Below are 72089 nucleotides of genomic sequence, written 5' to 3'. Positions count from 1 at the left end.
GGGGTGTCTACTTTAAGAAATGGTAGGCCTTTGTGGGGTAGTTTGAATTTAAAACTTACGAAGATGCTTGGAAATTGCACATAGGCCCAGCGTCAAAATTCAAAGTTCTGTAAAAACTGATATGGCTTGGTCTCCAATATGCCACTGTAGCTTCACAAAATAGTGCCAAAGACATTCATTGGGGATGTCTTTTTACTCAGAAGACTTAGCTGAGCATAATTTGGAGGTTTTGAACTTAGTGGCACATATGAAATATACAAAATGCCCAGCAAAAATGCAATCCGTATGTCAAAAAATGCACAAAATTATTTTTTACCACATACTTTGGAATATATTGGTGAAAAAATGGGGGCATGCTAAGGCACAATATGCACCTTATGATATACCCTGGAGTGTCTACTTTTACAAATGGTAGGCCTTTGTGGTTTTTTTTTTGAACATTCAAACTGTTATAATACCCCAAATGGAAGCATAGGCTCATTAAATCCGTCTCTCAAAATTCTACTGTGAATACTGAAAAGGACAGGTCTCCTGTATGGCACTGTAGCTTCACGAAATAGTGCCATAGACATACAATGGGGGTGTCCTTTTACTCAGAAGACTTAGCTGAGCATAATTTGGGGGGTTTGAACTTAGTGGCACATATGAAATATACAAAATGCCCAGCAAAAATGCAATCCGTATGTAAAAAATGCACAAAATTATTTTTTACCACATACTTTGGCATGTAATGGTAAAAAAATGGGGGCATGTTAAGGCACAATATGCACCTTATGAGATACCCTGGAGTGTCTACTTTTACAAATGGTAGGCCTTTGTGGGGGTTTTTGAACAGTCAAACTGTTATAATACCCCAAATGGAAGCATAGGCTCATTAAATCCGTCTCTCAAAATTCTACTGTGAATACTGAAAAGGACAGGTCTCCTGTATGGCACTGTAGCTTCACAAAATAGTGCCATAGACATACAATGGGGGTGTCCTTTTACTCAGAAGACTTAGCTGAGCATAATTTGGGGGGTTTGAACTTAGTGGCACATATGAAATATACAAAATGCCCAGCAAAAATGCAATCCGTATGTAAAAAATGCACAAAATTATTTTTTACCACATACTTTGGCATGTAATGGTAAAAAAATGGGGGCATGTTAAGGCACAATATGCACCTTATGAGATACCCTGGAGTGTCTACTTTTACAAATGCTAGGCCTTTGTGGGGGTTTTTGAACAGTCAAACTGTTATAATACCCCAAATGGAAGCATAGGCTCATTAAATCCGTCTCTCAAAATTCTACTGTGAATACTGAAAAGGACAGGTCTCCTATATGGCACTGTAGCTTCACGAAATAGTGCCAAAGACATACAATGGGGGTACCGTTGTACTCAGCAGAAGTAACTGAACTCCAATATTTAGCAGAGGTTGGCGGTAAAATGGCTACGTAAAAAATGTGTCAAAACAACTTTAGGTAAATAGCCTGTGGTGTCTACTTTATATAAATATATACTTTTGTGTGGCAATTTTGTTTTATTTTATGGCCATTAGGCTTACAAGACAAACATACCAAATTCTAAAATCGCTCCACATTAAAATTTTATTTTACTCCTTGTGCTTTGTGACCTGTAACTACCAAAAAAAACTTAAAATCCCAGACACATTATATATTCTGTAAATCAGAACAAATAAATGAATTTATTTTTAATTACTTTCCTTAACCTGCACTAATTATGCACACATTATGATTGCAAAAACTGTAAAAAAAACCCAATATTTTTCTTTTTTTTGCATTTTTCTGTATTTTTTTTATAATAAGTAAGCATTTATATATATATATATATGTTATATCAAATTAAAGCCCTTTCTGTCCTTTAAAAAACAGTATATAATATGTGTCGGTGCAATAAATGAGAGAGATGCAAATTGCAGTTGAACGCAAACAGCAAGAAAATGCAAAAATTGCTTGTGTCATTAAGCGTAAGTCAAGCTTCTGAAGCTCTGTCCTTAAGGAGTTAAATGTATGTATATTTTCACTGGAGGTATATCTGCTAAATAGTGTTTTTTATTTGGGCAGTGGAGTGTCCGTTTAAGGTTTGTAAATTTAGAAATGTTTGCCGCAAATAATACAAAAATACAAAACAATTATGCTTTTTGGCATAACACAGAAAAAGTCCCTCAAATTAAATATGTGATGTTGATTCTGCATACATCAGATCCTGGTACATGGGCGCTTTCGTTGACATGAGTACATTTTGTTTGTTTGAACTTTGTGACGCACTGCATATTTATAGTTTGCTGTATCTTGGAGATTCACCACTATGAAGCACTGTTATGTCTAATTTGACTGTTATGTCTAATTTTAATCATGATATGATCCAGTAGACTCAGCCAGACCCAGTGGCGGAACTACCACAGTTGCAGCGGTCGCAACTGCGAGCGGGCCAGTGACTGCACGGTAAACACCTGCGACTGTGGGCCACCCACATCACTTCAGTGCGGGTGCACAGCGCAACCGGCCCTTGGCCCGCAGTCGCCTGGAGACCGGCAGAAGTGGAGCACGCATCACAGTGCTCCCCTCTAGCAAGTCACTGTGTGTAGCGTGGCCGAGCGGGTGCCCAGTCTGACAGGAGGCATAATTGAGGGGCTGGGGAATGGGGAGATCATGATGGAGAAGCTGGAGAGAGAAGCATGGAGGGGCTGGGGAGGGGGAAGAGAATCATTCAAGGGTGGGAGGAGAGATACACAAGGAGGGGGGATGAGACATGTGGATGGTCTGGTGTGGGGTGAGACACGTGGAGAGACTGGGTGGGAGAATGAGACATGTGGAGGGACTCAGGTGGAGAATGAGACACGTGCAGGAGTTGGGGAGGAATGAGACATGTGGAGGGGCAAGGGGGGTATTAAACACATGGAGAGGCTAAGGGGGAAGAATGAGGCACGTGGAGGCCGGGGGGTGGGGGGGAAGGAGGAATGAGACACATGGGGGGCGGGCCAGGGCAATTTTTGCACCTGGGCCCAGTGGTTTCTAATTACACCTATGGCCAGACCCCAATATGCATTGCTCTTAATCTCCTTTGCCTTTACCAAGTAGCATACTGTGTGTGTGTGTGTGTGTGTATATAAATATAATTGTGTGTGTATATGAATATAATTGTGTGTGTGTATATGAATGTGAGTTTATTTGTGAGTATGCGTGTATAAAAATGTGTGTGCATGTGTTTGTAATTTCCCTTACAATTGCTAGGGGCACTGCAAATAGAAAACAACAAAATTAAAGTGTTCAGTTCAGGGAAGGGGGGTGTTTGCAAATATATATTTTTGTGCCAGGTGCCAGATAACCAAGGTTTGCCTTTACGTTTTGTTAGACTAACAGTTAACAATAACTGCAGCACCAAAATAAACGTTGAAGAGATTTATTCCACCAGTGTGGAAAAGCGTTTTGGTGTTGCAGCTCCTTATTGTTTTTCTACTACATGCGAGGTATTGGAAGGAGACCTTGGAGACTTGCACCCAAATTTCTAGTGGAGTGCTGGCCCTCTCTATTGTTTTGTACTTTATCTTTTGTTAGGTCCGAGTACAAAAAAAGTCCTTTCTAGTAGGAGCACCTCCTAGTTAGTACAGGTATAATAAAATAGTCTCTGACCAAGTCTCATTGCATTCTGTATTCACATTCCTATTAAAGATGTAGCCTTACAGACCCTAAACGGTAATGGGATTGTGACTTTTAAAATCATATACAATTTAATGTCTGTCCTCAGTGTTCCCTTTTACACTTTATTGGTTTGTTTGTAAATCCAATGTAAGTCCTTCCTAATTCTAAAGGGTAATCTCAAGAGTGATCTAATTCTAACTAAATACACAGGTTATTTAGGGAAAAGTTTTTATTCCTGCATAGATTTGGGTAGATCCAGTAACATTTCATCTCCAAGAGGGTTTTCTATAAGCTAGGTTTTAGGTCGAAACATTGCTAGTCCACTACAATTCATGGTGGAATAAAAGTTCCTGTCTGCATGTGCTTGTAGCTCGAATATATTTTTTGCTTTATGGTAGGTTGGGAAAAAACCTGGTTTGCTGTACCCTGCAGACGATTTATGGTTTTCTGATCTAACTTATCATTTGTTGCTGTAACTACTCATAAGGAACATGCATAACCTGCTCCAAAATCACAGTGGCTGGATAGCCCGTAAAATGTGTCTCTTCATGGATGTCCTAAACCACCTAAATATGTTGTCTTTGTGGTTGTATGTTGCTAAGAAGGACTTATTCCAAATGAAAATAAAGATTGTAGAAAGAAGAATAATTACAACAAGTCAACAGGTACAACTTGTAGCAAATTCAAACATGAGGGAGATTTTTTTCAATTGTACTGTACTTACTGATAACGTTCTATTCCGACTCATGTATTTCCAGTAAACATTATATGCATTTCTCTTTAATGACCATCACAGGATAGGACACCTTGAATTTTGTTCATACAAAAAACGCTGTAGTAATTTATTCTTTTATGGTGTACAAATGGTAAAAAGGAAAGATATACAGGGCTTGATTTAATCCCCCCTAACACCAGAAGAATGTCGCTTGTCACAGCCCACTGAGTGCTAAAATTAAAAAAAGGCTGGGACTATTGTTCAAAAACAGGAAAAATAATTAAAATTATTATAGAATAATCACATATCACACAACAACCTTAACTCTTGGAACAGCAATCTAAAGCAACTCCTCCAAACATGCCCAAGGGCAGAGGTTGCGAATATCATTCACAGACCATCTGTCATACAATTGCTGGATCCTTTTTCCACTATGCTGGGACAGTTGAAAATATAATCCTGGCACTTCATTTCCATTTGCTTACAGACGGCAGAGATGCCAGATAAATATGGCAAACAATAGATGCTTGTAATGAAGTGAAATGGGGATACGAGTTTCTTTTCTATTTTTTTTGGAACTTTCGCCACGGAAAAAATGGTCCTGGTTGTTAGTTGAACTCAAGAGATTCCCAAAGCCTGGTTCTGCCATGAGGCCAAACAGGCATATTATCTGTAAGCTGTGCTATGGTTTCAAGAATTCAGCCAAGCCACTGGAGACTTCATTTAAATAGGATCAAGTGGCGAATAAAGGACCAAAAAGCTAATTATTTTATATGGTACCGGTACGAAAAAGCCTGCTAAACAAAGAGTATGCACACAAATTAGGATAAATGGAAAGGTATTCTTTCGACTATACCTTGATCATACCTTATCTTTAACTTGATAACTGAATGTGGAGTGGTGAAATAAAGATTGATCCCAAGCACCTAATGATGTGCAAACTACAATGTGCTTTCTGTCCTTTATAGTTTTATAAAATCATGCTGAAGGTTTATAGCATGAAAATGGCACTGTAAAATAGATTTATGTTTAGTACAAAAGCAATGGGCATGAAACCATTTGCCTGTAATATTTACTGTTACAGAAATAGTATGACATACGCAGTGCTGGTAAAGACCAGAATGAGAACATTATATATTGGTAGAATGGATACTTGTCAAAATAAAAAAAAATAAAAAATTCAGGGTCAAAGATTTGTCACATCTCTGCACTTCATTTGGTACATCTACTATAACTTGGCTTGAACAGCAGCACTAATTCATAAGAGATTTAAGCTTGCTCGTTACAAAGTAAAGAGGGTTAAAACATATAAGTTGATCATTTTCTACCATTCATATTGTCTGCATTTAATAACGGAGATCAAAGCATAAACAGGTGTATTTTTTTAGGAGTTTCTAGCAGCCTGCGTCCCTTTAACCCCTTAAGGACCAAACTTCTGGAATAAAAGGGAATCATGACGTGTCAGACATGTCATGTGTCCTTAAGGGGTTAAAGGGACACTCCAGGCACCCAGACCACTTCTGCTCATTGGAGTGGTCTGGGTGCCAACTCCCACTACTCTTAACCCTGCAAGTGTAATTATTGCAGTTTTTCATAAACTGCAATAATTACCTTGCAGGGTTAACTCCACCTCTAGTAGCTGTCTACTAGACAGCCACTAGAGGTCACTTCCTGGTCCATAGCACAGGAAACCTGTGCTAGAGCATCGCTGGACGTCTTCATGCTGCGTGAGGACCTCGAGCGTCGCTCAAAACCCCATAGGAAAGCATTGAAATGATTTTTCAATGCTTTCCTATGGGGAGACGTAATGCGCACGCGCATGCTCATTAGGTCTCCTCGGCCGGGGGGCGGGATCAGTCTCGCCTACCGGCCGACGCAATGGACAGGAGGAGCATCGCGGAGGAGACAGCGGCGAGGGACATCGCCGCTGCCTCAGGTAAGTGACTGAAGGGGTTTTCACCCCTTCAGTAACCGGGGAGAGGGACCCACCAGTGCCAGGAAAACGGATCGTTTTCCTGGCACTGGAGTTTCCCTTTAAGCAGACTTTTCACAACTCACTTTTTTAAAAGTATGGGCTATTTATGAAATACTGTCTACATATTGCCTTGGTATTTAACTGAATTTCCAGTGCAATAAAAAGATATCCATACGAAAAAATAGGAATTACCTGTAGTGAAAAATCAAGGTATATTCAGAATATTGATTAACTCAAAGCATACTTTCTTATCAATTCCCATCAGCAGTCACTCATGAACTTCCATATGCATCCACGTTTCAGTTCACCCTGCAACAAAATACAATTATTTGGATAGTTTCGACCTTCTTTATCAGGGATACTGGTTGGATACATTTGTATAAATGTTAGCCAATATAAAAACAAAACAAAAACAAATAATTGATTTTGGAAATGGGATGTGATTGTGAAAATAGAAGATGAAAATGATTTATACTCAGATAATTTCTCAGTTTTAAAGGAACATTCCAAGCTTGTTGTATTGGTTATGGTGCCAGGATTGTTCTAGAGCTCCCCATCCACATTGTAAAGAATAATCTCTCTTTACAGGAAGTGTTTAGGAGGGCTGTGTAAGTCACGGGCAGGGAGGTGTGGCTAGGGCTGCATAAATAAAGTGATTTAATTCCTAAATGGCAGACAATTAAGCAGCAATACTGCGGGGTAGGATCTATACACGAAAACTGATTCATTAAGCTAAAGTTGTTCAGGTGATTATAGTGTCCCGTTAAAGCGGCATAGCCATGTTTTTTTTTTTTTTTTGTATATAAATGAGTGTACCTGTTGGGCCTCTAATTTGTTCTCCTCTACTCATGATGACTGCAATTTGTCTTTCTGTGTGACTCTTTTGACTGATGTATTGTGGGTAAATTAGTCTAGCAACTGAAATAAAACTTTGTTTAAGCTTTGCTCATTGCCAAAATCTGTCAAATATTGTGCAAAAATTGAATCCCTGCTTTTTATTATGCATGACTAACAAACTACAATTAATTAAAAAAAAAACAACAAATGGAAATACACTGTAGAGGAACAAAACGGTATTAATTTATAAACAAAACATGCAAAGTGACAATGTTGCGTTAATGCCAGAAAATGTTAATGATAGGTGGCCCAATTTTCCACTTACCGTATTATAGAAAAACTCTGAATATTAATAAATAAATGCATGCTAGATTAGATCTTATATAGAGATAATTAATATCAGCTAGAATAAAATGTGTGTTATATAGGGCTAAAACTGCAGGTTCTCTTATTTCTCTCAGTTATGGGAGAACATGAGATCTGGAAGCTTAAAGGAACACTATAGTGTTAGGAATACCAGGCCAGCATTGGCAGGGTTAGAAAGGGTAGTCAATACCTTCTTCCCCTTACTCAAGCTCTGCCTCTTTGGCATGAGTGATGATCTCAGCCAATCCAATGCTCTCCCGTAGGATATGCACCGCAAAACCTGAGACCATCTGATGAAAAATTGCAAAGCTTTGGAAGAGAGGTACTTGACAGTCTTGAATCTACGTACCACTGTGGCTTGGGGAGCTCTCCGACCCAGTTTCTGCAAAATTTATTTTCTCCATCCTTAATGCTCCATCGAAATGATGACAGTGTATTCATTTATGTTTTTTGTCTCACTGCACATTTGAGTTTAAATCAGAACCGCTACAGGTAAAACCTGTTTCAGTTGCTATACAAATTTGTGATTTATTTATTTGTTTATTAATCTTTTTTTTTGTGTGCGTATGTATGTGTTTGTATACTTGTATGTGTATATATATATATATATATATATATATATATATATATATATATATATTTTGTGATGTTACAACTGTCTCACAGCGATGTGTAATTTTATGTCCCAAGTGATTTCCAGACTTCTGATGCGGGACCTCAACCTTGGGCCTACACGAAGGCTCTGTATTCTTCTTGCTCTGCTTTAACCGCTGACTGTCTACTTTTGTTTCTCTGTATGCTCTTGTCTTTATCCTACTATTCTTATGCTCTGTTTTGCTATATTACACATTACACTATTTTGCGACTCTGTCGGTTCCCAAATCAGTTTTTTTGTCAAAATTCTGCCGAACCGACATTCAGACGAAATTTAAGCATCCCAAAAATGTTTCTGTTTTCTGAAAAAAAATGTTTTGGCTCAGATTAATGCACTGAATTCTTCCTTTATCTCTTTCCCATAGTTCTCTGGAGGTGAATATTTTATAGATTAATAGGAGGTTTTTTTGTATTTTAATTTTCAATTCTTTATTTATAAGAGCCAAGCAGAAGACAAATAATATGCATTATAAACATAAACCAAGACATTCGTTATCAGGTCTTTAAATGTAGCTTAATATATATACAATACATACAATATGCTTTGTAGCATATCACAACTTGAATATATATATCTGATTGCCAACAAAATGTTATAATTAATAAACCTAGAAGTAACTAATCTCATAAAAAATAAAAAATGTAAACAAACAATACAAAAAAAAAAGGTAAATAGAAGTTTTAACTGAAGGTAAGATATTAAATAATGAAAATTTTATCTTCCTGAAGGTCTTTTTGTTCTGATGGTAACCATACATCCATACATCATGCAGCAAGGCACTTCCACCTTTGAAAAACATTTGTAGACCACTTTGGCAATCAAAGGGTCCTATAAACTTCTTTGTTACTTTTTATTTTATACAATAAATCCTAACACATTCTATTATGGTTACTCTCTTGCTACAGGGAACAGTTCTTAAAATCCAATTTAATTTCAGTGGTGTAAAACCACAGTTACAATGAATACACCTATGATTATAGTTAATAATCCCTGTGCAGCATGCTTTATTTTTATGGATATATAACTTTAGTTGTACCTGTCATAACTGTCAAATGGCACATAAAAATGGATCCTAATTTGCAGTTGTGTTAAGATGTAACTTGCATACTTGTTAAACACATAATGCTGAATAACATTTAATTGCCCCTTAATGAAATATACCAGATCATAGAATATTTTAGTTTTCCTTAACATGGAAGTAAATGCTAAAAACGCCATACAATAATTAGGCCAAATTACCATCCAGTAAGTGCTATGTTTCAAGAGTAACATAAGATGCGCAACTAGAGTATATTGTAAGTATATGCCTACGGTGCTTTAGGTACATGGCCCACAGTAACCTCTAAAAACAGTATATGCTCAGTATACCCATTACAAATATTTGATAAGTATACTCACTACAAGCTATATGATAAGTATTTGGAACAGTGCATACTAATCATATAGCTTCACCCTGAGGCATAATTAGAAACCATGGGGCCCCGGTGCAAAAATTGCCCTGGGGCCCCCTCGATGTGTCTCATTTCCCCATGTGTCTCATTCCCTTCCCCCAGCCCCTCCATGTGTCTCAGCCCCCCAGGTGTCTCATTTCCTCCCCCCAGGCCTCTCCATTTGTAACATTACCTCCCCCAAGACCCTCCACAGGTCTCGTTCACCCTTAATTTGTCTCATACCCCCCAAAGCCCCTCTATGTGTCTCATTCCCCCCAGGCACCTCCATGTGTGTTTTTCTGCCTTCACTCTCTATGTGTCTCATCCCCCCCCCCAAGTGTCTCATTTGCTCCTCCCACATCTTCCAGATGTCTAATTTCACCCACAAGCTGCTCCATGTGTCTTTCTCACCCCTCCACTCTTGCCCCTTCATGTGTCTCTCTCCCCCGCAGCCCCTCCATTCTCTCTCCCCCACCCTTTCCCTGCAGTCACTCCATTTCTCTCCATCCTCCCCTCCCCTGCAGCTTCTCAGTTTCTCTCTCCCCCACTCTTTCCCTTGCAGCCCTCCATTTCTCTCTCTCCCTTCCCCTGCAGACCCTCTATTTCTCCCCCTTGCCCTGCAGACCCTCCATTTCTCACCCCCTTCCTCTGCAGACCCTCCATATCCCCCTGCAGAGCCTACATTTCTATATTCCATACTTCCCCTGCACACCCTCTATTAGACCCCCTTTCCATGCAGACCCTCCATTTCTCCATTTCCCCTTCCCCTGCACACCCTCCATTTCCCCCCTTCCCCTGCAGACTCTCAATTTCTCCATTCCCTGTTTCCCATGCAGACCCTTCATTTCTCAACAGGAACCCCAACACATGATACATTCCTGGATAGCTCTGGTCTGAATGCCCATGTAGGCAAAACAGCGCCTGAATCCATGAATAATTGACATTGTGCAGAGGTGCAGTGTGTGTTGCAGTTCAGTGTGTGGGGGATGCTGTGTTTGTGTGGAGGAGGTGCTGTGTATGGGGGTGTATTGTGTGCAGGGGTTCAGTTTATGTGTGGTGGGGTCACTGAGTGTGGAAGGTGTGCTGGTTGTGTGGGGGTGCTGTGTGTGGGGGGGGTGTAGTGGGGTTCAGTGTGAGTGGGGGGGTCAGTGTGTGTAGAGGGTGCTGTGTGTGTGTCTGGAGGGAGGGATAAAGGTGCAAATTCATATATATAATAGCCTTATATATACACACACCCCCATTATTCTTACCTTTGGTTGGAGGAGAGAGGGGGGGGACTACTTTTCAATCCCTGGTGGTCCAGTGGTGGTGCATGCAGTTCACTCTGTAGGGTACTGTCTCCTTCTGCGAGTACCGTGCTGAGTCAGAGCATTGCCATGGTAACGGGTGGCTACGCTCCAACCTGCCTGCTCCAGGAAGGAGGAGCGTTCTGGCCCTGTCTCCCTTCCTCCCTCTGCAGCAGCAAACTGCCGATAAGGGAGAGAGTGACCAGACGTCCCAGTTTTAACAGGGCCTGCAAAAACTGGGACATTTATGCGTCCCGAGAAACTTTCTTGGGACAACTGGACATATCGTCAAAACCCGGGACTATGCCGGTAAAACCGGGACGTCTGGTCACCCTGCTTATAGAAACATAGAAACATAGAATGTGACGGCAGATAAGAACCATTCGGCCCATCTAGTCTGCCCAGTTTTCTAAATACTTTCATTAGTCCCTGGCCTTATCTTATAGTTAGGATAGCCTTATGCCTATCCCACGCATGCTTAAACTCCTTTACTGTGTTAACCTCTACCACTTTAGCTGGAAGGCTATTCCATGCATCCACTACCCTCTCAGTAAAGTAATACTTCCTGATATTATTTTTAAACCTTTGTCCCTCTAATTTAAGACTATGTCCTCTTGTTGTGGTAGTTTTTCTTCTTTTAAATATAGTCTCCTCCTTTACTGTGTTGATTCCCTTTATGTATTGAAATGTTTCTATCATATCCCCCCTGTCTCGTCTTTCCTCCATGCTATACATGTTAAGATCCTTTAACCTTTCCTGGTAAGTTTTATCCTGCAATCCATGAACCAGTTTAGTAGCCCTTCTTTGAACTCTCTCTAAGGTATCAATATCCTTCTGAAGATAGGGTCTCCAGTACTGTGTACAGTACTCCAAGTGAGGTCTCACCAGTGTTCTGTACAATGGCATGAGCACTTCCCTCTTTCTACTGCTAATACCTCTCCCTATACAACCAAGCATTCTGCTAGCATTTCCTGCTGCTCTATTACATTGTCTGCCTACCTTTAAGTCATCAGAAATAATCACCCCTAAATCCCTTTCCTCAGATGTTGAGGTTAGGACTCTATCAAATATTCTGTACTCTGCCCTTGGGTTTTTACGTCCAAGATGCATTATCTTGCACTTATCCACATTAAATGTCAGTTGCCACAACTCTGACCATTTTTCTAGTTTACCTAAATCATTTTCCATTTGGCTTATCCCTCCTGGAACATCAACCCTGTTACATATCTTAGTATCATCCGCAAAAAGACACACCTTACCATCAAGACCTTCTGCAATATCACTAATAAAAATATTAAAGAGAATGGGTCCAAGTACAGATCCCTGAGGTACCCCACTGGTGACAAGCCCAAGCTTCGAATATACTCCATTGACTACAACCCTCTGTTGCCTGTCACTCAGCCACTGTGTGGACCACATTGGCAATAAGGGACCACATTGGCAATAAGGGATTAAAGCTTGGAGATGCACACTGCCATTTGAAGAACTTAGTCGGACAGGACTTAGGTTTACACTGTATGTATATTGCATTACTAAGTTTAAGCTTTATATATATTTTTTGCATCTACTATTCTTTGTTTGTAAGGTCGAGCTATTCCTTTTGTAGGAAGTTAGCCCAATGTTTCTTGGTTTTGTGTTTACACAAGGGTTAAGCCCTTGGGCAGTCCTGGCCTGTCCACCTGGTGAATTGGATACTTCAACCTCAAGTATTAGAATTTATGACCATATTTAACACCATAGCTTGGACAAAATCGTTCATGTGAAGTACCAAATATATATGCACATAAAAAGTGGAGTATCTTGTGGAGTATCTTGTTCCTTTTTGAATCTCACTTTTTAGTGAGATCATCTCCAGTGATCCAATCTATGAAAAATAATTTTCCTCTAGAAATGATAATGATATAGAAGATAAATTAATTAAATTACTTTGGTCAGCCATTTTGTACTGTTTTGGAAAATGTATATTGCAGGGCTGCACTAAAATCATTAATATTACCCAGAATGCATCTTTAATGAACACCTCTAATAAAAGGGGTATAATTGTCACTCATCATTTATACAAATTAACATTTCATCATGACAAACAATGCATTAGGAAACTAATTTTCATTTAGCAAGCAGGCCTACCTTATTTTTGCTGGATGCCCAGTGTTCTATAATATAATAAAATTACAAAGAATGCAAAATAAACAGTTGGTTCTGAAAGAATTTCATGTGATTTTCTGCTTCCTATACCGCAGAGCAACCCTAGAGCTGCACTAACAACTTTCTCTTGTGGAAACGATAGTAATGCTTTTACCCTTGGACAAAAATTAGGATAATTAAAAAAATCATGATTAAATGACCTCCCGTTAGAATAGCTCATTCATTGCAGAAATACAACAGATGGTTGTGCCAATTAAAGCATGTCGCTGTGCAGTTATCGGCAATATGTGTCTGCAATGGGTTCAATAGCTCTTCCAGATATTTTAACAAACAGAGATTGGCTTGACTCGCCCTGGCAACAGAAAAAATATTAATGTTATTTGCACTCACACAAGCATGAATAATTTACATGAAGGCTTGCATGTAAAATGAGTTTATTTAAAATTTAGAAAAGCAAACTCTGAAACATATATGAGAATGTATTGTAATTATTATTTTTGATGACGGCCCATATGATGAGAGTAATTTCAGACATGTAGCACAGACAGATGTGTGCATTGACCTTACTAAATGTACACTTATGGAAGACATACCCAAAATAGCAAAAAGAAAAAGGAATAGAAATATGAAGGTAGGACTGACAATGGTGGGCAAATAGGCTGGATGTACCGTGAAGGAGAAAGGTAAGGTGTTGGATAGTGGAGTCATAATGACCACTCCTATGAATGGACTTCCCACTTGTGGTCAAGATTCATATGGCCAACATATGGTCAACAGTAGTATGAGGCATCTAGTACAAGCGCACCTTTAGATCTTTACTAGTTACTATGGGATGTGGAGCTATAAATGTATATCTTGCATGAAGTACATTACATATAGTAGGAAGATCATCTATATGTGGAGGTGAACTGTGATGCGGATTTTTCGTCTGTTGCTAAAACTACCATCTTCTTTGCTCACAGATCGTGTCAAACAGCTGCATCCATCTCTGTAAGGAAAATTCCAAATAGTGTTGATGTTTCTTTAAATTTACTACATTGTTGAATCAACAGTCCTGGAAAATAATTAAAATATTACAGGGGAAATTCCAAATCCAAGTCTACTCTGGATAAAGAGACAAGATATCTGAGAGAAAAACATGGAACGCCAGTTCCAATAATGGAGGAACCAATCCTACATTTTCAAATCAGAACTAGCAATTTGGTCCAGAGTAACAAGATGATCAGCATATGGGGTATCTGAAAGTTATATAAAGTAAGAAATACTAGAGTTCTGCAACCCATTTAACTGTCAGGTCCAGATGTCCAGAGCAGGGCTTACTGGAATGAATTTGGAAGCATCAGTAATGTCTACTTTAGACAACCAAACCTGTTCGAGTTGGCAGTTATAATCTGCTGGATAGCCTGAATTATTATGCTATATTTTAGATAGAATCCATCAAAAGGGAAGAAGGAATTGAAGCTTGGGGTAGAAGAAGACTGAGGCACCTAGGGATTGTAAATTTGATGCTTTCTTAATGGAAACTTACCACATGTCACATGAAACTAACCATCGATATTTCACAAGGTGAATCCACAAAAGACCCTATCATAAAATCTTTGGCTAAATCCCGAGAAAGCAATAAATCTACAACCTCTGTCTCTTGTTCAGCAGATTGTAAATTGAAACATTGCATTTTTTTGTATGCTCAAACCTGTGTGAACTCTGTAAGAGGAACCCTGAAAAAATGTTTAATCATATGAGGGGTTGTGTGAAAGCAATGGCATTCTTCAAGTGTATCCGCAATTGTAATCAGGGTTTTGGGAATAATTTGTTGAGGCAAGCAGGATATGGATAGACTGTATGGCAATTAGTATAAATCTGTGTTTTCTTGAGGGACGAAATAGGACATATAAGTTTAACAAGGCTTTGGAACCAAGTGGGCATGCCCTAGAACTAATATGCGTGAGAGGAATATCATAAATCAATGGCACATTTACTGGGATTTGCTCACAGTACATTCTTTCATGATAACGAAGTAATGCATTGAACCATACTGTAGGATCTTGCTTTGCTGGTCAGTTAGATAATGGAAAATACTGGATACACACCAGAAGAAATAAAGGCATTGGAGAAAAAAAAGTGCCACACACAATAGAGATTGATAGTTGGAAAGAAGAACTTCCAAACACCATAGAGATTTACAACTGTGGAAATAAAAAGTACCCCACTCCATAGAGAATCGAACAAAACCTTCCACACACACAGTCCAGCTTGGAAACTGGAGAGAATAACAGAAACACAGCTTTTGTAACTTTACTAGAACATGGTAGAGCACAGCAGTAACGCATAAGGCTTGGGCATATCAGACAATTCTGGAAATAGAAATATGGATACCAATTTTAAATGCACGTGTCATGTTAACTATACATCGTTTTGACCTACTCGAACTTTAATGCAAAAGGAGTAAAAACTAAAAACTTTGAGGTCGTGTACAGCTCAAAAATTGAACAAAAAAATGAAGGTGCATCGGCACAGCTACGCAAAAGAGAAAGCATGTAGATGGACCAAGTGTAGTTCAGTGACAATACAAGCAGAATATCACTCGGTGAATGTTTGACAGCTGGAGGAAAGAACCAAATTCACAATGACCATGTGCTTGCTATACACATTTTTAGATTTTAAACTAAACGTTCTGAACTGAGATTCTCTTATTTTACTGACTATGTCATTTAAAAAGTCAACCTTTAAATGCAATTCATTCATAAATATTGATTTATTGAAATGTACCTATCATGTACTGACACATTCAGTGTTAATTGATGGTTTACACAGTAAAAAGTATACATAATGATGGAAAACCTATTTTCTAGCAAGTGCTAGAGATGTCTAGTAAGAGGGACATTATGATTCTCTGATGTTTGGTGGTCTTGTTCCACATTAATAACCCCCTTGATCACTTTTCAACATCTATCTTTGTCTATTTTGGCTTGACTTACACTTTGAGCTCATAGGACATCTGGTGAGTCTGAATTTGCTTACTATTTGACACATGACACATGACATTCTAGAAACCCTAGCTATCGTGTCCTCATCTCCCAATATATTGTTTTGCTTTTAAATCAACCATAGTAGTTAATATATGTTTTTGTATTTGCTCTCTCTCTTTTACAAACCTTTTATTGTGATGCTAATTGATGATACACTAGTACGCTCTGTAAAAAGTACGTGGACATTCTTTCTGTTTAGTAAGTATAGCATATCAACTCTATTTTTTGCAAAAAAATCAAAGGAACAGTCATTCAATCTATATAGAGAAACATTGCCATTTGAATGACCTGTTACATTTAAAGTAGCACTGTTAAGGCACTATCTACTTTTCTACGTCAATGTCAGGATCGGGACAGGGATCCAACACGCAGTTGGATACGTATACCGGACCTTAGAATGGCCGGACTAACGTAAGTAGTACCGTATAGAATGGTCAAAGACAAGCCGAGGTCGAGGGTAACAGAAGACAGGTAAGCGAGAGACAAGCCGAATCAAGGGTAACAGAGATAAGCAGAGTAAGGTAAACAAGCCGGGTCAAAACCAAAAGGGATAATAGAATACACAAGCACTGAGTGACTAGAGCAAGCTAGAACCACGACAGGGCAATGAGCTAATGAAGGAAGCTCTGTTAAATACCCTGTTCAGAGCAGTAACCACACCTCCGAGACGTCCTGATTGGTCCTGCAGCAATTGACTGACAGGTCGATCCGGGGGAGTGTCCTGATGATGACTTCCTGCCTAGATGGTGTAAAAGGCAGTCACTCCCTCGCGGCCGGCCTTGCATGACCGGATAGACCGCGGGGAAGGGAGTCATCAGACCATCTGGAAGGTGGAACAGCTAAGTCTCTACCTCTCTTGGAGGTAGAGACCACAGGTACCCTGACAGTACCCCCCTTCTCAGATACGCCCACCGGGCGGAATGAACCGGGACGAGATGGGAAGCGAGAGTGATACGCCCTGCGGAGACGGGGAGCATGAACATCCTCCTGAGGTACCCAACTCCTCTCCTCAGGACCATATCCCTTCCAATCAACCAGATATTGTACTCTCCCCCGGGAGATTCGAGAATCAATAATAGAGTTGACCTCATACTCCTCCTGACCCTCCACCCGAACGGAGCGAGGAGGGGCTATTGTGGAGGAAAATCTGTTACATATGAGTGGTTTCAGCAATGAAACGTGAAACGAGTTCGGAATGCGTAAGGTATTAGGAAGAGCTAAACGATACGCAACCGGATTGATACGGGTCAGCACCCTGTAGGGTCCAATATAACGAGGAGCGAACTTCATGGAGGGCACTTTTAAACGGATGTTCCTCGTGCTCAGCCATACCCTATCACCTGGAACAAAGACCGGAGCCGCCCTTCTACGTTTATCAGCGTGTTTCTTGACCAACATAGAGTTGTGCACAAGGATTTGTCGAGTTCGATCCCACAACTTCCTCAAATTGGCAACATGAACATCAACCGACGGCACCCCCTGGGAAGGAGAATCTGAAGGAAGAATAGACGGATGAAAACCATAATTCATGAAGAAGGGGCTTGAATGAGTAGAATCGCAAACGAGATTGTTGTGTGCAAACTCCGCCCAAGGAATCAAACCGACCCAATCATCCTGGTGTTCAGAAACAAAGCATCGTAAATATTGTTCAATTTTCTGGTTGGTACGTTCAGCAGCTCCGTTAGACTGAGGATGATAGGCAGAAGAAAAGTTTAATTTAATACCAAGTTGAGAGCAGAAGGACCTCCAAAAGCGGGAAACAAATTGGGAGCCTCTGTCCGATACAATCTGAGAGGGTATCCCATGTAGGCGAAAAATCTCCTTGGCGAATATCTCTGCCAATTCGGGAGAAGATGGAAGTTTAGGCAGGGGAATGAAGTGTGCCATCCTAGTAAACCTGTCAACCACGGTGAGGATAACAGTCTGTCTTTTAGAGATAGGTAGATCGACAATAAAGTCCATGGCCAAACAGGACCATGGTTTCTCTGGAACCTCCAAGGGTTGCAGGAGTCCACATGGAAGCGTATGGGGTTGTTTGGTTTTAGTACAAACTTCACATGCAGCGATGAACTCCTCAACATCCCTCCGTAAAGTAGACCACCAGAAGTCCTTAGAGATCAAGGCGTAAGTTTTGCGAATACCAGGATGTCCCGCCATCTTGCTATTATGTAAACACTGTAAAAGTTCCAGTTGAAAAGCAGGAGGAACGAAATGACGACCCGCAGGGGTCTGTTTAGGTGCGAGATGTTGCAACTTAATGATCTCGGCCAGTAATGGAGAATGAATCCTGAGATTCGTATTAGCAATGATATTGCACTTCGGAACTATAGAAGAAAGAACTGGTTCAGGTACAGTAGAAGGTTCATATTGGCGAGATAATGCATCGGCTTTAGAGTTTTTAGAACCAGGTCTGTAAGTCAGTACATAATTGAAGTGAGTCAGGAATAAGGACCAACGAGCTTGTCTAGAGGATAAGCGCTTAGCCTCCCCAATATATGACAAGTTTTTGTGGTCTGTCAAAATCGTAATAGGGTGTAGGGTCCCCTCCAACAAATGTCTCCACTCCTTTAAGGCTTTAATGACTGCTAACAGTTCCCTGTCTCCGATGTCATATCTGCTCTCAGCCCCAGAAAGTTTCCTGGAAAAAAAACCACACGGGTGTAATGGTTTATCTACCGCTAATCTTTGTGACAGAACCGCACCTACTCCTGTCTCAGAGGCATCGACCTCGAGTAGAAACGGCAAAGTCGTATCAGGATGGACTAATATTGGAGCAGAAGCAAAAAGTTCTTTGAGCCTCTTGAAAGCAGCGAGAGCTTCAGGAGACCACGTCTTAGTTTCTGCCCCCTGTTTGGTCATATTGGTAATGGGCGCAATAATAGACGAGTAACCCTTAATGAAGCGCCTATAATAATTGGAGAAACCAATAAACCTCTGAATAGCCTTGAGTCCCTTAGGTAATCGCCAATCTAAAATAGACTGGAGTTTGTCAGGGTCCATCTTAAAACCTTCCCCAGAAATCACGTAACCAAGAAAATCTATCTGAGACTGATCAAAGCTGCATTTTTCCAATTTACAGTATAGACCATGTTGCAGAAGTTTCTGTAATACCGCTCTGACCTGTCTATGGTGAGTTTCAATCTCCCTAGAGTGTATCAGTATGTCGTCTAGGTAGACAATGACACAATCATGTTGAAACTCCCTAAGTACCTCATTAATCAGATCCTGAAATACTGCAGGAGCATTGCAAAGTCCAAACGGCATAACTGTGTATTCATAGTGACCGTACCGAGTATTGAACGCCGTCATCCACTCGTGTCCCTGCTGGACTCTCACCAAATTATATGCCCCTCTGAGATCTAACTTGGTGAAGATTTTGGAGCCCTTAAGACGATCAAATAACTCGGTAATAAGTGGAATAGGATAGGCATTTCTGACAGTTATTTTATTCAAGCCTCTGTAATCGATACAAGGTCTCAGCGTGCCATCCTTTTTCTTAACGAAAAAGAACCCAGCCCCGGCCGGGGAAGAAGACCTCCTAATGAATCCCTTTTCTAAATTCTCCCGAATATACTCCTCTAGAACCAAGTTTTCCTGAACAGACAAAGGATATACATGGCCCCTCGGAGGCATAGTCCCAGGTAGAAGCTTAATTTTACAATCAAATGGCCTGTGTGGCGGCAAAGAATCGGCATTCTTCTTGTCAAATACTGCCTTTAAGTCTAGGTAAAGGTCTGGTATCTGTCTTTCTGTGGACTGAATAGGAGTCTCAGGTATGTTAACATTAGCTAATGGAGAAACCTTGCATAAACACCTATCCTGGCAACCCTGGCCCCACGAGAGTATCTCCCCTAACTCCCAATCGATAATAGGGTTATGTTTCTTCAACCATGGGTACCCCAGAACTATGGGAACGGAAGGGGATGAAATGAGCAAAAGAGATAAATTCTCCACGTGTAGGATACCAACATTTAAACTAATGGGTATGGTTTCACGAAAGATAACAGGGTCTAGTAGTGGTCTACCATCTATGGCCTCAACGGCCAAGGGTGTCTCCCTTAGCTGGGATGGGAAATTGTTCTTAATAGCAAAGGCTTGGTCGATAAAATTCTCAGCAGCACCGGAATCTATCAATGCCATAGCCCTTACTACTTCCTTCTCCCAAGTTAAGGAAACTGGTAGCAGAAGCCTGTGATCTTTATAATTAGGAGTAGAGGACAAAATAGAAACACCCAAGGCTTGTCCTCTAGTGAGACTTAGGTGCGAGCGTTTCCCGGACGGTTAGGACAGTTCGAGAGTAAATGACCCTTGGCTCCACAATACATACACAAACCCTCTCTTCTCCTGTACTGTCTTTCCTCCTCAGAGAGGCGGGTATAACCTATCTGCATAGGTTCAGGAAGCAAAGATACCGTGGAGTCAGGACTTGGAAAAGCGGGGGCTAACCTAAAAGAAGGTCTCCGGTTCCTCTCTCGAGTGTTCTGTCTCTCTCTTAAACGTTCATCTATACGAGAGATGAACGAAATTAAATCTTCTAAATTCTCAGGGAGTTCTCTGGTAGCAACCTCATCAAGGATTACTTCAGATAGGCCATTCAAAAATACATCCATATACGCCTGCTCATTCCACTTGACTTCTGACGCCAGAGACCTGAACTCTAGCATAATCCACCAGTGTTCGGTTCTCCTGTCTCAGGCGCAACAGTAATCTGGCTGCATTAACCTTTCTACCTGGAGGATCAAATGTTCTTCTAAAAGCAGCTACAAATGCGTTATAGTTATACACTAATGGGTTATCGTTCTCCCATAGTGGGTTGGCCCATCTCAGAGCTTTCTCAATAAGTAGGGTGATAATAAATCCTACCTTTGCCCTATCTGTAGGATAAGAGCGGGGTTGCAATTCAAAGTGGATACTAATTTGGTTTAAAAAACCACGACACTTCTCAGGAGCCCCACCATAGCGTACTGGGGGGGTAATGCGAGAAGAAGCACCCACTGTGGCTACCTCTAGACCTAAACTGACAGGAGAAACAGGGGTATTACGTATCTCCTCTGGTGGGTTATTGGCATGAGATAATAGAGCCTGTAGCGCAAGCGCCATCTGATCCATTCTGTGATCCATGGCTTCAAACCTAGGATCAGGAGAAGCCAGCTGACTCTTTGTACTTGCAGGATCCATTGGCCCTGTCGTAATGTCAGGATCGGGACAGGGATCCAACACGCAGAGTACAAACAGTAGCCAGATACGTATACCGGACCTTAGAATGGCCGGACTAACGTAAGTAGTACCGTATAGAATGGTCAAAGACAAGCCGAGGTCGAGGGTAACAGAAGACAGGTAAGCGAGAGACAAGCCGAATCAAGGGTAACAGAGATAAGCAGAGTAAGGTAAACAAGCCGGGTCAAAACCAAAAGGGATAATAGAATACACAAGCACTGAGTGACTAGAGCAAGCTAGAACCACGACAGGGCAATGAGCTAATGAAGGAAGCTCTGTTAAATACCCTGTTCAGAGCAGTAACCACACCTCCGAGACGTCCTGATTGGTCCTGCAGCAATTGACTGACAGGTCGATCCGGGGGAGTGTCCTGATGATGACTTCCTGCCTAGATGGTGTAAAAGGCAGTCACTCCCTCGCGGCCGGCCTTGCATGACCGGATAGACCGCGGGGAAGGGAGTCATCAGACCGTCTGGAAGGTGGAACAGCTAAGTCTCTACCTCTTTTGGAGGTAGAGACCACAGGTACCCTGACAGTCAGTTCATCAATTTTCTGTTTTTCTATGGCAATATAGATGAACTTTAAGTGTTGTTTGTATAGATGAAAAGTCTAGGAGAAACATCAGGTCAGCCATGAAATTGTAGGCCACACAAGTTCACAAAAGAGACTTTCGAGTTCTGACGAGTTACAACACTCACTTCCAAATTCAGCATCATAAAAAGAGTCTCAAGACAAATAAACTTCAGTCAAAGGCTAGGGGAATGCTTCTGCCTGACTGCCTAGTCCTAGTGCATTATCAAAAGTTTGGTGGCTGAAGAATCAGGGGCGGGCTGGGCTGGGGGGCAGGGAGGCAATTGCCCCCCAGGCCGCCCGAAATTCTTTTAGGACCGGCCGCGGTGGGCCGGCCCTTTAAATGCTGCAGCCGCCAAGCGCTCTGTAAGGAGCGCTCAGGCAGCTGCAGCAGCTTTTCCCTCCCTCCCCTCCCCTGTAGCGTGGCCGAGCTGATCTCCGGTCCGCGGTCCCGGCCGGAGTGATGGGAAGGTGCACACTGAGTGTGCACCTTCCTGTCAGTCCGGCCGGTTACAGGAAACAGAAACTCCTGTTCCGCGCGGAGTTCCTGTTTCCTGTAACCGGCCGGACTGTCAGGAAGGTGCACACTCAGTGTGAACCTTCCCATCACTCCGGCCGGGCACTGCGGACCGGAAAGCAGCTCGGCCACGCTACAGGGGAGGGGGTAAGAAGAAGGGAGGGGGGGAGTAAGAAGAGGGGAGGGGGGAGTAAGAAGAGGGGAGGGGGGGAATAAGAAGAGGGGAGGGGGGAATAAGAAGAGGGGAGGGGGGAATAAGAAGAGGGGAGGGGGGAATAAGAAGAGGGGAGGGGGGGAATAAGAAGAGGGGGGGAATAAGAAGAGGGGAGGGGGGAATAAGAAGAGGGGAGGGGGAATAAGAAGAGGGGAGGGGGGAATAAGAAGAGGGGAGGGGGGAATAAGAAGAGGGGAGGGGGATAAGAAGAGGGTAGGGGGGATAAGAAGAGGGGAGGGGGGAATAAGAAGAGGGGAGGGGGGAGTTAGAGGGGAGGTGGAGAGTGAGGTGGGGAGGGGGGAGTAAGAGGAGGTGGGGAGTAATAAGAGGGGAGCGGGAGTAAGAAGAAGGGGGGAGTAAGAAGAGGGGAGGGGGGAGTAAGAAGAGGGGAGGGGGAGAGGGAGGGGAGAGTAAGAAGAGAGGAGGGGGAGTAAGAGGAGGTGGGGAGTAAGAAGAAGGGGGGGAGTAAGAAGAAGGGGGAGTAAGAAGCGGGAGGGGGGTAAGAGGGGAGGGGGAGTAAGAAGAGGGGAGGGGGGAGTAAGAGGGGAGAGATGAGTAAGAGGAGGGGGGAGTAAGAAGAGGGGAGGGGGAGTAAGAAGAGGGGAGGGGGAGTAAGAAGAGGGAGGGGGGAGTAAGAGGGGGGGGAGTAAGAAGAGGGGAGGGGGAGTAAGAGGGGAGAGAGGAGTAAGAGGAGGGGGAGTAAGAAGAGGGGAGGGGGGAGTAAGAAGAGGGGTTGGGGGAGTAAGAAGAGGGGAGGGGGAGTAAGAAGAGGGAAGGGGGAGTAAGAAGAGGGAAGGGGGAGTAAGAAGAGGGAAGGGGGAGTAAGAAGAGGGGAGGGGGGAGTAAGAGGGGAGGGGGGAGTAAGAAGAAGGGAGGGGGAGTAAGAAGAGGGGAGGGGGGAGTAAGAGGGGAGGGGGGAGTAAGAAGAGGGGAGGGGGAGTAAGAGGGGAGGGGGGAGTAAGAAGAGGGGAGGGGGAGTAAGAGGGGAGGGGGGAGTAAGAAGAGGGGAGGGGGAGTAAGAGGGGAGGGCGGAGTAAGAAGAGGGGAGGGGGAGTAAGAAGAAGGGAGGTGGAGTAAGAAGAGGGGGGAGTAAGAAGAGGGGAGGGGGGAGTAAGAAGAAAAGAGGGAGGGGGGAGTAAGAAGAGGGAGAGGGGGAATAAGTAGAGGGAGAGGGGGGATAAGTAGAGGGGGAGGGGGGAGTAAGAAGGAGGGGAGATAAGAAAAAGGGGGGAAGAAGAGGGGGAGGTGGAGTAAGAAGAGGGAGAGGGGGAATAAGAAGAGGGGGAGGGAGGAGTAAGAAGGAGGGGAGATTAGAAAAATAAGGGGTTGAGTAAGAAGAGGGGGGAGTAAGAAGGAGGGGAGATAAGAAAAAGAGGGGGTTAAGAAGAAGAAGGGTAAGTAAGAAGAAGAGGGGGAAGGGGAGTAAGAAGAAGAGGGGGAAGGGGAGTAAGAAGAGGGGGGAGTAAGAAGGAGGGGAGATAAGAAAAATAGGGGGTAAGAAGAAGGGGGAGTAAGAAAAAGAGTGGGGAGTAAGAAGAGTGGGGAGTAAGAAGGAGAGGGGGAAGTAAGAAGAAGAGGGGGAAGTAAGAAGAAGAGGGGGGAGTAAGAAGAAGAGGGGGGAGTAAGAAGAAGAGGGGGGAGTATGAAGAAGAGGGGGGAGTAAGAAGAAGAGGAGGGAGTAAGAAGAAGGGGGGGTAAGAAGAAGGGGGGATGTAAGAAGAAGAAGAAGAGGGTAAGAAGAAGAAGGGGGAGTAAGAAGAAGTAGGAGGGTTAAGAAGCTCTAAGGGATAGAAGGGACAGCTCTATAGGACAGGGGGCAAGACAGGGAGCTCTTTCACACTATGCGCACACACACACACACACAATACATCCCTATATATACACAGAAACACACAATGCATCCCTATACACACAGAAAGACAACATGCTTCCCTTACACACAGAGAAACACACAATGCATCCATTACACACACACACAATGCAACCCTTACACACAAAGACAATGCATCCTTTGCACACATACACAGAAACAGACAATGCAAACACACACACACTGCTTTTCTTACATACACACAGAAACACAATGCATCTCTTACACTCAATGCACACACATACAGACACACACCTTGCATCCCTTACGCATACAAACACAGATTCACACAATGCATCCCTTACACACAACCAGAAATACATAATACATCCCTTATACACAAATACACACTGCTTCCACTACACACAAACACACTGCATCACCTGCACAAACTGGTATCCCTATACACTACATACCATAAGCACACATATTAGATCCTCTACAATAACTCATAACACATCCCCTACACACTCCACTCCCTGTGAGCGAACTCATGGGTGGGTGGAACATATAAGTGGACTTATGAGTGGGCCTTATGGGCATACCCACCGTCAGGCCCTGGGGCCCAGACCTTGAGCCCAAAAAATGGAGCTGCTTCTAATTCTCCCAGAACATTGAATTTTGTGACCACAGTTGCAAACAGCCTCCAGAGATCCTGTTCTACACCAGATCAGTGGAGCCAAACTGCAGCCCATCATCATCCTCATCTAATTGTAAGTAGGCAATCTAGTATATTATTAGTGACACTAATCTATAATTTACCTCACATTAAAGGGACACTATAGCTTAATTAAGTGGTTGTGGTGTCTATAGCTGGTCCCTGTAGGCTTTTTAATGTAAACACACACTGTGTGCAGCACTGGCGTTAGTTCATATGGCAGATCATATGGGTGGGGCATTGTGATGTCACATGGGGGGGCGGCAAATTTATATTTTGTCTAGGGCGGCAAAAATCCTTGCACCGGCTCTGATCCTGGGCAGGTGCACCAGTCTACTGGTGACCCACAGGAGGGGAGTTCACTGATTGCACTGCACTCTCCTCCTGCCCAGACCCGTGTTGACCGCAGTGCAAGTGCCCTCTGCCCTCTGCCCCTAATTTACAGTGGCTCACACTCACAACAAGCAGTGCCTGGAGCCCTTTGCAGAGACGGAAACAAAGAGGTTATGGGGCAGCTGGCCGTCCTGCAAGCATTACATTAAACAGCTGTTCCCCATGCAGCCACAGGTGGCGTTGTGCTGGGAGACTGTTATTACTCTTCACTTCCTCCCAGCCTACAGAGCAGCGCATGGGGGAGAGAGAGGAGGAGGCATGATTTAATCTTACAATAAATCCTCTAAGCAAACCTTTATAAATGTGGGGGGGTCAGCTCTGTTTCCACAGTTTATTGGTGTTTACTCTGATGTCTGTATTAATATTGAGGGATGTCTAAGTAGTAACGTCAGTGTGTGTCAGCAGGGCCAGCCGTTGGGGTGGGCAAGCTGTGCGGTCACTCAGGGTGCCATGACAACAGAGGCACCCGGCGGCCAACACAGCTCACAAGTTGGGTACACCAGCATATTTAATTTAAACGATTCGCCGGTGGTCCACTGGTGCGCACCAGCAGTAGGTGCAGTCAGATCATATCCTCTCCCTCGTGGTTCCGGTGCTCAGTTAGTGAGTCGGAGCACAGGCTCAGAGATTCTCAGCCTGTGCTCTGACAACATTGAAAGTCAGAGCTGTGAAGGAGCGGGTATGGCAAAGAGCTACGGATTAGCATAACATCACTATCCGTTATAAAACCAGGAAAAGGTGGGCATGGATGGTGAACTGATTTGATGGCGCAATGGGCCACTTGACTGGTTTTGCCCCCCAGGTCTAAGGCTGCCAGCCCTCCCCTGCGAAGAATACAGTGATGGGCTATATCTCACATTAGTTCCAGTAGAAGTGGATCTTACGCATAACATATAAGTGATTTTTTTCTGTTTCCAAGGTGTGGTAAAGGTCCTTTACTGATTCAGCATGAATATTTATGTATGCACTGTGTCCCCAACAAAATCCTGAATATATTTTATTTATTTTAATTAAATAGGTTAGCAAGCTGTGATAAGAGCTCAAAGAGAGTGCAAGATTTTCTAGGTAACATGATTCACTTAATTTACCACGAGGGGCATGGCCGGCCCGTCCATTGGCCCCAGTAGGGCCACGACTCTAGGCGGCACTGTAACAGGGTGGCATTTTGCCGCCCCTGTACCTTTAAGAAATCTGGAGCAGGGCCCGGGCCGCCTATTTGCACATATATATGTGCTGGTCTGCGCCCTGCTGGTGTGTACATTGAAGATGGAGCCTTGAGAGTGATCTTACATCCTCGCAGCAGGTACTCTTCTCTGGCGAGCCACAAGAGCATTACCACGGGTTGCCATGGCAACGCTCCAGCATGCAAATACGCAATGCAATATACACACACTGCATCCACTGCTTCCATTACACAAATACACACACTGCACACAATACACACTGCATAATATAATGGACGTGGGCGTGTTTTGGTTGGTGTGGTTTTGTATAGTTCTCCCTGTGCAAAAGTAGTCATGGTTTTAGAATCAATTCTCTATCACACCACTTGCAAACACACTTGGGAATTGCTGATAAGTATAGTCTCCAATTATAATGGTGGCATACGATAAATGCGCACCAATTGCATCAACCTAGACCCGTCTGACAGTACTTGGGTTGCTAGGTGTTAACTACATAGAATTTGAGTCTCGTTGATACCTCTTTAACCCTTGAAGTCCTAAGACTAATCTTCAGAAATACTGACTTGATGGACGCAAGTCTTTTTTCAGTCTATATAACTACATATCTGCAGTTCAATAATCCTCCAATTCAAACTTCATATGTAAAAAAAGTGGAAATAGGTACTAGCGCTAATATGATAAAAAATTATAAAGATATATATAAGAAGAGAAATATTTATGTACTAGCTGCTAAACACTGAAGGAAGTAACCTTCCCATAAGGCACAAGAAATACAATAGACAAAGTGGTAGATAGTGCAGCGCTTATATATATGAAAAATAAAAATAGTAGTTACCTAAAAGATAGATGGTAATCTACATCCAAATACAATCAATATAATGTAGTGGACCAGATGGGATCAGGCTCTGAAACAGTACAAAGAAGATACCCACATAGTGTAAAACCTTACTAACAGAAATAGATAAAAAAAAATAATTGTGGGAACACTCACAAATGTAGAGCTATAAACCTAGCTCTGGTATGAGTAACTTCGGGTCCGTTATGACGACCCACCCCTATAGAGAAATCTGTGTGTGGTCCTAGGAGAGTAGGAATAAAAAGAAACCACAATAGGGTAGCACAGTTGATATCCAAATGAAAAAGTGGTAGGTGTGGCGGAACCAACCTCACCACTGTGAACTGGAGAAGCCTGGTTGCTAGCCTCCCTAGCTGCCCTGCGACTATGGCCCTTGGGTGTATTAACCCTTCAAGAAGTATATTTGGGCACAATGGATTTTTGTATGCTGTTCCTGGCCCTTTAAATACTTGGGAGCAGTATTACAATTTTTAAACTGGCACTTTGAATGCAGTCGAAGTGCCAAAGTCGTCGAAGTGTCGAAGTGCCGAACGTCGTCGAAGTGGCCGCCATTACAGTCGAACACGTGGCGGCGGCCATTTTAATCCAGTCGAACGCGTTGAGCTGTACTTCCCCTACCCTTCGACACTGCGGCTGGAGACTAAGTCCCGTTCGAAGATGGGTGTAAAATAGACCTCTGGTAGACAATATAACACCACGGAAACACAACCCCGGTTTCACTTCGACACTTCGACAGAAGTCGAAGTGCGTTCGACGATTCAAACGCCGCCTTCGGATTGGACTTTGTTATTTTCAGAGCAGAAATAGACCGACCGCACAGCCTGAATCTGTGGAACTGTTTTGGGCATGAAAATGTGCCTGCGGTCGGTCACAAAGGACTTCCGACTAACTTTTGAACTAATGGAAGGATTTGCATGATTTTTGAGTATGTTCATATTTCAAGTGTGCTGATTAATAATATGTGAATATATATATATATATATTTATATATATATATATATATATATATATATATTTATGAAGATTGAATGTATAGTTTTGGAGTTATAAAAATGTATAAAAATTTATAAGTTTTAGCTTGGAGATAATTGAGTAGATACAGTAACTCAATTATCTCCCAAGCAGAGGGGAGGGAATCTGTGGGATGTAACCGATATGTGATTGGTTAATGCCTAATTGCCAGTGGGCGTCTCCCTTGCAGGGGAGCACTGCATAAAAGCAGAGTACCTGCCATTAAACATCAGAGTTCTTCTTCACCCTCAATCTAGAGTCCTGTCTCTTATTGGGGGAATTGCTATATCACTACAAGGGATTGCTATGCTCTGCATGCTCCCTTGGATAATCACTTCTAGGCTCTTTTAAGAGCCTGCTCCTGCTTCACTCTCTTGGAGGAGAGGATCACCCACTGGAACCTGGAGCCTTGTCGGAGGTCTAGGATGGAAAGGAGACGCCGAGACCCCAACCAAGCTGCGGCGGTTCGTGGGGTCTGCTGTGGTTGTGGTGTCTGCGGAGCGCTTGGAGCCCTCTGTAAGCGCTAGGAGCATCCTTCAACGGAGGTACCCAGTCGGGGCGCCAGGTGATCCGTTACAGTGGTGGCAGCGGTGGGATGGCGTCCTAGTGTGAAGAGAAGCAGCTCAGAGACACTGGTATCATATGAGAGGTTATTGAGGGCAACGACAGCCACTGTGCTGCGTCCCTACCTACGGCAGCATGGAGCGAGCATGGATAGAACCCTGCAAAGAGCACCTCAACCTGATACGTCGCTACGAGGACGACGCTTACATTGAGGAGGTAAAGAGGCGGTTGGTCTGCTATGGCCCAGACCCTTCAAACGAGGTGGTCACCCAAGTAATGCGCCAGTTAAGTGCCGAGAACCGTGCGGCAATGGCCTTTGAGCAAAGACTGTGGAGCTTGAGGATATTGACACCCAATCTCCAGTGGCAGTTGGCGCCCCATGGAGACGAAGGTGGCGTCCTTCCTCCCCAGCGGCAGTGTGTACCCCAGGGAGCTGAAGGTGCTGTCCTTGATCCCCAGCGGCAGTGTGTACCCCAGGGAGCTGAAGGTGCCGTCCTTGATCCCCAGCGGCAGTGTGTGTCCCAGGGAGCTGAAGGTGCCGTCCTTCCTCCCCAGCGGCAGTGTGTATCCCAGGGAGCTGAAGGTGCCGTCCTTACTCCCCAGCGGCAGTGTGTACCCCAGGGAGGTGAAGGTGCCGTCCTTCCTCCCCAGCGGCAGAGTGTCCTGCAGGGAGCAGAGACCATCAGTCTCACACCCCAGCAGCAGGACAAAATATTGAAAGGGGAGACAGTTGGTCCCCCTCTCCACCAGCAGAGAGAGTGTCAGGGAGAGGAGCCTGCTACCCCCTCTCCCCAGTGGCAGTTTACAGTTCAGAGAGAGGAGCTTGTTATACCCTCTCTCCAGCGGCAGCCTAACCCACCAAGGGGAGATGTTACACCCCCCAACGGTGCAGATGGGACCGTAGTCTCTGTACTTGCAGCACAAGGGGTAAGGACGGTCGGTCCTGTCCCCCAGCCACAGATCGATGTATCCAGAGGGGAGACAGTCGGTCTCCCCCTCCCACAACCAGGCTCCAACCAGGCTACTTCCGTAGTAGCGCTGGCACCAGGGCAGAGTACCGCTGGTCTCTGCCCACTCAGCAACCCACCAAGGCAGTCTACCAGTCCCCCGCGCAGCCGTGGTGAGGCACCTGGACATGGACAAGCTACCCACTACCCCAGGTGTAGTAACTCTTTCTTGTGGGTGGGCTGTACTGCTGATTGTGTTCTGTGGGTGGGTTGCTGGACTAGCCAGGGCACTGACCGACAGGAGGTCAGATACCCTGTTATATAAATAGAGAAAGTATACGGTATAAACAATGAAAACAAGTGTGGTAGCTGGAGTGCTACAAACCACCTGAGTGGGAAAACCCCTCACACCACTCAATATAACATAAATGAATACATACAAAAGATGGTAAATCACACTTCCGGATATGTCTGTAAAAAATAAATATAATACACACAATAGTGTAATAGAGTTTGTATAGCTGAACAATGCAGAATTCTCAAATGAGGTACTCACAAACGTGGAGCCAATGACGTGTGGCTCTCACTGGTATCGCCTTGGGACGTTTTTTGGGAAGGATGTCCCTCTCCTGACTGGCTCTCTCCTCCCACTTGATTTCCAGATGATTTCCAGATGGGTAACAGTTGTCAACTTCCCAGGAAAAATATATAGATAAATCAAGCTCTTTAATATGTAGAGAGTGGCATAAATAGCCAATTACTTTATTTGTTAAAAAGCAGATTATAAAAACACTCAATGTAAAAGTAACATATAAAATAATGCAAAGCTTTTAGCTAAAAACTGCTAAAAGAATAGGTAGCCCAATGGCCAAAAAGTCCGAAACGCGTTTCGCCCCTGTGTGGGGCTTTATCAATCGGTAATGCAGTCCAAACTCTTCTCTGGCGGCTTTTTCTTCTATTGCGTCCTTTTACTTCCGGGTTCCGGCTGGATTTCGTTGTGGAACGCACTGTGCGTTCCAAATCACTTCCGGGTTCGGGGTTTTTCCATTTGGAACGCATTGTTGCGTTCCACTTCATTCGCTACGTCACTTCCTGGCCCCAGAAGTCAATCTTTCGCAGCACTTAATGTCTGTTCCTCATACACGAAATAGTCTTTTGTTATAGTATAGTGGAAACAGTCTCTTTATAGCCTCAATTAGATAGATAAATCGCATTAGTAATTTTATCTTTAAAAAATGTGTACTTATCTTCTATTAAACCGGAGTGAAGGAAGGAAGAAAGGAATAGCTTTAAAATGTGTGAAGAATAACCACTAAAATGTGCCGAAACCTTCTATTTTCTGACTAATAGGTATACAATGAAAAAAAGTCTTTTAACTACTGTTCACTTTTAAAGGGGCAATGATTCACACCCCTTACATTCTGTAGAGGCTTATAACGACATGCAAATCAGAACACATTTATCATGCATCTAAAAAAAGTGGCACACCTCAAAATCAGAATTCAGACCGTGGGGTGCAAGAGTGTTAAAGTTATATATGAATTGCATCTCTTCTTTCCCTATTTTTTGGTTAAAATCGCCTCCCCTCCAATCTCTTTTAACTGTTTTCAGAGGACAAAAGAACAAATTATCTGGATTTTTTTGGTGATATCTCTTAAAATGATTGGACACACTGTGCGTTTCTACTCCATTTTTAATATTTCGTATGTGTTCTGAAATTCTTATGTGCAGGCATCTTATGGTCCTCCCTATGTATAGTAATTTGCAGGGACATTGTAGTACATAGATCACTCCCTTCGAAAAACATGTTAGCTGGTCCCTAATATTAAAATCCTTATTAATGTGCTCTTTCAGGTCAATTAGATGTCTTTTCTTACTTTTAGTGCTCCTGCATGCTAAACACGTTCCGCATCCGTAAAAACCTTTGTTTTGATTTAAAAAATGTGTGCTCTTAGTTGGACCGTCACTACTGTGGACCAAGGCTCTTTTAAAGTTTGCCGCACCCCTATAAATTATATTTGGTCGGATAGGTAAAATATTTTTTAAAATGGGATCTTCGTGTAGAACGTGCCAATATTTCTTTATAACCTTATTTATACCTCTATGGTTACCATTGAAATTACAGATGAAGGGAATTTCTTTGGAGTGTGTTTGTTTGTTAGATTTTGGTTTATATGTCAGAAGTTTTTTTCTTGTTATTTTTTTGACATCTTGTATGTCTTTCTCCAAAGTTGTTTTCTCGTACCCTTTATCTTCAAACTGTACTTTTATTCTTTCTGCCTGTGCTATATAATCATCATCGTTGGTGCAATTCCGTCTGATTCTGAGGAATTGTCCTTTTGGTGCATTGTTTAACCAAGGCCTGTGGTGGCAACTCGATTTCTCTATATATCCGTTTGCGTCCACTTCTTTAAAATAATTTCTAGTTTTAATCTGGGCATCTTCTATAAAAATTTGTAAATCTAAAAATTGTATTTCTGTCTGGTTGTGGCTAGTGGTTAGTAAAATCCCCCATTCATTATCCTCACGTATTTCCGAATACATTGACATACTACTACAACCCATAGTTATCAAAACACAAGCTCATCTCAAAGATACCATTCACACCTTGCAAATTTTGGAATCAATACAATGGAAAGATGGCTATCGTTTAGCCACAAGTGATGTCACGTCATTATATACTGTGATTCCGCATGAGAAAGGGATAAAAGCAGTCGAATACTTTTTAATTAAAGCTGATTTTAGGAGAGAACAAATAGATTTTATTATGGAAGGAATCTACCTCATTTTAACAAATAATTTTTTTTGGTACAATGATACTTTTTATCTTCAAGTCCGAGGCACAGCTATGGGCACCAAATTCGCACCCAGTTACGCGAACCTTTTCATGGCATTTTGGGAGGAACATTTTATTTTTTCCTGCCAGCCCTGGGTGTCGAATTTGGTGTCATACCATCGATACATCGATGACATCCTGTTCATTTGGGATGGCCCTGCAGAGTTTTTAGAGAATTTTATATTTTATCTCAACGATAATGAATGGGGGATTTTACTAACCACTAGCCACAACCAGACAGAAATACAATTTTTAGATTTACAAATTTTTATAGAAGATGCCCAGATTAAAACTAGAAATTATTTTAAAGAAGTGGACGCAAACGGATATATAGAGAAATCGAGTTGCCACCACAGGCCTTGGTTAAACAATGCACCAAAAGGACAATTCCTCAGAATCAGACGGAATTGCACCAACGATGATGATTATATAGCACAGGCAGAAAGAATAAAAGTACAGTTTGAAGATAAAGGGTACGAGAAAACAACTTTGGAGAAAGACATACAAGATGTCAAAAAAATAACAAGAAAAAAACTTCTGACATATAAACCAAAATCTAACAAACAAACACACTCCAAAGAAATTCCCTTCATCTGTAATTTCAATGGTAACCATAGAGGTATAAATAAGGTTATAAAGAAATATTGGCACGTTCTACACGAAGATCCCATTTTAAAAAATATTTTACCTATCCGACCAAATATAATTTATAGGGGTGCGGCAAACTTTAAAAGAGCCTTGGTCCACAGTAGTGACGGTCCAACTAAGAGCACACATTTTTTAAATCAAAACAAAGGTTTTTACGGATGCGGAACGTGTTTAGCATGCAGGAGCACTAAAAGTAAGAAAAGACATCTAATTGACCTGAAAGAGCACATTAATAAGGATTTTAATATTAGGGACCAGCTAACATGTTTTTCGAAGGGAGTGATCTATGTACTACAATGTCCCTGCAAATTACTATACATAGGGAGGACCATAAGATGCCTGCACATAAGAATTTCAGAACACATACGAAATATTAAAAATGGAGTAGAAACGCACAGTGTGTCCAATCATTTTAAGAGATATCACCAAAAAAATCCAGATAATTTGTTCTTTTGTCCTCTGAAAACAGTTAAAAGAGATTGGAGGGGAGGCGATTTTAACCAAAAAATAGGGAAAGAAGAGATGCAATTCATATATAACTTTAACACTCTTGCACCCCACGGTCTGAATTCTGATTTTGAGGTGTGCCACTTTTTTTAGATGCATGATAAATGTGTTCTGATTTGCATGTCGTTATAAGCCTCTACAGAATGTAAGGGGTGTGAATCATTGCCCCTTTAAAAGTGAACAGTAGTTAAAAGACTTTTTTTTCATTGTATACCTATTAGTCAGAAAATAGAAGGTTTCGGCACATTTTAGTGGTTATTCTTCACACATTTTAAAGCTATTCCTTTCTTCCTTCCTTCACTCCGGTTTAATAGAAGATAAGTACACATTTTTTAAAGATAAAATTACTAATGCGATTTATCTATCTAATTGAGGCTATAAAGAGACTGTTTCCACTATACTATAACAAAAGACTATTTCGTGTATGAGGAACAGACATTAAGTGCTGCGAAAGATTGACTTCTGGGGCCAGGAAGTGACGTAGCGAATGAAGTGGAACGCAACAATGCGTTCCAAATGGAAAAACCCCGAACCCGGAAGTGATTTGGAACGCACAGTGCGTTCCACAACGAAATCCAGCCGGAACCCGGAAGTAAAAGGACGCAATAGAAGAAAAAGCCGCCAGAGAAGAGTTTGGACTGCATTACCGATTGATAAAGCCCCACACAGGGGCGAAACGCGTTTCGGACTTTTTGGCCATTGGGCTACCTATTCTTTTAGCAGTTTTTAGCTAAAAGCTTTGCATTATTTTATATGTTACTTTTACATTGAGTGTTTTTATAATCTGCTTTTTAACAAATAAAGTAATTGGCTATTTATGCCACTCTCTACATATTAAAGAGCTTGATTTATCTATATATTTTTCCTGGGAAGTTGACAACTGTTACCCATCTGGAAATCATCTGGAAATCAAGTGGGAGGAGAGAGCCAGTCAGGAGAGGGACATCCTTCCCAAAAAACGTCCCAAGGCGATACCAGTGAGAGCCACACGTCATTGGCTCCACGTTTGTGAGTACCTCATTTGAGAATTCTGCATTGTTCAGCTATACAAACTCTATTACACTAGTGTGTGTATTATATTTATTTTTTACAGACATATCCGGAAGTGTGATTTACCATCTTTTGTATGTATTCAGATACCCTGTTAGTCTGGATGGTAAAGGGGAGAAATGTGGCGGAACCAACCTCGCCACTGTGAACTGGAGAAGCCTGGTTGCTAGCCTCCTGCCCTGCGACTATGGCCCTGGGGTGTATTAACCCTTCAAGAAGTATATTTGGGCACAATGGATTTTTGTTGCTGTTCCTGGCCCTTTAAATACTTGGGAGCAGTATTACAACTTTTAAACTGGCACTTCGAATGCAGTCGAAGTGCCGAAGTCGTCGAAGTGTCGAAGTGCCGAAGTCGTCGAAGTGGCCGCCATTACAGTCAAACACGTGGCGGTGGCCATTTTAATCCAGTCGAATGCGGTGAGCTGTACCTTCCCCTACCCTTCGACACTGCAGCTGGAGACTAATGCCGTTCGAAGATTCGAACACACGTTCGAACGGGACTTTGTCATTTCTGGGTGTAAAATAGACCTCTGGTAGACAATATAACACCACGGAAACACAACCCCGGTTTCACTTCGACACTTCGACAGAACTTGTTGATCTTATACAGATATGTGTCTCTATTATGGGGACGGAATGTTAACAATTTAATGATCATCCCCTTTTTTATGTGTCTGTACGAGTTGAATACTAGCCAAAAGTAATACTCCTTTTTCTTCCTTTACTTTGTATATACAGGGAGTGCAGAATTATTAGGCAAGTTGTATTTTTGAGGATTAATTTTATTATTGAACAACAACCATGTTCTCAATGAACCCAAAAAAACTCATTAATATCAAAGCTGAATATTTTTGGAAGTAGTTTTTAGTTTGTTTTTAGTTTTAGCTATTTTAGGGGGATATCTGTGTGTGCAGGTGACTATTACTGTGCATAATTATTAGGCAACTTAACAAAAAACAAATATATACCCATTTCAATTATTTATTTTTACCAGTGAAACCAATATAACATCTCAACATTCACAAATATACATTTCTGACATTCAAAAACATAACAAAAACAAATCAGTGACCAATATAGCCACCTTTCTTTGCAAGGACACTCAAAAGCCTGCCATCCATGGATTCTGTCAGTGTTTTGATCTGTTCACCATCAACATTGCGTGCAGCAGCAACCACAGCCTCCCAGACACTGTTCAGAGAGGTGTACTGTTTTCCCTCCTTGTAAATCTCACATTTGATGATGGACCACAGGTTCTCAATGGGGTTCAGATCAGGTGAACAAGGAGGCCATGTCATTAGATTTTCTTCTTTTATACCCTTTCTTGCCAGCCACGCTGTGGAGTACTTGGACGCGTGTGATGGAGCATTGTCCTGCATGAAAATCATGTTTTTCTTGAAGGATGCAGACTTCTTCCTGTACCACTGCTTGAAGAAGGTGTCTTCCAGAAACTGGGAGTTGAGCTTGACTCCATCCTCAACCCGAAAAGGCCCCACAAGCTCATCTTTGATGATACCAGCCCAAACCAGTACTCCACCTCCACCTTGCTGGCGTCTGAGTCAGACTGGAGCTCTCTGCCCTTTACCAATCCATCCATCTGGCCCATCAAGACTCACTCTCATTTCATCAGTCCATAAAACCTTAGAAAAATCAGTCTTGAGATATTTCTTGGCCCAGTCTTGACGTTTCAGCTTGTGTGTCTTGTTCAGTGGTGGTCGTCTTTCAGCCTTTCTTACCTTGACCATGTCTCTGAGTATTGCACACCTTGTGCTTTCGGGCACTCTAGTGATGTTGCAGCTCTGAAATATGGCCAGACTGGTGGCAAGTGGCATCTTGGCAGCTGCACGCTTGACTTTTCTCAGTTCATGGGCAGTTATTTTGCGCCTTGGTTTCTCCACACGCTTCTTGCGACCCTGTTGACTATTTTGAATGAAACGCTTGATTGTTCGATGATCACGCTTCAGAAGCTTTGCAATTTTAAGAGTGCTGCATCCCTCTGCAAGATATCTCACTATTTTTTACTTTTCTGAGCCTTTCAAGTCCTTCTTTTGACCCATTTTGCCAAAGGAAAGGAGGTTGCCTAATAATTATGCACACCTGATATAGGGTGTTGATGTCATTAGACCACACCCCTTCTCATTACAGAGATGCACATCACCTAATATGCTTAATTGGTAGTAGGCTTTCGAGCCTATACAGCTTGGAGTAAGACAACATGCATAAAGAGGATGATGTGGTCAAAATACTCATTTGCCTAATAATTCTGCACGCAGTGTATATGTCATCATTTATCCATCACGATGAGTCCCTGCATGTGCAGAGACGGTTATTATAAGGACTGCTACTGATTCTCTATGAACATTTTCACCGAAGATATCAGTGACGTCACTTTACATCAAGGAGGCTTGACCCACACACATTGTCTGAGATAAGAGGCTTGCACCTCACACGTCTTACCTGTTAGTGGTAATTACGTAGAGGTAACAAGCACATCTGACATTAGTTCGCTCATCAAAGAAGGTATTTAAACCCGGACCGGCAAACCAGGAATACACATTCATCTTTCGACCCAGCTGAGGAAACTACACGCTGTACTGGAACGCGTCCTGGGCTCCATTTTTTGGACATTGCTCCTTTTTATTATTTTACTATATTTATAGTGTATTTAATAAAGTAATTGTACTTTTAACTCTGGTGGCCGGCTACATCTTATATTTTAGGGAGTGTAGTCCCTAACTACACACTACACGACCGCAGAGCCATAGGGGCTCTAGGTTTGTAAGTATATCTCTTACCTACCACTTTTTCATTTGGATATCAACTGTGCTACCCTATTGGTTTCTTTTTATTCCTACTCTCCTAGGACCACACACAGATTTCTCTATAGGGGTGGGTCGCCATAACGGACCCGAAGTTATTCATACCAGAGCTAGGTTTATAGCTCTACGTTTTTTTTTTAATCTATTTCTGTTAGTAAGGTTTTACACTATGTGGGTATCTTCTTTGTACTGTTTCAGAGCCTGATCCCATCTGGTCCACTACATTATATTGTAGATTACCATCTATCTTTTAGGTAACTACTATTTTTATTTTTCATATATATAAGCGCTACACTATCTACCACTTTGTCTATTGTCAAACTTCATATGTACCCAAATGCAACGTAGACATATATACTGGGAACAGGGCATTTGGACTCTAGGGACACCTGGCACTCTCCTTGTCCATGCCTATGATCCAGATGTATTCTGTAACTAAATGGGTTAGATTGAGGTTTTTGTGCGACAGAGGTTTCATTTAATTTGCAAGTGACAAAAATGCTGTAGAATAGCCGGATGCATATGCCGATGAGCAATATTATTTTTACTCAAATATAACTAATCTTTGCCAAACATTTTGGATTATAATATTATGTCTGTTTTGTGTTTCAGATATTTGCTGTGCGGAAACAATAGTACAGGTTTCTGTTTGAGATTAATCAGATTTGACTTTGCTTAATGACAGATTAGGTAACAATTCATGCATTGTGATAGACAGCAACATAATTGTCCTCGTTTGAATGTTTTCTACTGATTGTCAAAATAGTTCATTATAACTTTGCCCCATGTTATCTTGTTGCCTAGACAATTGATTGTAATTCAGAATTCATGCTGATGTGATATTGTTCCCATGTCACTGTGTCACCTTTAGCTGCCCATGCATGACGACAAAGAGGAAATAGTGTTGAAAAAAAATGCCATATCTTTTTTAATGGAAATATAAATTATAACAGCTGGCAATAAGTGCCCTGGGATAAAGAGCTTTCTGTCCTACAGTGCATCTTTTTGTTACCTTTTATTATGTTACTAATGATTATGGGGGAGATAAGGGAATGTAATATTAATACATTTGCTGCAAGTAATCTGACAGATAGGAGAAAATGTGAAAGAGATGTCCGTTTCAACGCATTTTCTTGTAACAGATTTTTACCAATTTCTCATTTTCATATGAGAACATTATTCAGTGTTGTGCAACTGTAATAATGAGTAGCTGTCTTAAATGTTATTTTTTTTTTTTTTACTAGGTAAAAGTATCTCAATTCTTTGTGGTTTGGAAGCCAAGTAAGAAACGTCTTTTAAAAAAAAATTAGCTTTTACGTCACCTGTGTATAATGAATGCGGGTATTTTATTTTTTAATCTGATGCATTGTTCCTAACAATGTGTTAATCATTTTTGGCATTTTCGAATTTTGTTTTATTGAGGGTATGAAATAGGAAAATAATAGCATAAGAGTGTTGGTTAACACGGAAAACAAAAATCAAGACCAGCAAAGTAAGAAATAGTTGTAAATAGTGATGTCCCGAACGGTTCGCTGGCAAATAGTTCCTGGCGAACATAGCTTGTTCGCGTTCGCCACGGATGGCGAACATATGCGATGTTCGGTCCGCCCCCTATTCATCATCATTGAGTAAACTTTGGCCCTGTACCTCACAGTCAGCAGACACATTCCAGCCAATCAGCATAAGACCCTCCCTCCCAGACCCTCCCACTTCCTAGACAGCATACAATTTAGATTAATTCTGAAGCTGCATTCATTTTTTTTTGTGTTTGTTTACTATACATTATCCTCCATAGCCAGTAACCGTGTGTTTTTTATACATTATCCCCCCATAGCCAGTAACCTGTGTTTATTATACATTATCCCCCCCATAGCCAGTAACCTGTGTTTATTATACATTATCCCCCATAGCCAGTAACCTGTGTTTATTATACATTATCCTCCCATAGCCAGTAACCTGTGTTTATTATACATTATCCCCCCATAGCCAGTAACCTGTGTTTATTATACATTATCCTCCCATAGCCAGTAACCTGTGTTATTATGCATTATCCCCCCCATAGCCAGTAACCTGTGCTTATTATACATTATCCTCCCATAGCCAGTAACCTGTGTTTATTATACATTATCCATCCATAGCCAGTAACCTGTGTTTATTATACAGTATTCCCCCATAGCCAGTAACCTGTGTTTATTATACATTATCCCCCCATAGCCAGTAACCTGTGTTTATTATACATTATCCCTCCCATAGCCAGTAACCTGTGTTTATTATACATTATCCCTCCCATAGCCAGTAACCTGTGTTTATTATACATTATCTCCCCATAGCCAGTACCCTGTGTTTATTATACATTATCCCTCCCTTAGCCAGTAACCTGTGATTATTATACATTATCCTCCCATAGCCAGTAACCTGTTTATTATACATTATCCTCCCATAGCCAGTAACCTGTGTTTATTATACATTATCCCCCCATAGCCAGTAACCTGTGTTTATTATACATTATCCCTCCCATAGCCAGTAACCTGTGTTTATTATACATTATCCCCCCCATAGCCAGTAACCTGTGTTTATTATACATTATCCTCCCATAGCCAGTAACCTGTGATTATTATACATTATCCCCCATAGCCAGTAACCTGTGCTTATTATACATTATCCTCCCATAGCCAGTAACCTGTGTTTATTATACATTATCCTCCCATAGCCAGTAACCTGTGTTTATTATACATTATCCCCCCCATAGCCAGTAACCTGTGTTTATTATTCGTCATTATTGAGTAAACTTTGACCCTGTACCTCACAGTCAGCAGACACATTCCAGCCAATGAGCAGCAGACCCTCCCTCCCAGATCCTCCCACCTCCTGGTCAGCATCCATTTTAGATTCATTCGGAAGCTGCATTCTTTTTTTTTTATTATTATTCTTTTTTTTTTTTAGACAAAAGTGTGTTATATTTGAGCATGCTAGGCTGAACGTGCGTATAGCATGGCTAGTTGCACTGAGGGTATGATTATATAGCATTACATTGTTGTGAAAGATGGCTGTCATGTTTAGGGTGTAGCTTGCACGTTATCAACTGTGTATTTATATCAGCAGCTCCACCACTAGTTATAAACCAAGTGTGAGTCACCCCATGAGATGAGACTATGTGGTGGAATCTCGGTAAAAATAAATTTAGTAGGCCGAGATTACCACGTGGCATGTGTACGTGCATATGCTGACGTATCGATCAGTTGGTTGCACGAGGCAAGATACGATCAGTAGTGTACGGAGCATGTGCAAGAATACAGGATATAGTATTCCCCCTCCTCCATTGTGCTGGACAAGCCATGCGGTCAAACAGGAAGTTAATTCTTATATTGTATTGATTGGTCAAGAGAATGTGCGGGTGGAGCTTAATATGGGAGGAGTTATATGCCTATATAAGGAGCCTGCACTATTGTCCGGGGCTCAGAATTTGCTGTATTTTGGTGACGCTAGTCCCTCTGAGTCCCGATCGGTGATCCAATAAAGAATCTCTTCCTTCCTGAAGAAACCTGTGTCCATCTCTCTGTGCTTGGCTTCCGTCAGTTTCTCCGGTATCATTTGGTGCATTGGCCGGGAAGCTCATCGTTCAACGGTAGCTGAGAGGCAGAGGCGTGAGACGGTCTATCTTTGCCCACGTTCTCTACGGCTGCACCCCTGAACTTCTGCGTGGACCTCCCTTCGTCTCGGCGCCACTGGTCTGTTGTCCAGGAGATCATCGGCCTCTACGTGAGAAGTGCTGGGGTGTCCCCGTCGATGAGTGTGAACTCAGGTTCAGGAACGAGGAGGTAAGACAACTGCTGTTTTAGACGGCAGGACCCGCTAGGGGTATACCGATTGTGCGGTAGGCCCAAAGGGGTTTTTGAATCTGTATCTGCCCCCTCTGTCGGAGGGAAGGAGCGAAGGCGCACCGCTCGATCGAACGCTCTTTAGTCAGACCGTTTGATTCTGTTAGTCAGGCAGGGCGCTCTGGTGTAAAATAAGCCCTAGCCGGACACCGGTGTCTTGTCTAGACTAGCGTTCTAGGGTGTATATTTTGTTCGCTAGGTCGGAGGGACCGGGAGACTAAGCGGCGTCTGTGTAAATTCGGTTCGCTAGTTCTCATCCTATCTGGGCTAAGTGGGAAGGCGTGTAAATTTGGAACCCACTAGACTTTTGATAGTACGACTAAGAGGCGTCTGTGTAAATTCGGTCCTCTAGCTCGTTGTATAGTGCGACTAAGAGGCGTCTGTGTAAATTCGGTCCTCTAGCTCGCTATATATGTGGTGATTGGGCAGTGTGGCTAACCAAAACGTATGTAGATTGTTTTTAGGTAGTCCATTCAAGGTACTGGCCAATAGTTTAGTTGGGAATTGTAAATGTGTTAACGATTGTTTTAGTAAAGTGTATATCTTGTTAGATAGCGCGAGCTCAGCCGTCTAGCGAGAGTGTTAATAGTGTGTTGCTGTATTATAGTGCACGGTACCATAACCCTGTATATTTACTGACATTGCATAATAAGTACTAATCATTGTCGTCCATTGCATGTTTAACACCATAACCACTAATAATTGTATTGTGACCTTAACTTGTGCTTTGACCTATGCTAACCGTACTGTAACCGCTATTTGTAAAAGACGATGTTACTGGGGTGTGTTATAGACGGGTAATTCGTATATAGAGAATTATAGCGTGGGTGACTGTATAGTTACGCCAAAGGGCATAATATTGATTATATAGTGACTGGTGTAGCAGCTGTGTGTGTACGGGAATTCCCTGAGTGTTTATTGTGTTATTGTGTACGTTTCACTTGGTAACCGTACCACGTGGTGCTGTTGCCAAAGGAAACGGGTGTGACTGTTGAATAGTACGCGTGTATAGTAATCGTTGTCGACGACGTTCCATTGTTAAAAATGGGTGCGTCGCAGTCAACGATTCCGGATCCCTTAGGATGTATGGTTAAGAATTTTAAAAAGGGATTCAAAACCTGTGATTTTGGGGTTAAGATGTCTTCTGTGCGTTTAGTTACTTTGTGCACTAGGGAGTGGCCTACTTTGGTTGCGGCATGGCCGCCACGTGGCAGTTTGGATCTAACTCTGGTACAGCGCTTACACGTGGCTGTATCAGGTAGGCCTGAACTTTACGGCCAGTTTCCTTATATTGACTGTTGGAGACAGGCCGTAAATGACTCGCCAAAATGGCTCCAGACATGCCACGAGGAGCAGTGTCGCCTCATGGTAGCTAGGACTTGTTCGTCCACTAGGACTGGTGTTAGGCCCATTTTGGACACGCCCCCTGAGTCCGAGATCCCTTTGCCGCCCCCTTACTTTCCGTTAAGAGGAAGTGACGCAAACGCAGGAAGTCCTGCACCCCTCCCCTCATTACCCTCATCCACTTCCGCTTCCTCCTCCAGTACAGGATCCACCCCCCCTCGTACTAAATCTCCCCTTCCGGAACCAGAACCCACCCCCATTAGAAACGAATATCCTGATTTGGCGCCACTTCAGACTTCCGGTCAAGCTTCATCTAGCTCGGCTCGAAGTGTTCTATTTACGACCTTTTCCCAAAACCAACCTCCCACATCCCCATACCCTATCTCTCCCCGACCGGAAACCATGACTGACGCTTCCCTACGTAGCCCCATCCAAACCCGACAGTTGACTGGTGCCCAACAATTAAAGCATTATCAGATGCCTCTTCGCCTAAATCCCGGGTCAGCTTATATCGATGCCGCAGGTCAAATGGCACACGCTGACCCAGTCTTCGTATATGTCCCATTTACCACTACCGACCTTTTAAACTGGAAGACCCATAATTCCTCGTATACTGAGAAACCACAAGCCATGACTGATCTGTTCACCTCAATAGTACAGACGCATAATCCGACATGGGCTGATTGCCAGCAGTTACTAATGACTTTATTTAACAATGAGGAAAGGACAAGAATAAATCAAGCAGCCATTAAAGCATTAGAAGATAGAGCCCGTGCTTTGAACCAAGCTAATCCAGCAGCATGGGCCGCAACACACTATCCCAATACCGATCCCGATTGGAACGTAAATGGTGCTGATATGGTTCAACTCAGAGCCTATAGAGACGCTATAATTGCTGGCATGAAAGCAGGAGGAAAGAAAGCCATTAACATGTCGAAGACAGTTGAGGTGATTCAGAAAAGCGATGAAGCACCCAGTGTCTTTTATGACCGATTATTGGAGGCATACCGCTTGTATACCCCCTTTAATCCGGAAGACGCAGACAATTCCCGAATGGTTAACTCCGCCTTTGTCAGCCAAGCATACGGAGATATTAAGCGCAAGCTACAAAAGTTAGAAGGGTTTGCAGGTATGTCCATCACCCAACTAATGGAGGTAGCAAATAAGGTCTATATGAACAGGGATACAGAAAGTAAGAAAGAGGAGGAGCGCAAGATGCGTAAAAAGGCTGATATGCTAGCGGTAGCGATCGCAGGCGTAGATAGACGGGGCCCAGATAGAGGCGATAGTAAGTGGAATGAGGAACCTCTAAGTAGAAATCAGTGCGCTTACTGTAGGGAAGAAGGGCATTGGAGAAATGAGTGTCCGCGAAGAGAACAGTCTGAGAAAGACAGACCTAGGACAGGTTATGGAAATTTTAGAGGCAGAGCGAGAGGTAGAGGAGGCCCCGGAGGGAGTAATGGTTATAGAGGGAGTAATGGGAACAGAGGAAGTGTTAGGGAAGATAGATATATTCCAGCAGCGCAAAGGTCCCGCGATAGAGAAGGTAGGGACTTCGTAGGATTGGCTGACACGGTCATGGAGGACTATTGATACCGACCGGGCTCCATCCCCCTTGGTCGAGCGGAGCCTATGGTCGATGTATCAATAGGGGGGAAAAGGAGTGCGTTCATGATCGACACTGGTGCCGAACATTCAGTGGTGACTAATCTAGTTGCTCCTCCATCTGGAAGGACTATTACTGTGATAGGAGCAACTGGAAGAAGTGCTGAAAAACCGGTTCTTAAAAGTCGACTCTGTACATTGGGAGGCCACGTAGTAAAACACCAATTCCTTTATATGCCTGAATGTCCAGTCCAATTGCTGGGACGTGATATGCTATCAAAATTACAAGCGCAGATTACGTTCCTACCAAATGGAACAACATCTTTAAAGTTTAATGGACCTTCAGGTATTATGACTTTATCCGTACCAAAGGAAGAAGAGTGGCGACTTTATACAGTGTTGACTAGCCAAAACCCTAGGAGTGATGAGACATTGTTTAACATACCAGGAGTTTGGGCAGAGAACAACCCACCAGGACTGGCCCGCAATATTCCACCTATAAAAATTGAACTGAAACTTGGGGTTTATCCAGTAAGCCTAAGACAATACCACATCCCACAGAAGGCTAAGAAGAACATCCAATCCTATCTGGATAAGTTCATACGGTATGGTATCCTAAAATTCTGTACTTCCCCCTGGAACACCCCATTGCTGCCTGTTCAAAAGCCCGGTACAGATGAGTATCGACCTGTACAGGACTTAAGAGCAGTCAATGATGCGGTTGTTAGTATACATCCAGTTGTACCCAATCCATATAACCTGCTTTCTTTAATTCCGGGCGGGGCTACTTACTTCACAGTCTTAGATCTCAAAGATGCCTTCTTTTGCCTCCGAATTGCCGCAGAAAGTCAATGTATTTTCGCTTTCCAATGGGAGAACGCTGTAACGGGCTCAAAACGCCAAATGACTTGGACAAGACTGCCCCAAGGGTTTAAAAATTCACCTACCCTATTTGGTTCAGCCCTAAGTCAAGATTTATTGGATTTCGAGTCTATCCCAGGAGAATGTGTATTGTTACAATATGTAGATGACTTGTTGATAGCAGCAGTTACAAAAGAAAAATGTCAGCAAGCAACGCACGATCTACTACATATTCTCTGGAAGGCAGGATACAAGGTGTCTAGAAAGAAGGCTCAGTTGTGTTTGCCAACTGTCAAGTATCTGGGATTCCATATCTCTGAAGGTCAAAGGATTATGGGGCCAGAGAGAAAAGAAGCTGTCTGCCAAATACCAATACCCAAGAATAGAAGACAAGTGCGAGAATTCTTGGGGGCAGCGGGCTTCTGTAGGATATGGATTCCCAGCTATGCGATACTAGCAAAACCTCTGTACGCAGCCATCAAAGGTACAGAGCACGACCCCTTCTTATGGACCCAAGAACAGCAAACGGCATTTGAAGATGTGAAGAAGGCTTTGATGAGTGCCCCAGCATTAGGTCTACCGGATCACACACGACCATTCTACTTATATGTACACGAGCAAAGAAGAATGGCTGTGGGAGTATTGACACAGTACTTGGGATCATGGCAAAGACCTGTTGCCTACATGTCTAAGCAATTGGATGCAGTGGCCAGCGGACTTCCACCTTGTCTAAGAGCCGTAGCTGCAGCTGCCCTGCTAGTAGCTGAAGCCGATAAACTCACTCTGGGTCAAGAACTTTATGTACGAGTTCCACATGCAGTACAGACGTTGTTGGATTACAAAGGAAATCATTGGTTTAGTAACAGCCGTATGACCAAGTATCAAGCAATGTTGTGTGAAAACCCAAGAGTGCATTTAGAGACTGTAAACACCTTAAATCCAGCTACCCTTTTGCCACAACCTACTGAAAGTCAACATGATTGTTTGGAAGTAATGGATGAAGTATTCTCAAGTAGACCAGATCTTCGTGATTTTCCCATCCAGAACCCCGATGTTCAATATTATACCGACGGCAGTAGTTATGTGAAAGAAGGGATCCGCTATGCAGGATATGCAGTAACAACAATAGACAAGGTGATAGAAGCCCGGCCACTGGCGAAGGGAACATCAGCACAAAAGGCAGAATTAATAGCACTAACACGAGCGTTACAATTGGCTGAAGGTTTAAGAGTAAATATCTATACGGACTCTAAGTATGCGTTTTTAACCACTCATGCCCACGGAGCTCTGTATAAAGAAAGAGGACTACTGAATTCAGAAGGCAAAGAAATCAAGTACGCAGCTGAAATCCTACAACTATTGGAAGCAGTGTGGGAGCCGAAAGAAGTCGGTATCATACATTGTCGAGCGCATCTGAGAGGAGATGGTGATGTAACTAAGGGAAATCGGATGGCAGATAGTGCAGCTAAGCGTGCTGCTGAATCAGGAAGACAGGAGTATGTGGGGCATATAGCTGCTCTAATACCAACCCCACTGTCTCAATGGACTCCAGTTTATACAACTCAAGAAGAGGAGTGGTTAAAGACTGAACCGGGAAAGTATTTGGAGAACAAGTGGTATCAGCTAGAAGATGGGAGAATAGTTATACCAGCATCGCTAGCGGTAGAAATTGTCCAAAATTATCATAACGGGACACATTCTGGGAGAGACAGTACTGAAGAATCTCTCCGGAAACATTTCTACATACCAAGATTGTCCAACTTGACTCAGGCCATTGTACGCAGATGTGTAACGTGTGCTAAGAATAATGCAAGACAAGGACCAGTAAAGCCACCAGGAGTCCAGTTTATGGGGGGACTCCCCATGTCCGATCTACAAATAGACTTTACAGTGATGCCTAAATCGGGTGGACATCGTTACCTGCTGGTAATTGTGTGCACCTATTCAGGCTGGGTAGAAGCATGTCCTACTCGTACAGAGAAAGCAGGAGAAGTTGTGAGATTCCTGCTACGAGAAATAATACCCCGATATGGACTACCCTGTTCTATAGGATCGGACAATGGTCCAGCTTTTGTTCACCAGTGCCTACAACAACTGACTCATATGCTTGGTATAAAGTGGAGGCTTCATACTGCATATAGACCCCAGAGTTCTGGTAAGGTAGAGAGAATGAATAGAACTATAAAGAACCAGTTGGCTAAAATGTGTCAGGAAACCCAACTTAAGTGGAACGTTCTCTTACCTATAGCTCTATTGCGAATCCGCAGTACCCCTACCAGAAGGATGGGCCTCTCTCCTTTTGAAATTATGTATGGGCGACCACCTCCCGTACTTGGTAACTTAAGGGGGGATTTGAGTCAGTTGGGAGAAGGAATTACCCGGCAGCAGGTTGTAGAGTTGGGTAAGACTATGGAGGAGGTACGGAAATGGGTACAAGATAGATTACCTGTGAATATTTATCCCCCTGTTCATAATTATCATCCAGGAGACCAAGTGTGGATTAAAGAGTGGAATAATGTACCGTTAGGGCCCAAGTGGAGAGGTCCTTATGTTGTTCTTTTGTCTACCCCTACAGCGATAAAAGTAGCAGAAGTGACTCCGTGGATACATCACTCCAGGGTTAAACCAGCAGCAGTCGATTCTTGGCAAGTTACAGCAGATCCAGAGAATCCCTGCAAGATCCGGTTGAAACGCACTACTCAGTCGGAGTAACGAGGAATTATTGTGGATTACAAATTTTATTGTTACAGGTGTAAGTGAGAAGGCCATAATAAAGCCTGTCCTCTTACCATCACATAGTGTATAAGCCAGGAAAGTCCCAAAGGGACACCTGTGAAGACGAGCAGAACTCCATTCCCTGCAGCCCTCACATCCTGGAAGCTGAGGTTCCATCGCACGGACGAAGACTGAGGATGACGGCGAAATATGTGCTTTTGATTGTGTTTATTTACATGTGTTTTTATATTCAGGAAGGTAGAGGTACCGACACTCCTAGCTGTGAGGTATGCATTAAGACTACGAGAACAGGTAACCATATTTCCCAAACCCTAATCTGGCATTCACAATACGAGTGTAAAGGAGATGTATCGAGATGTAGATACTTAAATATAGACTATAGTGTATGCCATTTAGGAGTAGGAGAACCTAAGTGCTTCAGTCCGGAGTATCAGCCTCGTACAATTTGGTTGACTCTCAGGAATGGAGATCCTCAGGGGACCCTAATTAATAAGACGGTGTTAGAATCCGTATATTCTTCGGGTGTTCTGCTATTTGATGCATGTAAGGCGATATCAAGTGGTAGAAAGCCGTGGAATGTATGTGGGGATCTTAGATGGGAGAGGACGTATGGATCTAACGATAAATATATTTGTCCCAGTAGTAAAAATAAATATGTGAGTCCTAGATGCCCAAATAAAGACTATAACTTTTGCCCATATTGGTCTTGTGTGGGGTGGGCGACTTGGGGACAGACAGTAGATAAAGACATGATAGTGACTAAGTTGCCGACTAGCCCATATTGTAAGTCTATGGAATGCAACCCAGTCCATATACTTATTAATAACCCCGACAAGTTCCTAGATAAGTATGGCAATTTATTTGGGTTTCAGATATACGGGACGGGTTTAGATCCTGGGACATTATTGTTTATAGGGATAGAGACTGATACGGTATCCTCCCAGACTCATCAAGTATACCACTCCTTTTATGAAGAGATGAGTATAGATAATAAGATCCCCCATAGCGCTAAGAACCTGTTCATTGACCTAGCTGAAAGTATTGCCGGTAGTCTTAATGTTACCAACTGCTATGTGTGTGGAGGTACTAACATGGGAGACCAATGGCCTTGGGAAGCAAAGGAGGTAATGTCCGGTTCTGAGGCAGTTGACCAACTAATATCTGCACCAGCCGATTATCATTTGAGTGTTAGAGGTAAATCTGAGTGGAGATTAAAGACCTCCATCATAGGTTATGTTTGCATAGCAAGGAAAGGAATAATGTATAATACTTCTGTAGGAGAATTAACTTGTCTAGGGCAAAAAGCTTATGATGATGATACAAAGAATACAACTTGGTGGTCGGCTTCAAATGTCTCAGAACCATCTAACCCGTTTGCTAGATACGCCAATTTAAAGGATGTGTGGTTTGATTTATCCATCACATCTACCTGGAGAGCCCCAGCAAATTTGTACTGGATCTGTGGTAAGAAAGCCTATTCGGAGCTGCCACAGGACTGGGAAGGGGCATGTGTGTTGGGTATGCTCAAACCATCCTTCTTCTTGTTACCGATTGAAACAGGTGAGACTTTAGGTGTTAAAGTGTATGATGTGAATCATAGGAAGAAAAGGGGGCCCTTAGAGATAGGTACCTGGGAAGATAATGAATGGCCTCCCCAGCGTATCATAGATTATTATGGGCCAGCCACGTGGGCTGAGGATGGTACCTTTGGTTATAGAACCCCTATTTATATGCTCAACCGTATTATAAGATTACAGGCGGTGGTTGAGATTATCACAAATGAGACATCACAAGCGCTCAATCTTCTAGTGAAACATAATACCAGGATGAGGACAGCAGTATACCAGAATAGATTAGCCTTGGATTACCTTTTGGCAGTAGAGGGAGGTGTATGTGGGAAGTTTAACCTAAGCAATTGCTGTCTTCAAATAGATGATGAAGGGCAAGCAATAGCTGAGCTTACTAGCCATATGGTTAAACTAGCGCATGTGCCTACTCAGGTATGGAAAGGGTACAATCCAAGTGGTTGGTTTGGTAGCTGGTATGAGTGGTTTGGAGGGCTTGAGGCAGTGGTAGGTGGAGTCCTACTGATTTTACTGTTGTGTCTGCTCCTGCCGTGTCTTATACCCTTAGTAGTTAGGTCTGTGCAAAGCCTGATAGGAAGTATAGCAGAGAGGAAGGCTGCTGCACAGATAATGGCGATATATAAATATAAGGCTCTAGATCAGGGAGAACCAATGCAAGAAGATGAATGTTGAAGATTCACATCATAAGATAAGTCTGGTCTGGTTCAAGGTAACTTGCGGTGTAAGCAAACTAAGGTTATGTGATGCCTCAAGTAATTGTAAAATATCAAGAGGCATCAAAGGGGGGAATGTGGTGGAATCTTGTAGGAAATTGGCATTCCGTGAGATCTTTGTTTTTCACACCAGTTTCTGAAGAAATCGAATCAGAGTATCTTGCAGTTAAAACCGTATATTTATTCCAATATACATTTCATCCGGAAAATAACAACAGTCTGTTTTTAAAATCATATGGACCAATAAACAATGTATATTCACTTCTAGATCTTATCCAAGCTTGATGGTAAAAGTATTGGTAAAAATTCTATCTGCAAAAGGTTTTTTATATGTTTAAATTCAGTTACATAGGGCGTATACACAAAGACATAAGGTTTGCCTTCTTTAAAATAATTGGTTATCTGAGAAAGAAAGGTGGTAACCCAAATCTCTGATTAAAGCCATACGTTATATTATTTTGGTAAATTACACACACAAAGACTTCTATATACATGATGTAATGAATAATTGCCTGTAGAAATGTGAGTCTTCAAAGGAATTCAGGCTTTCAAGGCTAGGTCAAAGGTTATTATCAACAGGGTCCACAAGTCTCCATCCATCATTCTTGACTAGAGCCATATGTGTATAAATTACAGTATGTTTGTAATATATATGCCTATGTATGACCCCTTAATGTCTGGATATGCTTAGAATAATAACTTATAATATTTCTACATTCCTAAAACACATTGAGTACATTTAAAGTTCATAAAAATATTTATCAAGATCCCCTTTGATGCTTTATGTACATATAATGCATCATAATTTACTCCAATTCCTTGTAAGACTTTAATTTTGTGGTCAGAAATTTACATCTGTATTCAACATCCATCAGTTGAGATCGCATATGATTAATTCTTTTAGACATATAACAACTAAATAAGAATAAAACCATAATGATAATTATCAATATTACCAAAGGATGAGTTATGAAGTGTGTCATACCCATAACTAATCCTGTCTTTTGTCCCCCAAACCACCGTTGCCACCAGGATGTGGTTTCTTCAATATAGTCTTGTTTAATGCTTTTAATCATACCTTGCACTGTATGTATTTGTACTAAAGTGTTATGTACTCCAGTCGCAGCTTTATCAATAACTTGTATTAACTCTTCATTGTTCTTTAACTGCTTATAGAAATCAGCTCCGTAACCTATGCTTACATTATACAAAGTTCGTTGATCATACCTCATAATAGAATCAGTCCTTTTTAGTATGGGCGGTATTATATCATAATATTTACCCCTTATATCCTTGGTAGTTACTGACAAAGCAGGTCTCTTTGTACAGTAACTTCCCGGTGCTAAGCTTACTGTCTCAGAACAATTTTTCTCATGTATTTCTGTTTTTCCTTCTATTTGATGCCAACATACCATGCCTTTATTGTATGTCCATGCAGGCTGAATTGGTATTTTATTTAATTTCATTTGACATGTGTCATTATTTTCCCAGCACCATGATACCTCTTCTAGAACATTAACACCATAAGGGCAGACATAATCACCATCATTTAGCAAACAATTTTCTATATTAAGCATGTACTCTACAGTTTTTACTCCCACTAGGATTTTATCATTTTGCTTATTATCCATTTTTATCCATTTGGAATTCACTATTTTACCCAAATCAATATACTTAAATCTGTTGTAATTAAATCCTCTAGTAGGGAGAAAAATAGCAAAAGCACAATTTTCTATTGTGTCTTCCAGACATCCTAACCATTGTGTATGCCAAAAAGCTCTGTAGTAAAAACTTAATTTAGGCACTTCAAGTGGGACTTCATAAGGCCATTGATGGTTAAAAAGAGCTTGCAAGAATATTTTTGCATTTGTATTGATGTCCATTTGTAAAGCTATACAGCCTAAAGCTAAAGAGGTATCCGTTGCAATCTTTTCCATTCCTACACTGATATTATACTTCTTATTAATGAGATTCTTAATAATGGAAATATCTGTTCTGTAGTTGTTGACAACTGTTTGCATCTGTATCTTAGATAATAACAATGAAGCATCCTGCGATTTGCTACCTGCAGCTGCTAGTGTACTCATTCTAGCTGCTAACGATTCTATATTTACTCCATTTAACATACTTGCTCCTACACCTAAACCACCTAATACTGTGTTATACCACTCACGTTTTCTTCGTGTATTCACTGGTCTCGAGAAAGTGGTGTCTTGTTTTAACCAATAATAGAAATCTTGCTGTATTCCTACTGTATATTCCTGACATTGTGGGAATGTACGTGTAATGTCCCATTCTGACATGTTCAATGAATATGTGTATATACTGAATGAAGCTCCAAATAATACTTTGTGGTCATCATCTTTGTATATTCTAATGGGATCTTTCCCTTCCTGTTCTACAATATTACAATCATCTGTTATTTTTTGTTCTGGAGCCCAATTATCATGAAATGTCATGATCGTGATTGCATATGACAGCGAAACAGTGTGTCCATTCCTATTTATTGTATGTCTCATAACAAAAATAGGTGTCCATAACCATGTAGGTTTTCTAGATTTTGGATGCCAAGGCCACATTGTGATTTGGCCTGCACATTTAGCTGGGTTTTGATAAGTAAATGAGCTGTCTTGTGTTTGTTCGAGTACTTTTACTTTAGCGTTTGTGTAAGGATTAACAAGTGTATCTATTAAGTACATGTAGCAATTTAACCCATCATCATTAATACTTCTCACATTAAACATAGTAAGGGTAAGGGTGTTGTCTATACCAGTAGGTACCACACACCTACTCTCAGTATTATTTTGCCTTATATATGTCCGATCCTTGGTAATATTAATGATTAAATCAATTCGTCCGTCAACTGATAGATATGTCATACATGGTTCCTGGTTATCATGAAACATGAGCATACCAGATATTGCATCCTCAGATGTGTCTGCATTAATGCATCCACAATAATCAACATCAGGAGTCTTACAATATCTCACTTTACAATCATATGGAAATGCTGTACATTTAGTAAAGGTATCTCTGCTTTCACAATCTGGAGTACCTGTATCTTGGGCATTGATTGTACCTAACATTATCATGATTAATAACAGTATTACATTTACAAGAAACCCCAATCGGTTTGATTTAGTCCATGAAGTAATGTCTTCTCCAATCGCATCAATGAGAGCAGTCTTTTTGTCCATAGTGTCTTTTAAAAGTCCACACAGTTTGTCCTTTTTAAAATTAAACAGTCTTTGTCCATGAACAAACATTATTGGTTCTGTAATGAAAAACAGATGGCAGTTTACTATTCTTATACATTTGTGAGTTTACATTGATCAATATGCACAAGAATTGCTTTATTACATTTCCTACCAACTTTTGCTCTTTGAACCTGTAACACAGTTTGTCCTAATTTCTTTAGAATAACATAAGGACCTTCCCAACCTGCTTTCCAGGGACCTGGTGTTCTAAATGATTTTACCATCACCTTGTATCCTGGTTTAAATTTATCTGCATAATTCCCCTGAGTTACATCTTTAACCCATTGTTTGCCAGAAGGGGCCATATTCAAAGCAGCAAACTTCAAAACTGACTGCAGCTGTTCTTGTAATACTTTCAACCATTCAGCATGTTCTGCAGCAACTTTGAAAGTACTTGGAACAAAAGGTTCATTGGGGAAAGTAATTGGCATGGTTCTGCCTGTCATTAACTCATGAGGTGACACTTGCGTTTTAGAGTTTGGAGTTGCACGAATAGACATTAAAACTCCTGGTAAGTGTGTTACCCAACTACTCCCTTTATCCTCAAGCATTTTTTTCAATCTAGATTTCAATGTCCTATTCATTCTTTCCACTATGCCAGCCGACTGTGGATGATATGGGACATGAAATCTTTGTTGGATCCCCAACAATCTACACGTTTCTTTAAGTACTTCTCCAATGAAGTGTGGACCATTGTCAGATTCAATGATTCTGGGAAAACCCCATACAGAAAATACATATTTCCACAGCGCTTTACTTGTTGATAACGCCGTACAATTGGTAAGTGCTATACAATCTACCCATTTGGAGAATATATCAACAATTACCAATCCGTACTTTAGACCTCCTGGAGCTATAGGTAATGGTCCAATAAAATCAATTTGTATAGAGTCCCATGGTCCTTTTGCCAAAGGCACTCTCTGCAATTTTGGTTTCTGACCTTTAGGTCTGGGATTAAATTGAGCACATATGAGACATTCCTGCACTATATTTATACACCATTTTTTCAAATTAGGATGATAAAATTTATTTTGCAGGACCTTAAACAGTTTTTCTGTACCCAAATGCCCCAGTGTACGATGATTGAATACAATCAACTCCTGCAATAAATCACTCGGTACAAATGGTACAAAAGTTTGTGTTTCCTCATGTTTAACCCCGTACAAGCCAGTTTCAGTATCTAAATCCATTGTTTCTCTACTGAAAGCTACATCTTTACTCTGATTTTCTTTCAGATCTTGTAAGGGATCTGCTATTGGTCTTTTACTCACAGTTGCAATCATTATATTTTCTGAATATTGCAACGTTCCTATTAAAGCAGCTTCCTTTGCTCCCTGATCTACAAGTCTGTTTCCTTCTGCCATTTCATCCCCATTTTTCCTGTTTTGATGTGCTTGAACTTTCAAAATAGCACAAGTTAAACCTTTTTTTTCTGCATAGTCAAACAGTTCTGTCAAAATACCTGCATGTTTTAAAGCTTTGTCTTGAGAATCTACCATCCCCCGTTTTCTCCATATTGGGAGATGAAGTGTTAAAGCTTTAACTACATAGCTGCTGTCACTGATTATATTCACTGGGTCATATACTGTTATTTCAAGAGCTTTCCTTACAGCCTCTAACTCAGCTCTCTGAGCAGACATATGGCCTGGCAATTTAAATCTTTGCATTTCTTTTGTTTGATCGTCATATATGGCATAACCTGTGTGATGTGATCCATCAGCATAAAATCTCGTACCATCCACATACAAACAAGGAGCCCCTTGTATTGCTTGTTTCTCAAAAGGAGATTTGGATTCAATTTCCAATTCCTTCTGACAATCATGTGGCGTTCCATGTATTTCTATCAATTCAGGAATAACATATCTTTTACTGCTTTCTACTCTGAGTGGTTTATCTTGTAACTTCAATATCCAATGAGCTACTCTCTGGCTATGTACTCCTAAATCTGGACAATTTTGTAACAGTTTTAAAGGCGTATGGGGGGTTTGTAAAATTATCTGTCCAAATCCTACAATGTGTTGTGTGGCTTCTAAAGCCCAAAATACAGCCATGATCTGTTTTACACAGGAAAACATTCCCCTTTCCACTGGAGACATGATTTTAGAAAAATATCCCAGTATTCGTAAGGAGCCATGTTGCCTTTGCATCAAAACTGCTATTAATGAAGAGACACCTGCGTAACATTGAACAATATATGGTACTGTTTCAATGGGAGCAGCTAGCACAGGCGCTTGTGTAAGAGCATCTTTTAACAGATTCCAACTCTTTTCAGCTTCCTCTGTCCAGAGTAACTTATCTGTATTGGCACTATCTTTTAGCATATTGTACAAGGGTTTTGCTATCCCTGCCATATCATAGATGAATTCTCTGCTAAAATTTACCAAACCTAAAAATTTCCTTAGGTCAGACACTGTCATTGGCCTTGGCAATTGCTGTAACGCTTTAACCCTTGCTGTTCGTGGGGTTTTACCTTCTGGATCTATATTTACTCCTAGGAAAGCCACACTTTCTTTCAAGATCTGCACTTTAAATGTGTTCAGTTTTAACCCATTATCTGCCAGTGCTTGACAGATATCACACAGTATCTTCTCATGCTCTTTCCTTGTAACTGTTTGAACCAATAAATCATCAACATATTGCAAAATCTTGCTCCCATACCCCAGGGGTTCCAATACTTGAGCCAATGCTTTATGAAAATAAGCTGGCGAGGAGTGGAAGCCCTGTGGCAGCACCTGGAACAGATATTGATGATTTTTAAAGGTAAAAGCAAAACGATACTGACTATCTGGGTGTACTGGTATTGAGAAAAACCCATTGGCTATATCCAGGACAGAAAAATACTTAGCATTGCCGTCTACTTGTGCCATGATATCTGGTGAGGAGGCCACTATATGGGCTGCTGGTGGGGTATACTTATTCACCACTCGCATGTCCACAATTAAACGATAAGAGCCATCTGGCTTGATTATTGGCCAAATGGGGGAATTACATTTGGAATTACCCACTCTCAGCACTCCTTGAGATACCAATGCCTCTATCACCTGACTCACACCTTCTTCTGATTCTTTTGGAATTTTATATTGTTTTACTGCAGGGGGGTCTGGACCTTCAATGACAACTTGTAAATTCATTCTCCCACAATCTTGTTTAGACTTAGACCACACTGTGGGGTATTTTTCTTTAAGATAGGTTACAAACTCATCATCTTGTTGTATAGAAGGTGGCACTTCACTCTGTTTTACAGCCATGACATGACTATACCATCCTAAATCATTAGGTTTAACAACTCCACCTGATTTGCTCTCACCTGGAGCTTGCCACAAAACCAAATTCAATAAATCCACATACAACTTTTTTTCATTGATAACATCCATTCCCATAATAGTACAGTGGGAGGAGAGGTCGACCCATAAGTCACAATTTATTTTACCTCCTTCAAATTCAATGTCATTATCAATGGATAGAATTGCGTGTGTTTGAGCTCCATTAAAGCTTAGAAGGGAAATTGTTGGTGCTTCAATTTTTAAAGGCAAGCTTTTGTTGGTTAGAGACACTGCAGCTCCTGTGTCTACTAAAAACTCTGTTATATTCCCCTCTAGTGTTCCATAAATATATGTCCGTCCATCTTCACCCAGAGTAATATCAGTAAGATAGACCAGAAAACAACTAGGGGTTACACATCCCTATTTATAGGTGTGGTAAGCAGAATTCACTTCTGGACTTGTAACTGCTTCCACCTTCTTTTCAATGGCATTTAACATCCGTCTACACTCTTCATATGGATTTGCTATATGAGGGGGTTTTGAAGATGTATTTTCGGGTTCTACAGCTGCCACTCTCAGTTGATTCTTATAGCCTGGCACAATGCCATTTTCTCTACCTTTCACTGGGTAAGATTTTTCTTCATTTTTAGGACAATATCTTTTAACATGACCTTCTTGGTTACATTTATAGCATACCATAGGATTACTCTGATTAACCCTATAGTATCTATCATGGGATGGGGCCGAATAATTTCTAGTACCTTGGTAATTTTGTGGTTTACTCATAGACCTCCCTCTAAAATTACCATTCCTATTATCATTTTCATATCTTCCTCTACCTTCTTCACGAGACACATAGTTAATAGGGGCCAGACCTGCTGAAGTATCCCTAGAGAAGAGTGTGTCTGTGAAAGCAAAAATCTTAGCTGTTTCTGTGTTTTTCTTTTGCAACAATTGCAAAGATTTCATTATTTCAGTAGCAGCAAAATCAACTGTGGGTGAATCAAAAGCTCTTAATTTTATCTCATTTGGCAACCCTGCTATTCTAGAGACAAATTCAGTAACACTCTGCTTATGTTGTTCTTTAGACATAGCAGACGGTTCTGTATCAGTAATTAAATTCCATGCCTTATTCCACAAATTAGCACAAACACGTATATCATCATTTTTCTCCATTTTAAATGAATCAAGAGTAGAAAATTGAAAATTCTCCACACCAGTTGCACACTGTACCACCATTAGCAATCTTTGTGTATTATTTGGAAACAATTCTTCCAATTCAACTCGGGGCTTTTCACTTGACTTCTCTTCCAACATATCAATGAGTTTAACTTTAACCCATTCACTTAATGAGGTTGGCAGCCAGATCAAAAGACCTCTTGTGGCTACCACATCATCAAATTGTCTTTTATTCATTTCACCTTCAAAAACACTCATATTGTAAAAAGGTCCTCTCTTCTCCTCATATTTAGGCAAATCCTTAATCAATTTAGCTAATTTGAGAATATCCAACTGACCCTTTCCTTGTACATTTCCCAATTTATTTTCTATTTCACTTCTCGCCTGCCCGTTTTCACAACTTAACCTTTGAGCTATTTCATTTTCACTTTCCTCTTTCAAAGTAAAATCCAAATCTTTCTGATTTGTAGCTTTCCACAAAATATCTGTAGCATTCCCCAGATTAGTAATTTGTCTCTGCAATTTGTCAAAATTAGTAACATTTATGTCTAACTCTTTAGACATGTGAGACAGGGTTTGGTGAGTTCTATCTAACAGATCAGTCTGATTCCTAAGCATCTCTTTCATTATAGTAATATCTTCACTTACTTCATCCTCACTAAATCTTTTCAACAATCGCCGAGAATCTTCTATTTGAGTTTTTGCTTCAGTTAACGTGGAGTCTAAGTCACTATCAAAAGAAAGCCTTGGGGGCAATCTCCCTTCTGTTAACAGCTTTTGAGGAGATTTCACAGTTTTGCTGGGGGGGCTAGGGAAATAACTAGTCCTTGTGACAACACATACATTTTTCAGTTGTTTTAACAAAACATCTCTTTTTTGTTTTGTTGTACTACACACATAACAATTACTGGTCTTTTTAAGTTGACACCATTCATTCATTGCATCATTAGTTTCCAAAAAGCTCTTTGCCAGTAATGCAACTTTTTGACTTTCCTTTTTAAATACATTGCTGTGCTCAATCTCACTTAATCCGTCTAACAATTTCAATAAACAATCATCCCAAATATTTTCAGGATTAACCCCTTTTACAGAAAGATCACTATTAGACTTGGCAGCAATCTTTTGCAACCACTCCATAATTAACTTAAACAGTTAAAACTATTTGTTTAACAAAACAATATATATGTGAGAGCACTTTTTACATATGATTTAAAACAGACACATACCCATTAAGTATTTCGGCTCCACAGATATGGCCACTTTCTGATAGAAAAATACTTTCTGGAGTATGTAGTTATTTCTTGAGAATCCTCCGAAATGCAATCTTCGATCTGCAAGTCGTCACAAATTACTTAATAAAGTGTGGATAAAAAGGATCCAAATTGTCCATCTCAATTATTTATCTTCATATATATATATATATATATATATTTTTTTATTTTCCTCCAGCGCTGGAAATACACATTAGCCGCGTTCGAACGTCTTATCACCCTGCTTCACCTCTGTCTTCGCATCAGATCTGGGATGTTAAAAAAAAGTCTTTGGGATGCCCTCCTGCTGTTTCAATCACTTGTATTTCTTCCTGTTTCAAGCCGGGTAGTACAGCTTTTTCTTCAAGTTACAATTTCAGCTTTTCTTCAGTGATTTTCTTATCTTCTTGTCTTCTTGTAGCTTGTAGCAGAACACCTAAATATTAAGTCAGTAATAATTCAGACTTAAATCAAAGTTGTAGTTGTTGGTGTTGGTGCCCGCATTCTCCACCATTAAATGTAGGAAATTGGCATTCCGTGAGATCTTTGTTTTTCACACCAGTTTCTGAAGAAATCGAATCAGAGTATCTTGCAGTTAAAACCGTATATTTATTCCAATATACATTTCATCCGGAAAATAACAACAGTCTGTTTTTAAAATCATATGGACCAATAAACAATGTATATTCACTTCTAGATCTTATCCAAGCTTGATGGTAAAAGTATTGGTAAAAATTCTATCTGCAAAAGGTTTTTTATATGTTTAAATTCAGTTACATAGGGCGTATACACAAAGACATAAGGTTTGCCTTCTTTAAAATAATTGGTTATCTGAGAAAGAAAGGTGGTAACCCAAATCTCTGATTAAAGCCATACGTTATATTATTTTGGTAAATTACACACACAAAGACTTCTATATACATGATGTAATGAATAATTGCCTGTAGAAATGTGAGTCTTCAAAGGAATTCAGGCTTTCAAGGCTAGGTCAAAGGTTATTATCAACAGGGTCCACAAGTCTCCATCCATCATTCTTGACTAGAGCCATATGTGTATAAATTACAGTATGTTTGTAATATATATGCCTATGTATGACCCCTTAATGTCTGGATATGCTTAGAATAATAACTTATAATATTTCTACATTCCTAAAACACATTGAGTACATTTAAAGTTCATAAAAATATTTATCAAATCTCGGTAAAAATAAATTTAGTAGGCCGAGATTACCACGTGGCATGTGTACGTGCATATGCTGACGTATCGATCAGTTGGTTGCACGAGGCAAGATACGATCAGTAGTGTACGGAGCATGTGCAAGAATACAGGATATAGTATTCCCCCTCCTCCATTGTGCTGGACAAGCCATGCGGTCAAACAGGAAGTTAATTCTTATATTGTATTGATTGGTCAAGAGAATGTGCGGGTGGAGCTTAATATGGGAGGAGTTATATGCCTATATAAGGAGCCTGCACTATTGTCCGGGGCTCAGAATTTGCTGTATTTTGGTGACGCTAGTCCCTCTGAGTCCCGATCGGTGATCCAATAAAGAATCTCTTCCTTCCTGAAGAAACCTGTGTCCATCTCTCTGTGCTTGGCTTCCGTCAGTTTCTCCGGTATCAACTAGTGAATAACATAATACATGAATGGTTAAGGTAAAGGCATGTAAGGAACTACGACAATAAACTCTTTAGGAGGTGAAATAATGACATGTTTAAACGCTTGCTACTTTACGATTAGTTAATGTGCAGAGAGCAGTTCATGTGATCAAAGGCATGGTGTGGAGGATCGGCTATAGTGGGACATGCTTGGCAGGCTGCTGTTTACTGCTTGTGCTCATCCGATCCCTTCTGGGTGCCAGGTGCAGAACCTGGGAGTCCCTGATACCTGGAACAACAAAGGCAAGTCTCTGGCTGAGTGCCGGGTTCGCGGCTTGAGGTGGTGGAAGCTTCTTTGTCGGGTGGTCGGATCTGTCCCGATGGTGCTTCACGTCCGGTGCGGGATTGTGGTGGCTTAAGGTGGAGGCGAGTGCTTGACGTGGGGCAGGCTCTGCATTTCTGTTTGTGCCTCCGGTCCCGTCTTCGACGCCTTTTGCGTTGGTGGATTTTAATGGGGACTACTTCGCTTAGCTGTGGTGGAGCTTGTTGGGGCTGTGGTGGAGCTTGTTGGGGCTTCCTGCTTGTTATTTGCTTCCTAAATTGATTAAAGAGTCTGTCCAGCTTAGACTCAATATCCTGCCATGCTTTGCTGGTACAAGGAGGACACGCGGCTGCCGCCATATTGGGAGAGTCGCAGATGAGTATGTCAGCCTGGGTGGCTGTGCTCTGTGCATCCATTAGCTCCAGACAGCCTCTCAGGGGTGAACCAGGATAACCCCCACCGGTCCGAGGGGGGGGTTACGGAGCTCCTGCCGGGAAGTAGCTGCTCCTGGGCATCCCAGGATCGGGAGATCGGCCGCCTCTCCCGCCCGGTGAGCACCAGGCCACACTTGCAACGCGGAGGTAAGTAAGACTCTGTCGAGTTGCTGACCACTATTAAGCATGTCGGGTCGGTCAGGTAGGAGCAACATTGCTGGGTCATCCCCTTCTGGGGTGAAATTTGCTTGTTGATAGCTGCTTAAAGTGAGATATTGAGGGAGCTCACACGAAGTGCGTCTTTCCTCCATGACAGCTAGGTCCCGCCCCCCGAAAGCTGCATTCTTAGTGAGAGGAGGGACAGTGTAGCTGCTGCTGATTTAATAGGGACATCGATAGCTAGGCTAGTGTATTCAGTGTCCACTACAGTCCTGAAGGACTCATCTGATCTCTGCTGTAAGGACAGCACCCCAAAAAGCCCTTTTTAGGGCTAGAACATCAGTCTGCTTTTTTTTTTTTGTGTAATCTAATTGCAGTTGCCTGCCTGCCAGCATGTGTGTCAGGCTCACAGCGTATACTGTGCCCACTTGCCCAGTGCCACCACTCATATCTGGTGTCACAATAGCTTGCATTTAAAAAAAAAACAACAACTTTTTTTGAATGTAATATAATAGCAGTCAGTTTCCTTCACACGTGTGCATTTCAGGGCCTGCCAGGGCACAGTGTCACACCAGTGCAACTCATATCTGGTGTAACAGTAGTGTACATTAAAAAAAAACCTAGAAATTTGACTGTGAAATAATAGCAGTCAGTTTCCTTCACACGTGTGTGTTTCAGGGCCTGCCAGGGCACAGTGTCACACCAGTGCAACTCATACGTGTAACAGTAGTGTACATTTAAAAAAAAAAAAAATACAGGGGGCTTGTTGTCACCTTTCGGGGACCCTTGGTGTTGTACGTGGCTGGGTGGAGGAAGAGACCTTCAATGACATCAGTGAGGACAAGGAATGGGACATGGCTAGCTTGGTATCCAACCTTGTGCAAATGGGGAGTTTGCGGTTGTGCAAATGCACTGTTTGCGGTGCGTTAAACGGGGAGTTTGGTCTGTCACTGTGAAGCGGGCGTAACCCTTACACTACCTGTTCGATACAACATCATACCTGATGTTTTAAAGCACGTTATTCCAAGCAATTTAGGAATGTTAGGTGATTTATGCCCTTTATGGATTAAAACCAGACTCTGCATCAACTATGTAATTTTCCATGGGAGTTTTGCCATGGATCCCCCTCCGGCATGCCACAGTCCAGGTGTTAGTCCCCTTGAAACAACTTTTCCATCACTATTGTGGCCGGTTGCCCGTTCGCGAACATTTGCGGAAGTTCGCGTTCGCCTTTTGCGAACGGAAAATTTTATGTTCGCGACATCACTAGTTGTAAACTGTGATAAATAAAAAAATTAGATGTAACATGACAGATGTCAGTGATCGATCTGGAGACCCATCCAATGATGACTAGTTCGGGTTTAGAGCAGTTCTCTACAACAGAAGAAGCTAACCCATTATATTTGGAGCAAGAGGGGAGATTCCAAGTACTGGACCTCCAGGAAAGAGCAATAGTATTAAAGAAAGAGAAGATTAGGCTGGGCAGGGAAAAGGAAAAAAAGATGGGGGTTGTGAAAAAACTCAAGGGTATAGTGAAAGCAGAGACCATGGGAAAGCCACTGAGTCAGGATAACTAAATCGCATTATAATGTGCAACCTGGAGGTGAGCTCTTACATAGACACAATATAACTTATTTTCTTATATAATTGAGAATTTAAAAGTTTAGGGATTTATATGAATCTCAATTTGTCTTTTTAAAATGAATAAAGCAAAGAACATTTTTGCCTGTTCCTATGTGTTTTTAAAAACTATTTATTAACCAACTATTGCATATTCTTAGGATATTTCTAGGTATAAATGGTAACCCTAATGTCTACCTGTCAGGATAGGAAACAACTCAACATGCAGAATAGCCACAAAGGATAGTGCAACAGGAGTCAAGGACAAGCAATAATTAAAGCCAGGAATCAATTAAGATAACAAGAGGAAAATCACAACAGGACAAGTAATTCAAGAGAAGGGACTTATATAGGGTCTTGTATAGGGTCAAGAACCATCCAATTGGATAGCTACACACTACGCCTTTAAAATGTGCACACATGACATCATAGCAATGACATCATGGTGTGCACACACCATAAAAGGGGGCGGGTCGAAATGTTCTGTGTCCAGAGCTAAGCTAGGAGACACAGAGGATGCCCAACAGTCAGGAAGCTCTCCAAGAGGGTGGGACAACAGTATGTATTGTGACAGTACCCCTTTGTACTGAACCCATAAGGGTATCAATCATACCTCACTTATGAGCCTTCTGGATGTTACTACAAATAATATAACAGCAGCTATGGTCACATAGAAGCACTTTTATCTTTGTTAATAAAAACAGTGGATATCCGAACTGGCTGATAATATAATTTAATCACAATATTCTTCTTTTGTAAATTTCTTGAGCCTGGCAGATTATCATGTAATATATCCATGGCTGCATATCCCTTATCACCAGGAGACACAGGCAACAGCCACCACTAACTGCTGTAAAGTAGGGGGACACGAGAGAGCAGAATGGGAGCAAAGTGTACCATTAAGTAATTTGGTGATATATGGAAAGATGGAGATTGGGAGTTGGCTAGTTCAGTGATTGTTATCATGTAAATAGAATTGACATGTTCCAAGCTCTTAATAATGTCCATGTAAAAAAGAAACAAATAAATGATAAATAATGTAGAGTAAACATACGTTAAAGAGGGCCCTGTTAAAAAAAAAAAAAAAAAAAAACAGTTTACAATTTAGAGGATGTCATAGACACATGAGGTAAGATGGGGGCTGACACATCAAAATTAGAGGGACCACAGGAACAACAGGGCAAGTAAGAATCCCACGATCATGGGTAGATTGAATAGAAAAACTTGCAATCTCTTAAAGGATCTTCATTCTAAGAAGAGAAAAGAAAGTTCAATATTACCTAAAAAAATGGAATGCATTTTTATAAATTTCAGTGTAAAATAATCCGCTGCCCACATTGTCACTCTTGTCTTTGTATGTATAAAGGAAAAGATGTACTTTTCATGGGTAACGATATCTTTTAATTCATACATTTGCAACCTTCACAAATGGGAAGAATGAGCTCTAATCTTTGCCATAGTAGTATTCTACTATAACTGGGAGTAATCTCCACACTCCTGAAAGTTCAATAGAGAAGAACCTGTTTTTAAAGAACCCCCATATCCCCAAATTGCCTATAACATACTTATGACATCCAAAATCCACCTCATTATCTCCAACACCTACATATTAGTAATGCAATAATATAATTCTACATATTTCTTAAATATATATATATATGAGGAGCTTAAAAATAATGTGTGGTGCAATTAGATTTATGTGTGGTGCAATTAGTTTTATCTAAGTTTTTTTTAAATGCTATTTGTGATAATTGTTCAATCAGAAAATCTAAAACTTTACCTATAATCATATATTTAAAAGATCGGTACTGAAGGGTGCTAGCACTGTACAATTTTTCAAATGTAATTAATTTATTCTGCATTCTGCATATGTTAATCCAACTAAATCCTTCGATCTTCATAGAACAGGTACATGAAAAAGCAGTAATGTGTTACTGTTAATAATACTATACCATATTATTTCTTTCCCATTTATGTACATGGTATGTCCATGGAATGGTATATGTTGTATCTGTGTGTGCACCTTGTTATAACAATTTATCTATAAATTCAGATATGTTTAGTTTGGGGATTCTTACTCTACAGCGTGTATCACTATTAGTGGCACTCAATTGAATCTGAATACATCATACTTTTTTTTAGAGATATAATTTTATAAATATAACTATTACCAGATCTTCAGGTAAAAAGCTGCCTACCACTAATAAACCAATGAAAATCAAATAGTGCAGCTTAAAATAAGTGATGTATGTCTCGGGACAGCATACGGTAATGCCTTGTATTTCTTTTTTTCCACTTTTGGTTAAATGCATTTTTCATTTTCATGCCGAGATATGAATGCTATTAAGGTGCAATACAGCTCAGCCTTTAAAGGTATGATCCAGTAGGGGGTAGTCCTGCACTGATGTTGTATCAAATGAGCCTTAATAATCAGGCCATTCAACTGTCGTGTGCATAAAGGAGAGTCGCCTGAATGGGAACAGATCCTGTTACCTTGATGAATCAGATCTGTCACTCAGACCACAGCCTTAGCAGTGATATTATTAGCACAAAGGCATCCACTCAGCGTTTTGTTTATTTATTTATTTATTTTATGTACAATACCCCACCTTTACTGCAGATAAAAAGAATAAAAGGAGAGAAGTTTATCTTTCACACATGGTTTCATACACTAGTACTTGCACACATGTCCACATCCTCTATCTTTCTATTGTCTGTGTGTATTTGTGTCTCATTTTCTTAATGATATCTATTAGCGGGTGAAGGCAGCGATACCAGATTCACTCATCTCAGCAGAGGGACACAGGTTCGTCAATCAAAATTGATAGCTTGGGAGCAATGCTTGGGTGTTTGTCATTTGTATTAAACTTCTATTTCCTGTTCTCTTTTCAGAATGGATCTTTAAAGGGTTAAAAAAAAGTTTCATATTCCTAAAATGAAATTTTAACTTTGTTTTAGGTCAGTTCAGTTTTAAGAGGTATCTAATAAATTGTATTCACGCCAGCAATATGCTTCTTACGCCCCATATGTATTAATGCTGTTCAGAACTATTGTGAGACAAAATATTAAACACAGTTGCCTATAAATAAACATTTCACTGAACAATTGGTTGTGAACCTCTCCAAGTTTAAAGGATAACTCACTAGTGATGTCGGTCACTAGTGATGCCGGGAACCTTTCGCTGGCGAACATAGCGTGTTCACAGTCGCGAACACGCGCAATGTTCAGTCCGCCCCCTATTCGTCATCATTGAGTAAACTTTGACCCTGTACCTCACAGTCAGCAGACACATTCCAGCCAATCAGCAGCAGACCCTCCCTCCCACCTCCATGACGAATAGGGGGCGGACCGAACATCGCGCGTGTTCGCACTATGTTCGCCGGCGAACGGTTCCTGGCGAACTGTTCGGGACATCACTATAACTCACTGTCACCTCAAAACTATTTTTTAATACAATAATCCTTTTATCGAGTTTTGAAAGGATTTTTTTTTTTAAATTAGGTATATGTAGAAAAAAGAGAAAAACGCTTTTGGTATATGACAGGGTCCTTCAGACATTTACATGCCCGTTTGGATGGATATTGTTTGAAAACTGACAGCTAGTCTCTATGGTCTCTCCTTCTTCACTATATGTACAGAAGTAGGGAAGACCATAGAGACTAACTATTGGTTTTCAAATACTGTCCGACCCAAGGTGCAAGTATATGGCTGAAGGATCCTGTCATATACTAAATATAGGGATGAGTTTATTTATTTGTATTTATTTTTTTACATATGCGCTATTAAAAAAAAAAAATTCCTTTCAAAACTTGCTGAAAACATTATTAGATTAATATATAGTTTTGAGGTGACAGTTGTTCTTTAATTACTCAACAATCAATGACATTATCACAATCTGGTCCTTGAGTGTCACATGCCATCATGGAATGTACTAGAAATCTCAAGACACTATATAAAGAAAAACATTGAATTCATGCTCTTGAGGATGTATGTGAGCTACATGTTCGTAATAAACAATATGCCCTCAAACAAATCATGAAGTCATTGTATACCTTTTCAGTTTATTGACCGGACAGAATCAATATGTGGTCAATCACACAACATTGTAAAATGCCATTGAAATAATTGAGGAGTCCTTTCAATTATCAAGAATATTTTATTGAGCGGCATTAGTAATTCTAAGAAGCAGAATATACCACTGTGGGCCAGCCAAAATGAACTCGTATCAATACATATCATACTATCGATTGCCATTTTGCTATTGTTTATTTTATTGTTTAATTACATTTAAAATATATATGTTTGCTATGTCCTATGCAGTATCCTCAGGGATCTGTACTTGGACCCATTCTCTTTAATATTTTTATTAGTGATATTGCAGAAGGTTTTGATGGTAAGGTATGTCTTTTTGCTGATGATACTAAGATATGTAACAGGCTTGATGTTCCAGGAGGGATAAGCCAAATGGCAAATGTTTTAGGTAAACTAGAAAAATGTTGTGGCAACTGACATTTAATATGGATAAGTGCAAGATAATGCATATTGGGCGTAAAAACCGAAGGGCAGAGTACAGAATATTTTTTATAGAGTCCTAACCTCAACATCTGAGGAAAGGGATTTAGGGGTGATTATTTCTGATGACTTAAAGGTAGGCAGACAATGTAATGCAGAATGCTTGGTTGTATAGGGAGAGGTATAAGCAGTAGAAAGAGGGAAGTGCTCATGCCATTGTACAGAACACTGGTGAGACCTCACTTGGAGTATTGTACGCAGTACTCTTGACCATATCTTCAGAAGGATATTGATACTTTAGAGAGAGTTCAGAGAAGGGCTACTAAACTGGTTCATGGATTGCAGGATAAAACTTAACCAGGATCTTAGCATGTATAGCTTGGAAGAAAAACGAGACAGGGGGGATATGATAGAAACATTTACTGAGAGGGTAGTGGATGCATGGAATAGCCTTCCAGCTGAAGTGGTAGAGGTTAACACAGTAAAGGAGTTTAAGCATGCGTGAGATAGGCATAAGGCTATCCTAACTATAAGATAAGGTATTTAGAAAATTGGGCAGACTAGATGGGCCGAATGGTTCTTATCTGCTGTCACATTCTATGTACGAATAAGTACATTGTCAGATATAGAAAACAGTCATATTTATTTGTTTATTTGAAATATAAGACGACATCTAGTTGTGGGCATTGAAGCAACATAGTCTTTGGTCAGAAAAGCAGTGCTTCTGACCAAACAGTAGCCATATATATGCCTCAAAATATATTACATATATTATCTGGAATCTGATCCCATAACTGCTTCCTGTAGGTATTGATGCCACTTTTGTCTAACCTTGTCCTGGGTACCCAAAAGCCAGTGGTTGGGCCGCGACAAATTGGCATTAGACATGCATGTAAAGCTTTAGCTTACCCTCCATTATTTCTTTTATTTCTTAAGGTTAGAATAACAATTGAGTAAGGCTAATGGTTAAACGATTTTAAAATGGTTAAAACTCGAAGAATAAAATGTAAAAAAAAATTAGGGTAAGGAATTAATTTAGCCTCACTCAATTATCATTCTAACGCTAGAAATAGTACAAATAGTGGAGGGCTGATAACAGGAAAGGTTCTAATGAATTACTGATAGATCTAGCATTCTATACACCACAATGACATATTATAATTTGTATTTAAACTGTCTCTTTTACAGGAATGTTTGCCAGTACAGCTCCAATGATAGTTTAACTGTAAAGCAGAGAATCAATGACCTTGAGATGAATGCAGCACTCATATCTGAATAGAATCTATAAGAAAAGTGTTATTCAGTTTACAGACATATACCTATCAAGAAAAAATGGGGGTTGGTGGCACGTTCAGAACATACATTTCCCAACAGTGGTGCTGCGGTCAAGAACAAAATATATCTGAAATACAGATAAAGGGAACAGCACACACAATAACAAAACAGCTTTAAATCTTTAGCAAACAAATATGGGTATTCAGTTCCACCACGTGGCCTTATTGTGTTAAGCCTACCAGTACACTACAGTACCCCAATAGCGTAAGGTCCTACACAAGTCTTATAAGTGTTAACATAGGAGATAAACATGCTAACTGCAAAACTTGCTGCTAAAACTAGTTCCATTGACTCTCCTCAGTTGTATGCTTTACTTTGGTCACCTCCAAAGGTGCACCTAGTGTGGAGTGGTGCTAATCATAAAAATAATCTGTTCTGGATTACTAATATACACTGAAAAAATCTGGCTACTAACTGTCTGCAAATTCATTACAACTGAATGCACACTATTTGACTGATCCGAATATGAAGGCAGATTACGGCCAATGTTATTACTAGTACATTGCACCATTTAGATAACTAGCTCCTAAGGAGAAAGGGAAAACATAAAAGGTTTGGTTATATGATTGTATATATTTTTAATATTATATGTTAAATTAATCACTTTGCCCAGTGGCTTCTTGGCTTGCCCACGATCCAATGTAGCAGACTTCTCTAGGTTTGCCAGAACAATACCTGTGCATTTATTTTGTGAATTCGAATTGTACCAAATTTATTCAGAGTAAATCCAGCTAAAATTAAATTATATTATTAGCATTGAGAAAGGCCTGCTGCTCGAAACGTTTGCTGCATTAACTTTGTCCTCAAATAAATTGTGGTAGCACCTGGGTATGCACACCTATACTGGATGCGCAGGACTCGTGTTTGTTTTTTAGCCTTGTAAGTTACAAAAAAAAGTAAATCCAGATAAAATTAAATGATATTATTAGCATTGAGAAAGGGCTGCTGCTCGAAACGTTTGCTGCATTAACTTTGTCCTCAAATAAATTGTGGTAGCACCTGGGTGTGCACACCTATACTGGATGCGCAGGACTCGTGTTTGTTTTTTAGCCTTGTAAGTTACAAAAAAATTTGCAGCAAATATGTGAACTAAAAAAATAGCATAGTGGGCGGGGTCGGACCGCCGAGCCGGCTGGTCGCATGCGAGACCAGCTCCTGCAGCCTAACCTTAGAAACAGGCAAATCTAAGCAAATTTCGGCACAAAACTTGCCGGCAACGGTGGCCCTCGACGGGCAGAGAGCCCTGGGGTCCAGGGCGAGGCTGGCCTTACAGGCTACAGTCCCCTGGAGGAAGAATCCTACCCGACTTTCTCGAGGCCTACTCCAGAGGCGAGCGGGACAGACGGCCGCTGCCCTGCCGCTTACTGCTCGGGGCTTAGAGTCGGACCCGCGGGGATACCGGTCCCGTTCCCCCCCCTATGGACCGGGGGGGTGATCCCGGTCTACATCTACCCAAACTACCAAGCCAGCAACCTGAGTCTCCCGCCCGTACTGCAGACCGCATGTCGGGCCCAAGATGGCCGCCAAGCTCCAACCTGCAAACATAGGAAAGCACTTTCCGCGCAAGCTGACCCCATATGCCGAGAACACTGGAGGAGCATGAAGTGCAACACCACCTACCCAGTTCTATCCACCACACCTGGGAGAGAGGCTGAAGCGGCGGCTACTCAATCCACCAGGCACATAGCAAAGCGACTTGCTCACAGGTGAGCCAGCCGACGGACCCCCCGAGAGGGGACCTTCACGGCGGTACAACGCCATATACCACACACCACGCAGAGGGATTCCCGACCGGGACTACACAAACCCCAGTAAATCGACCGTGCTCCCTCAATCCAGACGGGTGAACCCTCAATCAAGCGGCAAAACACGTCGGAAGAACATATACCCACCAGCTCCCGCCATGCCGCCAAGGTACGAGCCTACAGAGACTTACCCCACTCCAGCATCTGTTAAGAACTGACTAAACCTCTCTGGACACTCCACAGCTGATCCCAGCGCCTGGTGACAATCACCTGCACTCCTGAAATGCTTCACCATATGCCAGATCATCCCATCTTGCAATTAAGTTGTTTGCCTTAATTTGTATGCTTTATTAGGCCACAGGGCAATGTAGTTTTGTCAGGGCAGAGGGAGGAAGAGACTCTAAGACACTGATGTTAGTACTTGTGTGTAGCTAATCGCTTATTGTACTCTTCATAATGCATGCTCTTACTATTTGAGATAAAGCACCTAATCTACTACGCTTAGAATGCATAGATCCAAACAGACTAGCTAGAGAGTATTCTACAACTTTCAATCGTATGGAAGCAACACTCAGAAATAATCGTCTGTCAAATAGATGGCTAACATATACACAAATTGTCTAGATTAGCATGTTTAACAAAAAAAATGTTTGTGCAAGTTCCTCATGCCACTGTATAACTCATCTGTAACTTTCTGAACATGAACGCTGTTGTGGCGTATGACAATAATCTGTAATCACCTGCACAG

The sequence above is a fragment of the Pelobates fuscus genome, chromosome 2 (genome assembly GCF_036172605.1).
Source record: "Pelobates fuscus isolate aPelFus1 chromosome 2, aPelFus1.pri, whole genome shotgun sequence".
In the NCBI taxonomy this organism is placed as follows: domain Eukaryota; kingdom Metazoa; phylum Chordata; class Amphibia; order Anura; family Pelobatidae; genus Pelobates; species Pelobates fuscus.
Note: the sequence above shows the minus strand (reverse complement) of the source record.